At 62.5% G+C, this 67510-nt stretch overlaps 4 protein-coding genes and 2 long non-coding RNA genes across 10 annotated transcripts in view; 2 read left to right on the top strand and 4 right to left on the bottom strand.

Annotated features, from left to right (window-relative positions):
- Positions 1–128, bottom strand: part of LOC112642972 (uncharacterized) — a 2885-nt gene extending 2757 nt beyond the window's left edge. The window contains exon 1 of the long non-coding RNA XR_003125522.3: positions 1–128. This exon is cut by the window's left edge and continues 108 nt beyond it. This is a non-coding gene — a long non-coding RNA (uncharacterized LOC112642972).
- LOC112642968 (uncharacterized) overlaps positions 1–380 on the top strand; it is a 10175-nt gene extending 9795 nt beyond the window's left edge. For all 3 annotated transcript variants that reach the window (XM_049106988.1, XM_049106985.1, XM_049106986.1), the window contains one exon: positions 1–380. This exon is cut by the window's left edge. The gene's annotated coding sequence lies outside the window, so the exon portion shown is untranslated.
- A 2521-nt stretch (positions 381–2901) lies between these two features.
- Positions 2902–10578, top strand: SLAMF8 (SLAM family member 8). The gene is given in 6 exon segments (XM_025420719.3): positions 2902–3199; positions 5104–5472; positions 9020–9325; positions 9412–9507; positions 10347–10384; positions 10386–10578. Coding segments are annotated over 6 exon segments (870 nt in total). The 5' UTR covers positions 2902–3165; the 3' UTR covers positions 10413–10578.
- On the bottom strand, positions 5962–12640 carry LOC112642971 (uncharacterized). Of its 2 annotated transcripts, XR_004812841.2 has the most exons (5): positions 12393–12640; positions 10238–11596; positions 9972–10127; positions 8503–8667; positions 5962–6148 (listed from the first exon to the last, which is right to left on the bottom strand). It is a non-coding gene; the product is annotated as an uncharacterized LOC112642971 (long non-coding RNA). The 2 variants fall into 2 exon arrangements; XR_003125521.3 differs by having other exon boundaries at positions 9972–11596.
- A 12256-nt stretch (positions 12641–24896) lies between these two features.
- VSIG8 (V-set and immunoglobulin domain containing 8) lies at positions 24897–31494 on the bottom strand. The gene is made up of 7 exons (XM_049106983.1): positions 31315–31494; positions 28369–28544; positions 27788–27989; positions 27478–27699; positions 26812–26937; positions 26341–26539; positions 24897–25614 (listed from the first exon to the last, which is right to left on the bottom strand). The coding sequence occupies exons 1-7, from the start codon at positions 31361–31363 to the stop codon at positions 25341–25343; spliced, it is 1248 nt and encodes a 415-aa protein (XP_048962940.1). The 5' UTR covers positions 31364–31494; the 3' UTR covers positions 24897–25340.
- A 9156-nt stretch (positions 31495–40650) lies between these two features.
- On the bottom strand, positions 40651–64129 carry CFAP45 (cilia and flagella associated protein 45). 2 transcript variants are annotated; one of them, XM_025420717.3, is made up of 12 exons: positions 64069–64129; positions 58644–58769; positions 56055–56191; positions 53858–54002; positions 53468–53638; positions 52398–52576; positions 50601–50730; positions 46997–47143; positions 44739–44852; positions 43828–44021; positions 41190–41414; positions 40651–40854 (listed from the first exon to the last, which is right to left on the bottom strand). In XM_025420717.3, exons 1-12 carry the CDS (start codon positions 64069–64071, stop codon positions 40776–40778), a joined length of 1650 nt encoding a protein of 549 aa, XP_025276502.1. In that variant the 5' UTR covers positions 64072–64129; the 3' UTR covers positions 40651–40775. The 2 variants fall into 2 exon arrangements, with proteins under 2 accessions (XP_025276502.1, XP_025276501.1); XM_025420716.3 differs by lacking the exon at positions 64069–64129 and adding an exon at positions 63640–63677.
- Between the last annotated feature and the right edge of the window lie 3381 nt (positions 64130–67510).

The following is a 67510-nucleotide window of genomic DNA, read 5'->3' as shown; positions in this document are numbered from 1 at the left end:
ATGTCACCGGATAAGACAGAGGAGCGGCTGGGACTGGGACGCGAGCCTTCTCCTCCTTCGCAGCCCCCACCGGCCTTGCCCTGGCCCAGCCTCTCCGGCCCGCTTGCTCCCGCGCCTCCTCGCTGGGCCCTCCCTGCGGCCGCTCTGACCTCCGACCTCCGCCAGGCTGGGAGCCAGCGCCGGGCCTTCTAGAAGCGAGTCCCTCCCGGTCCATCAGGAGACGCCCTCCCCCACCCCAGGCTGTGAGGAGTCAAGGCACCGTCGGGACAGGAGAGGCGGCCCCCCAGCCGTCCCGGGGCCCCTCCCTGAGCTCGGGCACCTGCCGGGAGTGACCCCCGGATGCCGGCTACGGGCGGGAGCAGAACCGACCACCAGCCAGCGCGCCCAGCTCTCCAGCCAGCTCGCAGAGCAATTTGCTGGTTTGATCATTAAAAAAAAAAAAAAAAAAAAAAACAGGGCTTATGTTTTGTGTGTCTCCTTTTATTTGTCTTTTAAGTAGATTGCTCTTCCCTGAAGTCTGCAAAAGCACAGGCGCACGATGGATTCAAAAGGCAGCTCGGCTCCTCGGACACGACACGGTGGGTGAGAAGCCCGACCCCACAGGACGCTCGCTCACGCGCTCGCTCGCCTGCAGCACCCGCCTGTGCTGCGCTCCTTCCCCGGGACCCCTCCCCACCCCACTTCTGTGGGCACAGCTGAACATATCCTCTCCCCTTCCTGCAGAAAAGAATGAACTGGGATTTTTTTTTTTTAATGAACGATTACTAAGAAAGTTGAAGGAAAAGAAAATCCCCAAAAGAACACAGAGAAAGCAGAGGTGTCCGAGGAGACGCCAGCCCCTTGCCAGTGCTCGGGGCAGCGGCTGCGGCTGGTCCCGGAGACCCCGGCGCCCCGGGAATGGGAGCCTCGCGGGCGGCAGGGGATGGACCCGCAGACCAGGGACGGGCCCACGGCCCCCCCCACACCCCCTGCCGGGCTCTGGCTGCAAAACGCTCTTTCTCCCTGAGTCGGAGCTAAGTGCAGGCACCCAGCCATGGGGAGTGGCCTGCTCAGGCTGGGGGCCTGGGACCGGGTCTGTGGGGCCAGGTCACCCCCGGGGTGGGGGCAGGGAGCGCGGGCCTCACAGCTGCCCCCACCAGCACCCCTGGTCTGACCGTCCCCGGCCACCGTCCTTGCTTCCCAGGTGGCTTTAGACACAAACCACGTCAGTGGAGCGTGGCCCTTCCCCGAACCAGGCAGTTTGCAGATCCCCGGATTCCTTCCAGTTCCAAGTGTATGTGAGATTTGGCTGGAAAATGAGGCCTTCAACGTCCTTACCCAAATCAGCAGCTACCACGCAGCGCTGCGTCCTTCATCTTTGCATGGACCGCGATGATGGGAAGGACAGACGGGGAGCGCGGGCCAGGGAAGATCCAGGCTCCTCGTCCCCTGCGGGCTGTGCTGGGCCTCGAACTCCGGTTCCCGTGTCCCTGCGCCCTGCTGAGGGGAGCTCCTGACATGGGCTGAGGGACAGGTGTGCACCGTGGACGTGGGCTGAGGACAGGTGCGGGCCGTGGATGTGGGCTGAGGACAGGTGTGCACCGTGGACGTGGGCTGAGGGACAGGTGTGCACCGTGGACGTGGGCTGAGGGACAGGTGTGCGCTGTGGACACAGGTGCATGATGGATTCAAAATGCAGCTCGGCATTTTGAGGCTGGGCTGAGGGACAGGTGTGCGCCGTGGACGTGGGCTGAGGACAGGTGCAGGCCATGGATGTGGGCTCAGGGACAGGTGTGCACCGTGGACGTGGGCTGAGGACAGGTGCAGGCCATGGACGTGGGCTGAGGACAGGTGTGCACCGTGGATGTGGGCTGAGGACAGGTGCAGGCCCTGGACGTGGGCTGAGAGACAGGTGTGCACCGTGGACGTGGGCTGAGGACAGGTGTGCACCATGGACATGGGCTGAGGGACAGGTGTGCACTGTGGATGTGGGCTGAGGGACAGATGTGCGCCGTGGACGTGGGCTGAGGGACAGGTGTGCATCTTGGACGTGGGCTGAGGGACAGGTGTGCACCGTGGACATGGGCAGAGGGACAGGTGTGCACCATGGACGTGGGCTGAGGGACAGGTGTGCGTCTTGGATGTGGGCTGAGGGACAGGTGTGCACCGTGGACATGGGCTGAGGGACAGGTGTGCACCGTGGACGTGGGCTGAGGGACAGGTGTGCGCTGTGGATGTCGGCAGAGGGACAGGTGTGCATCTTGGACGTGGGCGGAGGGACAGGTGCACACTGGAGCTGCAGCCTGAGCCACCGCCGCCCTGTCTCCGAGCTCCCCCAGACCCCGCTGCCAGAGTCTCCCTCACTCTGGGACCTTGGGGGGGCGGGGGGGTCCTTTTACCGCCCAGCCCGGGGCCTCCGCGCACCCTGCACTGTCACCTGTCCCCGCACGGGACAATTATCCTGCTCAGAACCTGCAAGCAGCCATTCTTCCCTCCGAGGGGTGGGATGTCCCCGACTGTCCGACCCCCTCCTCTCCCTTCCTCGGCTTCCCGGCTTCCCGTCCAGGACAAGGCCGTGAGGCTGGGACGGGGAGGCTGGGAAGGTGGCAGTTGCCTTCCTGCTGGGATGGAGCCGCCCCAGGACTCCTGTGCCCAGGGGGTGACTGGCCGCCACCTGCTCCAGGAGACACCAGCGCCTGCCTCCCACACCCACCCGGGCCCGGCTGGACACCTCGGCATCGTGCAGTCCACCTCCACCCAGACTCGTGGGGCGCCCCGCTTGGGCGGTGGGAGGTGCGAAGGAATTTTAGGGAAGTAACAAAGGGAATGGCAATCCGGAGGGCCCGTGGCTGCGGCAGGAAGGGCAGCCGGCGGGGGGCGGGGGGCGGGGGCGCTGGCGCGTCGGCAGGAGGTCGTGGGCCGTTGGGGCCTGTTGGGCAATCGCGGGGCTGAGAGAGGTGACTTCCAAGAGCGCCGTCTGAGACAGCCCAGCGAGGCCGGTGGCCAACTTCCACTTTACTCGGGATATTTTCACTTTCGGGGCATCTTGATCTGAGTCAAGATTCCTCCTTCTGAACATGGGACTTTCCAGAAGGACCGCGGCCTCCTCCCGCGCGTCCCCTTGACCCGGGTGTCCTGGATCGGGGGCTGTGGAAGGAGCCGCGGGCCTCACGGACCAAGGCGGCCATGGGCTCCCTGCGGACGCTGCTCCTCTGGGGAGGTAAGCCACCAGCCGGGCAGCCACCAGCCGTCCCCAGGCGGGACCCCGGGGGCGGAGGGGGGTCGGGGAAGAATGAAACGCTTCCTTGGCGACAGGGACCAGCCGAGCCGCGGGACCTGGGGCGGCAGCCTAGCAGCATCCGCGTCCTCGAGCCGTGGGCTGTGCCGTGGCCCCGGGCGGGGGGTAAAACCGGAGGCTGGTGGCACCAGTGGTCTGGAAAGGGACGGTTGTGAGGAGGGTGAGGGAGACGGCGGGCGGGGACAGCGGGCTCAGGCCGTGAAGGACGCCTCTGCACCCAGGCTGCTCCCTGCGGGTCCGCGGAGGGAGGCAGAATCGGGGAGGGGTGAGGGGCGACAGCTGGCGCAGGGGGCCGGGCACGGCCCACCAGGGTGCTGTGGGCAGGGCGGCACGCGGGCCATCCCTGTCCTGTCTGCACCTGCCCCCCCTCCCCCCGTTAGCAAGCAGCTCACGTGACAGGTCAGCGCCCCAAGCCCAGGGGGCAGGACAGGGCACGCGGGAGGACCAGGGCACCCAGGCCCCCGCCAGGGACCCAGGGGAACTTTGAGACGACTCTGCCCAGTGTCCCCGCCTGGGCTCCTGGCCGTGTGGCCTCCCAAAGCCCAAACATGTGCAGGGAAGCCCTCACCAAAAAAAAAAAAAAAAAAAAGGAAACTGTGGTTCACGGATCTTTCAAACCCTTGGACACGGAAGGCAAGTGGCCCCAAATGGTAACCAGATGCGAGGCACATCGGCTCCCGGCGGTGGGGGTGAGAAGACGGAGGGACCAGGCTCATGGGCTGCGTCCCCCCTTCGTTGGCAGCAGAGCCGGGGCAGGAGGGAGCCCAGGGCCCCGAGAGGCACCCTTCCCTTCTGTGTGCATGTGCGCCTCCCGCCTGCCCGGGGCCCTGCACCCCTGCACCCCCTGCGCCGGTGCCACTGGGTCCCCAGGGAGCCCTGCTCCAGCCAGTAAGATGCACTGAGCTGCTCCTCCCTGCGCCCCCTAAACAGGGGTGGGCGAGGGGTACGAAGGGGACAAGGGGACCTGGTGGTGTCACAGCCGCAGGTGATGACGAGAGAGGGACAGAGGGGAGCACCCCTCCCGGCTGCCCTGAGGGACGGGAGGTCGGGGAGGCAGCAATCCCCCCAGAAAGGCAGCAGGGCCCGGCCCGCAGGGGACCCCCCCCCCACCTCCACACACCTAAACTCAGTGTGTCCCCACCCGATGGCAGAGAACCATGGTCCCCTCCATGACCAGACCCCAGCGACCAGCACCTGAGCCCTCAGCTCCTCTCACTTATCCCTCCCAGCCGCCCCGGCCCCCCTCTCCCCCCCCCGCCCCCCCCCCCTGCCACTCTGCAGGTGGGGGGCCAGGCTCCAGTGCAGCCCACACCCCTGCCACTGCGGCTTCCTAACCAGCCTCTCAGGTCTCAGCCGTTAATCCCAGCCCTGAGGGTGACGCTCCCACCGCCCCCTGCTTCCTCCCTGCAGAGAGCTTCCCTCAGTTCCAGGGAGCACGCTCCCCCCACTCAGGGCCTTTGTAGGCGCCTCCCCTCTGCCTGTGAGGCTCCCCACCACCACCACCACCACCCCCTCCAGTCCGCCCTGCCCCCCTCCCCTTGGCCGCTCCCCACTCCCATCCGCTCTCAGCTTCAGCACTTCCCCCCCAGCCTCCCAAGGCCCCCCCCACCCCTGCTCTCCCAGGCCCTCCCTCCACCCCATCCCCATACTTGACTTAATCACCTCCTCCATCACCTCCTCCGAAGCCCAAGCCGGAGCTGAAAGGGGATCCTCTCCCTTCGGGTTTCATGCGGGGTGTGGGTGGAGGGGGGTGGGGAGAGGGGCCCTGCTGTGCGAGGGGGCGGTGGGGAGCCTCGGGCCAGGCAGTGAGGACTCCGTCGTTTCAGTTCTTTCAGCACTGCTCCCCACGGCGGCCCCCCGCGTCCCAGTGCTGCTCTCCGCGGCGGCCCCCCGCATCCCAGTGCACGGCCAAGTTGGGGGCTCGGTGCTGCTGGAGGTAGAGCGCCCTGCTGGCTTCCAGGTCCGAGAGGCCATCTGGAGATCTCTCTGGCCTTCGGAGGAGCTCCTGGCCACGTTTTTCCGGGGCTTCCCCGAGACCCTGTACCGCTCCCGCTTCCTGGGCCGAGCCCAGCTTCACAGCAACCTCAGCCTGGAGCTCCAGTCCCTGGAGTCTGGGGACAGCGGCAACTTCTCGGTGCTGCTCGTGGACACGGGCGGCAGGGCCTGCACCCGGGTCCTGCAGCTCAAGGTGTACGGTGAGTGAGCACCACGGGCCCTCCGGCTGCCTGCTGGCCTCCGGGGGAGGTGGGGGGGGTCCCCGCGCCCTGGGAGTGGGGAACGCAGGCTTCCAGGGCCTCCGGGCTCTGACCTCACAGCTAGTGCCCCACACGGCTGCTCCCCGTAGCCCACCTGAGACACCCTTGGCTGCCCCAGGTGAGTTCCCGCGTGACGCAGCTGGCCTTGTCACCCCGGAGTCCTTGCCCCAACTCAGGCAGCGGGCGTCTTTGCTTGGCTCCGTGGCCTTGACACGATCAAAGCCTCTGTAGCACAGTCACCTTTCTCACTTGCAAAAGGGCCCATAAGTAATTCTACGGTAGATGCCGACAGAGGCAAACACGCGGCTCTCGGGGCGAGCGTCGGAGACGGAGGTGTGGCCCCGGGAGCCGAAAATCTAAGATTACACCATGTGCCATCATTAGGCGAACCACTAACAAGGGAAAAAAGTGTTGCCGAGCAAACGTTGATACGTGTTTTTTATTAAAAATTGAAGTGTGGGGATCCCTGGATGGCGCAGCGGTTTGGCGCCTGCCTTTGGCCCAGGGCGCGATCCTGGAGTCCCAGGATCGAATCCCACGTCGGGCTCCCAGTGCATGGAGCCTGCTTCTCCCTCTGCCCATGTCTCTCTCTCTCTCTCTCTCTCTCTCTCTGTGACTATCATAAATAAAAAAAAAAATTGAAGTGTGACTAAAGCACGAAGGCTTATATGGCTTTAAAAGTTCTCTCAGATGTGTTTAGAGATTTTTGACTATAGGACATTCATGGGTTCCCTCAGTTATTCTCTGTTGCGAAACAAACCAGCCCCGGACTGACAGCCCGAAAACAGCAGCTATGTGGACGTCCCGCCCCCTGTGGGCGGGGGGGCCGGGGGGGGGGGCCTTCAGCTCCCCTGGCTTGCAGGATGTGGCACCTTCAGCACCTTGCTGGGGTGACTGGCCTCACTGGGTGCTGGACGGGCCCTTCTTTCCAGCAACTTCACCTCCACCACCTCTACCACCACCACCACCTTCACCATCATCTCCTCAACCAGCACCTCCACCACCATCACCTCCATCTCCACTATGTCAACAGCCACCTCCACCACTTCCACCATCACCTCCATCACCATCACCTCCATCACCATCACCTCCACCTTCACCTCCTCCACTGTCACCTCCACCACCACCACATCAACTGCCACCTCCACCACCTCCACCATCACCTCCTCCACCATCACCTCCACCTTCACCTCCTCCACCGTCACCTCCACCACCACACCACCTCAACCACCACCATCTCCATCTCCACCACCTCTACTGCCACCTACACTACCTCCACCATCACATCCTCCACCATCACCTCCACCATCACCACTTCCACCATCACCTCCTCAACGATCATCTCCATCACCATCACCATCACCTCCACCACTGTCATCTCCACCATCACCTCCACCATCACCTCCTCCACTGTCACCTCCTCCACTATCACCTCCATCACCATCACCTCCACCACCGTCACCTCCACCACCATCACCTCCTCCACTGTCACCTCCATCACCATCACCACCTCCACCATCACCTCCATCACCATCACCTCCACCGTCACCTCCTCCATCACCTCCACCACCACCACCTCCATCTCCACCACCTCTACTGCCACCTCCACCACCTCCACCGTCATCTTCTCAACCATCGCTGCCTCCACCATCACCTCTCCCACCACCATCACCTCTACCCCCACCTCTACTGCCCCCATCTCCACCATACTTCTGCTGATCAAGAAAAAATGGCCTTTTAGCTCTCATTTATCTACCTAGTGACTTGGGAAAGGCATGTGAGGCACCCCAAACCACTATTTAAATAAGACCTCAGAAATTTGGTAGAGAAGTGGGGAGAAAAAGGTCTAATTTTAAGAATGAAAAGTAGAAATGACAGCTGGGAAGAGGAAGACAGTGAGGGAGAGAAAGGCAGTAGTAAACCGGGAAGGAGACAGGACCTGCCGCCTCCACCACTAACCCAGGGACAGCTGGCTGGTTGTCCTTGGGTGAGCCCCTCGGGGTGCAAGTGTGCCATCGGGTGTGTGTCCCGGGTGCACACAGCCCTCAAGTTGCACAGCTTGGCAGGCAGGGTGCTGGCTGGATTTCAGCAGCCCCACCTTTACCTGTTACCCCCTTAGCCCAGTGGCCCTATGCCGTGAATACCCTGCACAACTACACAGGCAGCCCTGGAGCCTCTTCCTATTCTGAGTCTCAGCTGCTGCACATGTGAAATGAGGACGTTGAATGTGATAATACGCGCAGCACCCACACCACTAAGCTCTAAAATGCCTTGTTCTCAGCATCTGAATTACAGATTTTAAGGAAATTGCTGTTTTATTGCTTCCAAATACATAGCGTGATTAGAACTAATTGCACAAAGCTGCCAAGCAGCCGTCCTTGGGAGCTCTGCTTTGACAATAGATAAGAATGATTTGAATTAGCAGATCAGTTACTAGAAATGTCAATGGGTGTTTCTACTGTGTCTGATCGTGTTTGGAAGCAGCTTGTCCTCTGAAGTAGTGTAAATACCGCGCCCCCCCCCACAAACACACACGGTGATCTTTGTTTATACTATTAGTGCGCCCAACAAATCCTTCCCTTTCCATATCACAAATCCCACCACATTGAGCTGGCATTAATGAGGTTTTACTCTGCTTGACTTTGGAATGCTGTCAGAGACAGAGCCCTCCCGTGGTCGCCAGAGTGCTCTCCCGCTGGCCCCATTGCCACAGAGACTCAGGATTTACTCGTCAACCTATATCGGACAGGGGAGCCACAGCCTGGGATGCTGGGACTCCAGTTTGTTCCCTGATCTAGGTGGCTGAGCACCGAGAGGGCTAGGTAATGAAGATAGCAAACCCACCCCTGGTCTCCTTCACAGCGCTTTATACCCTTGTAATTATTTCCTTAATTATTCCGTCTTGTCAGAACCTGTCTTCTTCACCAAACTAGGAGCCCTAATAGCCCAGGAATGTGTTTGTTTTCTTACCTGATTTAATACATGCCCAGCATCTGTCTGACGAGTATGTCGTAAGTGCTATGACGAGGGCAGAGTTCTTGGGGTCTTCGGAGCCTGCGGTATCCGGGAAAGCTTCATAATCGGAACAGTAAGCAACGTGTCCGAGCTGGGTCTTGAAGGGTTGCTAGGAGTTTCCTGGAGGGAGAGAAGGGAAAGGCATATATGCACAGCTGAGCCACAGGACGGCATGCAAGATAGACAAAAGCATGGCACGCTTGGGAGAACTGGAAATTAATTAGGGTTGGTGAGTAAGACCAGCAGGAGGTTACCCCGGAGAGGTTGCCATCAACCGGTTCATGAAGGATTTTGAATACCAGATAGAAGGGATTCAGCTGCTGCCCTGTGGGCAGTGGGAAACCAGACTAGGTTCCAGAGCAAGAGAGGGCTAGTCAGAGGGGACCCCTAACCCTGCGTGGATCCCACAGCCGGCCCTATACGCCCCGCCAGTACCACCACAACCCATGCGTGCTCTACTGTTCTCACCTAGACTCAGTGCCCAGGCCCGTGGTACAAGTATTCATTGCTGCACCAGGGGACGCCCATCCCCCCAAGACTTGCCAGGTGTTCCTGTCCTGCTGGGCCCCCAACATCAGTGACATAACCTATAGCTGGCGACGGGAGGGGCCCACTGACTTCGGTATCGAACCAAGCGGCCTCTTCACGGATGGACAGGCGCTGAGGGTTTCACTGGGACCAGGAGACAAGAGCGTGGCCTATTCCTGCATTGTCTCCAACCCCGTCAGCTGGGACTTGGCCACCGTCACCCCTTGGGAGAGCTGCCTTCGCGAGGCAGGTATGCCAAGGGCCAGGGGTCAGTGGTCGAGGGATTGTGAAGCTCAAGCCCTCCCCTGACCCTGCCGCCTCCGTGTCCGGTCCCAGGAAAGTCCTACAGAGATGTGCTGCTGGTGGTGCTGCCCGTCTCCCTGCTCCTGACCCTGGCTGGTCTCCTGTCCGCCTGGCACTCCTACTACTCAGGTAGGCGGTCCAAGGTGCCAGGGGCGTGCGGGGGAGGGGCCTATAGGGGGGAGGGCAGGGCTGGGCCGCCCCCATTTTCGGCTTCGGATGGCCCCCTGTCTTCCCTCTGCCACCCCATCTCCTGGCTCATGCTCTGGTCTCCAATCGCACTGAGCTACGTGGAGTTTCCTCAGCAGCTCTTCGAGACTCTTGTCTTCTCTGTCTCTTCAGGCCTTTGCACGTGCCTCTCTCCCTGCCTGGAACTCACTTTCGGTGGGCTCCCACCCAATGCCCCCTCTTCACATGCCTGCCTCCCCCACAATCTCCAAGGCTGCGTCTCTCCAGGAAGCCTTCCTGACGTCCTCCCCTGGCCTGGGCAGGCTTGGTGCTCTCCCTCTGCTCTCCATTGCTACCCTGGCCTCCGTGCTCCCTGCACTTGCTCTGCCCCTGAACGCTCAGCCCCTTAAGGGCAAAAGCTGGCTTACCGGTGGGCACCTAGCAGTGGTTCCCGGAACAGCGCTGGTCTGGATAAGGGTTGGCAGAGTAGACGTCTAGACGAATCCCAACCCCTTCTTGCCTCCACTCCCTGGGAAATTCTCCCGGAGGAAAGGCTATCTCTGGTTAGGGGCTGATAAGGTCTCCTTCTCGAAGAGGAGACAACAGGGGAAACTCCGAGATGCGGCCATCCCTCCAGCTCAGCCCCTGCCCCGACCCCACAATGCCCTGCCACTGACAGAAACACGCCACGGACCTGGGCTTTGTGGGGATGTCCACTGCAGGCCGTCTGGGTGGCTTCGGGCCAAGCCAAAGATGCTAAGATTCCAAACACTGGAGGGATAACCTTCCTAATCTCTTTGCAGGGAAGAAGCACAAGAACGTCTGTGCTGACAGAGTGGCTTCCAGAGACAGAGAGCTCCCTGGTGTAGGGTCTGCCTTGAAGGACGACGTAAACTTGCCTGGGCCATCAGGAAGCGCACTGCCCAAGCACGATGGACGTGGCTGGTGTCTGGAAACCACCAGGTCCTCATACCTCCCATGAGACTCCTGTCCCACCTCCAGGAGCTCCCAGCTCTTGCACTGGGAGCCGCCAAGCAGAAAACACTGGCACAACCTTCCACATCCCCTTCTTCTCCCCCTCCTCCTTGCAGGTCCTGGCTCTGCTTGGGGCAAGACAACAGACCACCCCCTCAAAGACGCCGGACGTTCTCCAGAGACGTAAATAGGCCTGGGCATTCACCGCCACCACCCCCACCAGCCACCACCACTGCCCATGACGTATTGTTGTAGACTGGGTTCGTCTCTTCAAAATCCACGTGTGGAAGTCTTAACCCCCAATACCTCAGAATAAGACTGTATCTGGAAAAGAGATCATTAAAATCACACCACGTAATTGGGATGGGCCCTAATCCAATATGACTGGTGTCCTTATAAAAGAAGGAGAGACCCCAGGGACGCACGCCCAGAGAAAAGGCCATGGGAGGACACGGAGAGAAGGAAGACATCTACGAGCCAGGAGAGAGGCCTCAGAAGAAACTAGACCTGCCGACACCTTGATCTCGCGCTTTTAGTGTCCAAGATTATGAGAAAATACAGTTCTGTTGTGAAAGCCGCCCATTCTGTGACATCTTGTTGTGGTGACCCTAGCAGACCGACGCAAGTGGTCACTAACTGGCACCAAAGGATTGCCCCAGTCTGGGTCCCAGACTCTGAAAGACGTTAGACGGTGAAAGTAACAGGGAAACCCAGAATCTCCCACTTGCAGCTCCGGCCCCAGCCCAGCCCCTGTACTTTAAGACCTTGATGTTTCCTGATGTCCAAAGCATTTTCATGAGAACAAAAATCTAGAAATAGATGAAGGTGAGAGATGCGGGACAGGGGATTCTCTTTCCCGCCAGAAGGGCCGTCAGGTCAGCTGAGTTCGTGGCCCCTCAAAGGTAATTTGCAGGTAGAGACCATCAAGGGGTCGTCGACGTATCCCGGTCGGGATGGGTGCCATCTTGCAGGTAACACCCTATTAGCGACATTTCCTCTGTCTCTGCTGCCCACCGTGCGTCCTGTAGGATCTGGGGCTAGGGTTTGAGATTCTCTCCTCACTCCCAAGCACAGTGACCTGGAAAAGAGACATTAAATTTGCCCCCCGCCAACACAAAGCTCTCGCACAGCTTCAAGCAAAGCAGCTCAGCCTGAGTGTCTCTGCCTGAGACCAAGAAGGTGAGGAGCCTGGAAAAGTGAAGCAGAAAGACAAATATGGACGGAACAGGTGCGGGGCCCTCCTAGAGTCTGCTACGCTCCCGTTCAGATGCACGTGCAGAAGGGGAGGAGACAAGGACTCCAGCGCTCAGTGTGAAGACGGCCAAGGTCACTGTCAAAGGAGAGCATGTGGGATGTGGCTGCCTTTGGAAAACAGTATCTGCCACTCGGTGGTCCTGTCTGGAAAAACTGGGACACGACCACTGGAAACTTCTAGGTGGGGCTTCACGGATGGTGAGTTCCACCGTTATTCCTTCTCTGGTGCAACCAGATTCTTTTCTGGGACCTCACTCAAGTCTCGATCATGGAGAGGAAGGAGGCACTGAAGGAACAGGGGTGGGCTTCGAAGCATTTTCCCTGGGCAGCTTCCATCGCTCCACCCACTAGGTCACTCCTGTGCAAGGATCACCCCTCGACCCCCAGTTTCTGGGCAGTCACTTCGCCTCTGACGCCGGCCAGCCCCATCGGCCTCTAGATTCACATCTCCACTCATCCGCTCGACTAGCTCTGGAATTTCCCTGCCTCTGGCTCTGCTCTGAGGTCCCCAGCTGGTCACCAGTCTTCATCTTGCCCTCTTGCCTTTCCTGGCCCGTTGTCTCCCCTCACCTTCCCCCCAACCCCCCAGTCCCCCTGAGCAGTGCACGTGGCCTCCCAACCTGGCAGCTTGTGTTGCCCCCTCCTGCCACCTGGAGGCATTCCCTGGAGGCCACTGATTTCTCATGCAAAACTGGCCTCAGTCCCTAAAAATGACGTGGAAGAGAAAGCCCAGGTCTAGCAAGGAGCCACGGTGGTTGTGTGGGGGAAACACACGCACACGCACACACGCATATGCCCCATAGCCCCCACCCGTCTTCCCTTCATCGCCTGGGCCCCGCCTCAGGTGAGAGCAATTCTAGACGTGGGCCCCACCACAGTTCTCCCTTTATGACTTAAATCTTAGTGACCTCATTCAGCCAGGGGTTTTATGATGTGATGCATCAGGGCCTTTTAAAAGAGACCCATGCTGCTCACACAAATGGGTGTTCCTATCCCCCATGATTCACTTGCCAGCTAGTGGACTAATTAACCCTCCACCCAAAAAAACTCAAAGTACTTCTGAGGGAACAGTGTTTACGCTAATAAGCATTGGGATTCATGGTTTCCAGGTCACACAGAACAAATATCGACTGAAGGCTCAGCATATGCTGGGTACCCCTTGAGGCACCGAGGACTCAGAAGTGAACAGTGCACCGTCCTTCCTTCATGGCGTTTATATTCTGGAAACACAATAATCAAGGAAGCGCATGTCAGGAGTTGGTGGGTTCCAGTGAGAAGATAAAGCAGAGGAAAAGCCTAGAGAACAAGGTGGACTGAACCGTGGGGTGGGCGGGCAAAGAGTAACCGGAAGGTGCAAAGGCCCTGAGCTGGGAGCATGGTTAGTGTCTTTGAGGAATACAGCGGAGGCCGGGGTGGCTGGGTCAAGCCGAGAGGGCAACGGGGGGCGTCCGAGTGATGGCCGGGGGCCACAGCGCGGGGGACCTGGTGGTTCTCAGAACACAGCTCCCTGGGGTTAGGGTAGCGGGAGCACCCCCGTCTGTTGGGTGTCAGACATTGACACCGTTATTTCCAGTAGGCTCGGCGTTGGGCCAGAACCCTGTCCCTCTGGTTTTGCTTTTCTTTGTTTTCATGACATTCCCCTCGGAGCACGAGCCTCTGCACCTGTTCTGTGCAAAGCACAAAAGCAAGAGCTGCTAAGGCAGGGGGTCGCATGACATGATGTCAGAGGGAACGGAGGGGGGGCACAGCAAGAGAAGGGCGAGAGAGACGTGGTTGGTTTGTTTGGCTTTTTTTCTTTTTTTTTTTTATCAAAGATAGGAATATTCAGTAAAATATTTTTTTATGGAGTAGCTGGGTGGCTCAGCGGTAGAGCATCTGCCTTCGGTTCAGGCCATGACCCCGGGGTCCTGGGATCGAGTCCTGCATCGGGCTCCCTGCGAGTGGCCTGCTTCTCCCTCTGCCTGTGTCTCTGCCTCTCTCTCTGTCTCTCAAGAATAAATAAATAAAATCTTTAAAAAATACATCTTTCGCAAACAGCCTCTCTGGCAAATCTTCCATTTTTGTCAAGAAGTGGCACCTGCTCGGCTGGTTAGCCACTGGTCTTCCGCGCAAGCACCATCCCCCTCCAGCCTCGACTCCCCAGCTCCCTGCACCTCCTCGGCTCCCAGGGTGAATGAAGAGCGCCCCCCAGAAGCGCCCAGTGCATCCACCCCAGCTCCGGGCGGGCCTCGGCAGGGTGCCTCCCCTCGGGCCGCGCCGTGGTCAGCACGGGTGCCCCCGGCCGGGAGGTGGGAGGAGGCTGAGCACGCGGGTCAGCAGCAGGGGAGCCCCCGCTGCACCCCCAGCCACTCCCGGGAGCCGCGCTTCCAGGGCCTGTCGACGACCGGAGGATTGAAGAGAGAAGGGCTCCTGTGGCGGCGGGGCTAGAACCTTATCCTGTGAGAGATGATTAAAGACACTGGCCATATTGAGCCTAGAACAGAAGACTGCGAAGGCCCTCGGTGGTCGGGAGGGCTCCCCCGTCACCAGGCGAGGGACTGAGACCACGGGAACGCGACCCCGGGAGGCAGGCGACGGGATCTCTGAGCTGGAAGGAAATCTTGCGGTTTCTCAGTTCAAGTTTCTCATTTCGCTGGTGGAGAGAGAGCCGAGCCCAGGGACAGTGTCACTCCTGGAGTCGCATAACCGGCGGCGGCAGAGGCGGCGTGGGCCTGGGTTTATCCCGCCGCGCCCCCGTCCCTGCGCTGTCAGGCCAGGGAGACCTTCCTGACAGATGGGGGCCTGACGGGACGTGAGCTGTTCCGCCCAGTGGCTCGAGCAGAGACCATCCCGGAGCAATCCCACAGACCTGAGGCTCCTCCTGGCGGGTGGGAAGCTGCGTTCGACCAGGAAGGACAAATACGGGTGCGTGTGCACAGCCGTCTGCCCTCCGGACCATGTCGGGCGTGCATGATCCTTATGACACACTCTTCCCGCGGAGTCCACGGGCCCCGCGACGCTCAAGTGACTCCGGCCAGTTGATTGAGGTTGGGGGCCAAGACGAAACCTGTTAGCCACGCCGGCCCCAGACGACCCGTAACTTCCTCCCCCACATCACAAACTAAGTACAAAGTCAGGACAGAAAGAACGGGTGACGGCGGAGTCCAGGAGGCCGACGGAAGGAGCGGCCTCCCGCGGACGAGGAACTGTCCTGTCGTGGGCGCGCTGCTCGGGGGCTGTATCGGGACCGAAAAGGAGGAGAGATGGGCGGAAAGTCCTAATACTGCCTCCCGGAACTGCACGAACCAACAGGACATCAGCCGAATAAGCCAAAAGAGTACCTGTGGCCGCTGAAGCCACCACGTGCTTCAGAATGTCTAAGAATAATGTGAAAACCCTGGCATCGGAGCTCTCTGGATGCAAAGAACAGAAACCAACTCTGGTTTTAATTAAAGCAAAAGAAGGACATTTTTAGAAAGCCGTAGGTAGCTACCGCAGTCCGGGTGGCTGGTACACAACAGGGATTTACTTCCCGTGGTTCCGGAGGCTGGAAAACCTGAGGTCAAGGCACCCGCAGATTTGGTGTCGGGTGAGAGCCCAGCCTGCTTCCGGGTTCAGGGAGGGGTGGCCACCTTCCCACGGGGCCCTCGCGTGGCGGTGGGGGTGAGGGGGCTCTGGGGGGGCCTCTGCTGAGGGGCTCACCAGGCTCCACCCTCAGGACCTCATCTCCCCTCAAAGGCCCCACCTCCAAACACCATCGCTTTGGGAATTAGGTTTCAGCACATGAATTTTGGGGGCGATACAGACATTCAGTCCATAGCGCTCCGAGGACCAAAGAAAACAGTGGTGAACTGGGGCTCAGAAAGGACAAAGCCACACGGCCTTGGGATTACAACATCCTCGGGGCCACCATGGAAGAAATGTGTCCTGTTTCTGCGCCCACGCGGCTCCCTGAAGATTAACACTGCCAGCAAGCAGACTGAGCTTGATGGGGCCTGGCGGGGCTCAGGGATCCTCCCTCTCGGGGGTGGAGAAGAGTCGCAAGGCATCTTGTAGGAAGGGGTACAGGTTTAACAAAAGAAAGGACAAAGAGGAAGTTTGAGCCAGAATCTGTAGGGAACGAAATGCATTTATCTGTTCAGTCAGTAGGTGTTGACTGCTCTTGACTGCTCGCCTGCTGGTCCCCTTCTGTGCCAGAACCCACCGGGACGTGGGGAAGTCTGAATAGTGGTGTCCCAACCCCTGCCCCCAACGAACGAGCTTGCAGCCCAGCGGGGAGGCAATGCAACAACCTATTGATTCCAGGGCGTAAACCATAAACCATAATATGGCCCCCAGCATGCGCTCAAAGGCATCTCCTGGCCTGTCCCCACAGAGGGCCAGTCGGGTCCCCAAAGGAAGCGACAAAAGGGGCAGAGACCCCGGCTGGGAGTAAAGCTTCAGCCGGCAGGGACTGAAGAAGCTCGGACCCGTGGATTCCGGGGGCAGGCCGCCCAGAGCAGCACCAGGCTTTGGGGTGACCAGTGCCCAGGCTGGCAGGTTGTCCGTAGCTTCCCGTCCGGGTGGCACAGCAGAGGGACAGCAGTCAGGAGGAGCCGTAGAGCTCTCACACATGACTCGCCCAGAAGGCCAGGGTCACCTGCTAGAGCCTCAGCCAGCTCCGGGCTCAGTCACTGGAGGGTTCATTCTTCCGGGGGTTGCATGGGACAAGCACAGATACAGCAGGACGTCCGCTGGTCTGTTCCGTGTCCAGTTACTCCCAGAGGCCACGGGTGCAGCTGGTGTCACCCTTCCACCCCGGCAAGCCTGCTGTGACTCTCCTCTGCAGGCAAGGAGCCGAGGGTGCATCCCCCTGGAGCTCACTCACTCTGGCCCTTCTAGAACACCCTCCGGGAATCCAGAATACAGTTCTCCGTCCAAATGGGAATCTGGGACCTGTGCAAGCCCTTTTCTGTTCATCCTCCCGAAGATGGACCAAGGAGCCGGTGGCTGCACCCCTACGCCTACGTCTGAGGGCAGCTTTGGGGGTCAGTGGGGAGCCCACACATGGAGCCGGGCTGCCACACGAGCGAGCAAGCCCTTCACAGTGTGGGACGGAGCTGTGGGCAAGAAGGGAAGGGGCCGCCCTCGGGCCTGCTTCTTCCCATGAAACCAAGCTCTGCTCCAAAACCCCGAAGAGTCAAGATTTCTGAATCCAGACCTGGCCTTCCAGGGCATTTTGAACCCGTATTTGTCCAAGTCGGAGGGCAGGACATGTTTTGTGTAGCAAATGGTCAGCTTGATTTAGCATCGCACGTGTTAGGGCCACACGTGAATGAGCCCCCCCGCCCCCAGCCCTGGACTTTACCCTGCTTCCCCCCACCCACCTCTTGGCCCCGAGACCCACCCCCATGATGCAGGGCAGGCCCCCAGCGGTCCCTGCAGCTCCGAAGCAGCACCGGGGAGTGGGTCTGGACCAGACGGCGACAGCAGTCCTCGGGGTCCTGGAGGCCTAAGCAGCCTATCACCACAGTCACCGGCAGCACATCGGTCACGCGCGGGCAGCATGTGCCAGACCCTAGGAGCACAGCTGTGGCGAGACGGGTGGGGGCCCTGCACCCAGGAGGCTGGCCGTCTGGTCGGGAGAGGCGGACACTAGACAAATAGACGGAAGGCGTCCCTAGGCCTGTGCTAAGCTCGGAGGAGGAGGAGGAGAACTGGAAATCTGGGCAAGCGAGGATGAGGAGGGAGGAGGGAGAGCTGGCCCTGGGCAGCACCAAGCCAGCCTCCTCTGAGACCTGCCGGGACGGAGGAGACAGCAGAGCCGGAGGCTGCGGCCGAGGACTGAGCCACCCAAAGCCCTGCAGATCCGGGCCAGAGGCTAACGAGGGGGCCGCGGGAGGCGGCGGCGGCGGCAGGGGTCAGTCCACCAGCAGACCTGCATGTTCAAAAGCTCCCCCGGGGGGCCTGGTGGAGAGTGGATGGAGCAGGGGAGCCGGACAGGGTGCGAGAGCCGGGCCCCGGGGACAGCTGGTCATGGGGATAGGGCAGGGACGACGCCAGGGACAGCTGGCCACGGGGATGGGGCAGGGGTGCCGGGCAGAGAGTGGGGGGTAGCGTGAGTCAGGCCACCCCGGGTACCGGCGGTCACCCCTCCCTCAAGGCCACCGCTGACCCGGGTGAACATCCTACCCCCCGCCCCGACGCGGCCTCCCAGGGGTCGTCCAACCAGCCAGCTTGAAGGACACGCACAGTCCCCACCACCCAGGCGCCTCTGCCTCAGGGCCCCTCCTGGTCCCTCACAGCCCCGAGATGAGGGCCGCACCTGTCGTGCCGGGGCCGGGGGCAGGGAGGGGGGACAGCAGGCTGAGTCCTTGACGGATGGGCCTCACTGGACACTTCCCAGCAGGAGAAATGAGACCCGTCCGCCTGCCGGGATGGGGGAGGGAACGCCCCTGCATGCTCACCCACACCCACATCTCTGGCGCGCACCCGGGGGACACACTCACCTTGCCCCCCCTTATGCTGGAAAGCGCTGGGCTCAGCAGCCCGACCCCGACCCCGCACCCTCCGCCCCACAGAGGCCCAGCTCGCATCTGGCCCGAACCTGACACCGCCCTGCACTCGGTCTTCCAGGCTCTTCCCACACCTCAGGGAGGTCCTGCCCTCCACCCCAAGCTCCGAAGCCAGCCCCGATGCCCCCCTCCCAGGACCTCCCTGTGAGTGACCCCGGGGCACCAACTGCCCCAGCCTTGCAGGAAGCTGAATCAACTGTCATGAGCATTATTGGGTAATTTTTCCAAACGGGGGGTGTTAATGGTGTCCCTAGGGAGTCTGGAAGCATCTAGAAGGGTCCGATTCAATACCCCATCCTACCACCGACACACAGGAGGTGCCCGGCCAAAGTACATTCATGAACGAAGTGGTTGATGCCGGGCGGAGCGGGGAGGCGGCCTGCAGGTGAGCGACAAGGGGGTCAAGGGGCCGTTGTCAGACGCGCCCGCCTCTGCCGAGGAGGCTGGGAGTGTCGGGCTGGGAGATTTTACTTCTGCGTGGCTCCCTTCCAGGCTCAGACCACCCGCCGGGCCTCTGAGGGGGCGCACAGTGGCTCAGGGGGAGGCAGGCCGCTCCCCACTCTCCTCCCAGCCCCTCGGACACCTGCTCGGCCTGCCCGGCTCCCTCATCCTCTTTGAGTCTTTGAAACAGAGTGTGTGGGTCACCTCCTGTGTGCTGGGCACGCCTGGCACCTTGGGTGCGTGAGCGACACAAAGGCCCCTGTGTGTCCCCGCGGAGCTGCAGGGTGGGGGCCCCAGGGGATGCACCCTCGGGGCTGAAGAACAAGACAGGGGAGGGCAATCAGGAGCGTGGGCGCAGGCCTCAGCCGTCAGTAGGGCTCCAAGCCTGGGGGGAGCCTGAGCCCCTGCACCGTTCATTCCAGAAGCCAGAGCCCGAGTGGTCGGGCTTGGCCGGGGGTGGAGGACAGGGGCAGAAGGGCCCTGGGGCGGGGCCCTGAGGCCCAGGCAGGGTGGAGAGGCGGGTGGGTAAGGACCTGGGCCTCGGCTCTGCAGGAGGGGAGGCTCGGGCTGTAGCAGACGCACGCGCGGCTCTGGCGCCCAGAACAAGGTGGGCGGACAGGAGGCAGCGGGGAGCCCAGCGGGGCTGGGGGCTGAGGGGGCAGGAGTGGCGGATGCTGCGCGGACGGGGCTAGAGCCCGCTGACTGCGGACACGCTGGACGCAGGGGACGTGATGGTGGGTGCCGTGGGGCACCGTGGGGCCTGCTGAACGCCCACAGACAGTGAGGGCGGGTGCCTGGGGCGTATGGACTTGGGGGGCCGGTGGAGAGCTGGGGAGGGGACCGCCCACTGCTCAGGTCCTGGAAGCCAGCCCCCCTGCCCCCCCCCCAGGAGCCACGTTACAAGAGCAATTGTGCTGATGGCGAGGACCCCAGCACGCACCTCCCAAGCCCCGCAAGCCCCGCAACCACCTACCAGGGAAGGCCCCGCTGTACGGGGAGGAGCTCCCAGAGGCCAGATGGTCGAGGCGGGCCCAGTGCTCCGTCCAGGAGGGCCCGGCCGGCCCAGGCCTGCAGCATCAGGGGCTCCTCCCAGGGCCTCGGACCCGCTCACTAGCTGCTGGGTCATTCCCACTTTGGGAAGATTTGGGGGGGATTTGTGGGACTTCTTCCGCCACGTGCCGCTGGGGCCATCACAGCTGTGGGTCGGAGGTGTCACCCAAGTTGGGGGAGAGTAACAGATCTTTATCCAACACGCTAGGGAAGGAAGGTGAGCTCACGGAGAGACTGAGCTCTGGGGGGGAGGGGTACTGAGAAGGGGGGTGACCCGGCCCTGTCCTCGGGGGAAGCCCGTGTGAGGGACACGGAGGGCAGCAGGACTCCCCAGAGACGACCAAGCAACACCCCTTCCCCTTCTCTGGGAGCACAGTCGAGCCTCCGCCTCCAGCGGGTGATAGAACCAGATGTGGTCCGGCTGCCTCTGAAGACTGATGAGAGAGCAGAGAGAGGGAAGGAGAGAGGGGAGGAGAGGGAGGGGGAGGTAGGGAGAGAGAGGGGGAAGGACGAAGGAGGGGACTGGCAGAGGGGGGAGGGGAGGGGACGGGAGGGGGGAGGGCAGGGGCAGGGGTGGGGGTGGGGGCGGGGAGGGGCAGGGGTGGGGGCGGGAGGGGTTGGGCAGGAGGAGGGGGAGGAGAGGAGAAAGAAAGAGGAGGCGGCAGGGAGTGCCGGGAAGCCCTGAGGCCAGGTGGGGAAGGGCAGAGGCCAGGTGGGGCTGCGGGCCAGGGAGGAGGAGCCAGGAGCCTGTAGGGGCGGCCCTGCGGGGAGGGGCCAGAGGCCTCAGGTGCCCCTGAGGGGGTTGAGGGTGGCCTGCCCCGAGCTGAAGGAGCTCAGGTCCAAGACTGAACTGATTCTCCCAAAACTGTTTAAGAAAATGGCCAGGGCCCTGCTGGGAGGGCCTCCGCTCAGCTTTGGGGGGAGGGCGGGACCCCGCAGCAGGGACTGCACCCCGGGGGGGGGGGGCACACTGGGGAGGCGCCGGCCAGGTCGGGCTCCAGGGGGCGCCACAGTGGGCCTAGCAGCTGGGAGAAGTGGGGGGACGAGAAAGGGCGCAGGGGGGCAGGCGGGGCACGGCGAGGCTGCTCAGCCTGCCTTCCTGTGCTTCCTGTTGTCGGGAGCGCTGCCGTCCCTAATGAGGTCCCTAATGAGGTCCCTAATGAGCAGTGCTAACGCCAAGGCCTGGCTCCCCAACGGCTGCCCTATTTGCTGCCAGCTGGGCTCCCCACCTCCTCCCCCAGATGGCGGGTCAGCCCCAAGTTCAGTCTCAAGGCCTCATTCATGGCCTCCCATCCTGGGCCTGCCACCCGCCCGGCTCCCTCCTCGGTGGTGACACGTCGGGCCGCGCCTGCCCTCTTGCCGGGACCGTGACACCTGAGGCGGGGGCCTGGGGAGCCTTCACACCAAACAGCCCGACCACGATTTCATTTCATGGACGCAGAAGCTGCAGCTTTGGGTTTATACACCTACGAGCTCAGGCCTGCGGGTCTCCAGGACTGAGGTCCTGTCCTTCGCACGTGTGAACACGGCTACCCCCCAAATAGGAATCACGAGCTTTCCTCTCCTGGCCTTTCCTTCTTTTATCGTCACCACCCAGACTCAGATCCGGTAGAAACGAGCTGGCCGGTGTCGCCCAGTGTCTTGACCTGGTCGGCGCCCTGGCAGGGAGGGTCCCAGCTGTCCCTTGAGCACACGCAGGTGGGCGGCTTCGGGGTGGCCCGGGCTGCCTGGCCCACGCCTCCCTGGGGGACCCACCCCGCCTCCCTCTAGGCTTTTCCCTCCTGCTTGTCCCTGATCCCACCGCAAGGACTGCCTGGCATCGGCTTGGTGTCACCCACCAGGAGCCAATGAGGGAGGCCTGGCCAGAGGGGCTGGGTGCAGAGTGTAAGCTGCAAGCAGGGCTCCCCCAGGACGTCCCCCGGGGAGCACAGGGGGCAGAGCTACAGTTAGAGCAGTTCACCGCCTCCAGTGACTGTGCACTTCTCAAAACCCCTTGGTTTCCAGGGAAGCAGGAAAAACCTCCAACCCCTCCCAGAGTCGCCACCAGAGTCCGTGGGTCTAGAGCAACTGCAGTGGAATCGGGCCGCGTGATGCTGGTCGTTCCTCTGATGGGAGAAGAAAATTCCCTGGGAATCCATGCCGCTCACGTCTTGAAAATTGGGGGCTTAAAAGAAGAGGATGACTTCCTATAACCTGAGAGAGACTCGGGAGAAACCGAGTCAGGAAGGCCCCCGTGTCTCTCGACTAGATCTCCCGGGCTGTCCCGGAAGACCAGGCCACAGGAATCCTGTGGCTGCCGCGCTGGGGTTCTGATGGCGACCAAGGACACACAGATTATCCAGTGTCCCGGCGAGCAGAGGAGCGAGGCCGGGAGAGGCGCGGAAGGCCGCAGAATGGAGGCAAGGGACTCGGTGCTGCTGGCGTCTCCACGGAAACCAGGGAGGACTCGGGACTGTACCTGGGGTTCCCGCTCCCAGGGGGGCAGCGGCTGTGCGCCGAGCCTGCGGTGTGCCCACCTGCTGACACGGCCCGCCTAACATTTACGAGCCCCTTGTGAAACGCGGCTGTTATAAAAGATGCATTTCTGTGAATTTGCAATTAAATTATAGTAAAATGAGGGATCCCTGGGTGGCGCAGCGGTTTGGCGCCTGCCTTTGGCCCAGGGCGCGATCCTGGAGACCCGGGATCGAATCCCACATCGGGCTCCCGGTGCATGGAGCCTGCTTCTCCCTCTGCCTGTGTCTCTGCCTCTCTCTCTCTCTCTGTGACTATCATGAATAAATAAATAAAATCTTTAAAAAAAATAAAAAATAAATAAATTATACTAAAATGAAAGAGCTGCATACTGAAAACTCATCACTTCCTGATTATTTTACTAAGGTTCCCTATTTTTTTTTTTTTTTGAGAGAGAGAGAGAGAGAGAGCGTGCAATGCGGGGGAGGGACAGAGAGAGAGGAAGAGAGAATCTTAAGCAGACCCTACGCTCAGCCAGACGCAGGACTCGATCCCACAGCCCTGCGATAGCGACCTGAGCTGAAATCAAGAGCTGGACACTCGACTGACCGAGCCACGGCTGGAGGTCATTGACTCCCGTGGAATCTGTTTCGTGGACCGAGTCTACACTGGTGACTGCCGCACACACGCCTCACCTCCCCTCCGCGCCGGGACAGCACGCCAGTAGCTGGAAATCAGCTTCCCTGGGACTGTGCACATTGAGCCCAGTCCCCCCAAAACCACCGTTACAGTCACCACCACACGTGTTGTCCCCCAACACTGACAAGGGTTCACGCAGGACAAAGAAGAGACCGAGGTGCCCCTGGAGCCAAGTGGCGGGAGCAGAACCGCCTCTCCCACTGCCCGTGGTGGGGGGCACGGCCTGGGAGCCCACGGGGCTTCTAGGAACTTCCCAGGGTGCGCGGAGTCCTGCTGGGAGCTGTTCCCAGAGCCTCTCTGAAATCTCTTACCGCTTTTTAGCGAACTCTGCGCGTCCTTGTGTGCTCAGCCTCCGCATGAAGGCTGTGGGAGCACGGCCCCCGGGTCCCAGAACGGGGACGGTGATGTCGCTCAATGCCGCCTCGACCCAGCTGGCCGGCAGGCCCTCCCTCAGCCGTCCAGGAGGCTGAACTGGAGGCTCCCGGCTTGGGGGGCCTCCCCGCGTCATCCCGTACAGTCAGTCCCCTGCCGGAGGGTTCTCCCTCAGCGTGCCAGGCCCAGTGCCCGCCGAAAGTGCAGCTACCTGCAAGCAGGTCCCCCTCCAGATGCTCATAAATGTGTCCAAACACAGCGAAGGGACGGTTGGCTCCCGCAGTCCTCTGCTCCCCTCACCAGCCGACCCCTCACCCCTGTACCCCGCCCCCAGCCCTGAGAACCCCCGCCACCCCCGGGCTTCCAGCCGGCTCTCTCTCCGCTCTCTGTCCTACTCCTCCCAGGAGAAAGCCGACCGGAGGGCCCCGCGGTTGTGTGTAAGCAGGCAGGGGTTCGGGGCCTTCTGGGTGTAGAAACTGGAAACCAGGGTACCTCGAGGTCCACCCATTGCCCACACGTCCCGCAGTTCCAGGGAAGGAGCACGGAGCACCGGAGGCCTCGAGGGGCAGAGACGCACTGTCAGCGGGCAAGTGGCCGGGTGGCCGCGGGCAGATCCACGGTCTCCAGGAGACCCGCCGCCCCCAGGCCGGGCCCACCACCAGCTGCCGCCTTTGCGGCCACCCCGTGGGGACTACAACCGCTTGGTCCCCTAAAGGCAGCGGACCTGGAATGTGATGCTTAGGGCTCCCTGACAGGAGAGCTGGGACCGAGGGATAGAAGCTCTCAGCCACCAAAACTGGGTTCCAGAGAAGAAACATCTCTGGCAGCCGGGGCCAGATGGAGCGCTCTGGGACGCAGCTGCCCTTGGAGGTCGGCGAGGGGTTGCAGCGAGGGGTTGCGGCCTCACCCTTTGCCAGGCCCGCGGGGGGCGGGGAGGAATCCAAACACCAGAGAAACAGCCTGGCGTCCTGGAGTTGTCCTGGAGTCGAACACGCCCAACACCGGCATCAGCCAACCCCTGCCTTATTACCTTCGCGGCCTTGCTCAAGGCATCCATCCCTCAGGCCTCGGGGTCTTCATCTGCGCAGGGGGACGGGGCTGGGCTTCCCAGGACGACAGCAGGGATTGCAGAAGACCAAATCCTGGAGAGCACCGGGCACCTCATGGGTGCCCCATCTCCACTAAACGGGGACCGGGGTGCGGGGCAGCTGCGTTAGATGCCCTGGAAGGTCTTTCTACCCCAGGGTGTGACTCCAAACCCTTCCCTGCGGTGGAGAAGGAAGGCCTACACCCCCCACCCCCGAGAGGGGGGAGGAAGAGCGCGGAGGAGGGCCTGGAGCCTTGGGGAGGTCCTTCGGGCAGCGCCCCGGTTCCCCTCGTCCGCCTTGGGGGCGGGGGCGCGCGGGGCAGTGGCCGTGGCCTCGGCGGTGAGGGGCGGGGGGGAAGCACAGCAGCCAGCGCAGTCTGAGGTCTTACAGGTGCTTTATTGTGCTAACACTGCCGCCGGGAGCTCGGCTCGCTCCGCCACCAGCGGGTCCCCACCCGCCCGCGCTCCCGCCCCGGGCCCTGGGCCGCGCCCGCGCTCCCCCTGCGCCCCGCCCCCGCGCCCGCGCCGCTCCCGCCCCGGCAGGTGAGCTGACTCCCGCGCGGGCCCCGGGGAGGCGCCGTGACGCTCGGGGAGGCCCGGAGGCCTGGAGGCTCAGGGAGGCCCGTTGTCCTGGGGAGGCCCGGGGAGGCCCGTTGTCTTGGGGAGGCCCGTTGTCCTGGGGAGGCCCGGAGGCTCAGAGAGGTCCAGGGAGGCCCGGAGGCCCGGGGAGGCCCGTTGTCCTGGGGAGGCTCCGAGGTTCTGGGAGGCCTGGGGAGGCCCCGAGTCCTGGAGAGGCCTGGAGAGGCCTGGAGGCCCCGGGCGCACGCGCATCCCCAGCGATGAGCCGAGCGCATCCCCAGCCGCGGGCCAGGCCCAGCGCATCCCGAGGGGCGAGCGAGCCGAGCCGAGCGCATCCCCAGCGGTGGCCGCGCTCACACCAGGAGGCCGTCGGTGCGCTGCTGCCCGGGCCCCTCGGCGCCGTCGGCGGGCTCGGCGCTCTTGACCTTGACGTAGACCGGGGAGGGGCCCGCTTCGCAGGCGGCGGCGGCGCAGGGCGCCAGGGCCACGTCCTCGGGGCCGCCGCAGGGCGGGGGCGCGAACTTGCGGCGCGGGGAGCGGCTGACGGTCTGCGGCGGGTACCCCAGCAGGTGGGAGACGCTGCGGCCGCGCCCGCCGGCCTTGCACCCGGGCGCCTCGGCGTCCTCTCTGTGGAAACAACAGGCGGGCGGGTGAGCGCGCTCCCGGGGCGCGGCGTGGGCACGGCCTGGCGGGACCCGCCTCCCCGCCGGCGCCCGGCCTCCGCGCCTGCACCTGCACCTGCCCCGCCTCCCCCAGGCCTGCCCCGCGGGTGCCCCCGCCCCGCCCCGCGGGGAGGGAGGGGGGACCCGGAGGAGCCGCCTTACCTGTCCTTGCGTCCTTCGCCTTACCTGTCCTTCTGTCCTTCGCTAGCACCAACCGGCCCTCTCGCTCCCTCTTCTCCTGACCTCTGCCCCTCCACCTCCTGCTCCAGCTCGTCCTCGTCCCCAGGGCACTGCAGCCATTAGCACGACTAGTCTGGTCCTAGTTTTATTTCTAGTTGGTTCCTAATGTAAGTTATTAGCACTATCCTCACTACGGACTCTTCTCAAGTAAGCGTGTCCAGAATCGTCACCGGCGTGAGACAAGGGGAGACACGCAGAACACGGGCCCTGCCCTCCAGGAGCTTACAGTCTACACAGGACGGAAAGACAGGCGCACAGACAGGAGGAAACGGAGGGCAGGGGAGTGGAGGTGAAGACTGGCGCGGGAGGGGGACAGAGGAGCCCCGACGACATGCTGCGGTCCCAGCACTCCTGGCGATGGCGGGCAGGGTGGGGGTGGCGGGCAGGGGTGAGGAGGAGCAGGGCGCCGGTCCCCGCCGCTCAGCAGCATGCAGCATGCATCAGGTTTTACCTGATTTCACTAGCCAAGTCGCCGCAGGCCCCTCCGCCGACCCCGCCGCCGTTGCCGTAGCCGAAGGCACCGCGGGCGCCGCCGGCCCCGGCGCCCCCGCAGCAGCAGCAGACGAGCCCCCAGATGCCCACCAGCAGACAGCCCAGCATGAGCAGAGAGCCCAGCACTGCGCCTATGATCATGCCTATGCGCCGGGAGTCTGTGGAGAGAAGCGGACAGTCAGGTGCGGGCAGCTCCTCTGTGGGAGACCAAGCCCCCCCCATCCCCGGCCCCGGGATCTCAGGGCCCTGGGACACCCCGTGAGGAAGGACGGGACATGCACGGGCACGTTTCTCCCAGGGCCTGCCCCAGCGGAGCCTTAGGCCCCATGGGGGTGGGGAGCAGAGCCCCCGAGGCTGCAGGTACAGCCCAGCTTCCTCCAGCCGTGCCCTCGGGTCCCGGGGCCCCCAGGGGCACTGCCCCCACACCTACCTGAGACCTTCACCTCCACCACGCACACGCTGTAGCCCACGTGGTTGGCCACTGTGCACTGATAGAGCCCATTATCCTCGCTCGAGATGTCTTTCAGCAGCAGGTCCCCGTTGTTCAGACCTGAAACTGAGGGAGCACCGGGGGCTGCGGCGAGGCCCGGACTCAGGGCCCGGCCTAGGCCGCTGCAGGGGGGGCGGAAGGAGGGAGGGTGTATGCGCGTGCAGCGCGTGTGTGTGCACGCGCACACACACACACACACAGATCCGCCCCACTCTCCAGGCAGAGGCAGCATTTGTTCCCTCTGCGACCTTAGGGAAAGCTGTTCCCTGCCCGGGCCTCGCTGTCCTTCTCTGCACCGTGAGGACAAAGATGGGCCAGAGGAATCTAAAGGGCCCCCCCGCAGTTCTGATGTGGTCTGCTCGGTTGTGAGCACCACCCCACTCGTCCCCGTGCCAGCTGCCTCCCACGCCTCGTCCCACGGAGCTCTCACACGGTGCAATTCCTCTCGGGTGAGGCAGCCAAGGCGCAGGGACGTGCAGCCGCCTGCCCGGGTCTTGCCGCCAGCCGTGGTGCAGCCGGGGCTCCAGCCTCGCTCGCTCTTAGTCTCTGCCTCTGACCCCCTCTCCCCCGCCGCGGCCTCCCGCCCGGCCCGCTGCTCAGTCCCACCTTGGTTCAGGGAGCTGTGGAAGGACTCCTGGTAGGAGAGCTCCGAGTGGAAGCTGTGCTGGGAGTGGTAGGAGCCGGCGCGGTAGGGGTGGGTGTGCCCGCTGATCTTGGCCCACTTGTAGGAGAGAGGCGGGGTGCCCCCGTTGGCAAAGCACTTCAGCACCACGTCGTTGCCGCGGGTCATGTGGCCCTCGGACCAGCACATGGGCACCGCAGGCCGCGCTGCAGAGAACGGGCCGAGTGTGAGCCAGGGCCCAGCCCAGAGGCTCGGAAGTCCGGGGAGGGGGCGCCCGGCGGCGCCCGGCCGTACCTTGGACGGTGACGATGACCTTCCGGCTGGCCATGGTGGTCTTCTTCACCCTGCACTCGTAGGTGGCTGTGTCCGACACCTGCAGGTTCATGAGGTTGATGGACGCGTCGTACTGGCTGGGGTCCGAGGCTGCAAAGCGGACCCTCTGCTGCAGGTGGGGGAGGTTGCCGTGGTTGATCCTCTTGTCCTGGTAACTAAGGAACTGTGGAGAGAAGGAGAAGGCGGGAATGGTGACGCGGGCGCCGGGAGCACCGCACGGGGCTTCTCTGAGACTCTCTGGAGGGTAAGGAAGGTCGTGGTGACCCCTGACCCCTTCACCTCGTAGTGAACCAGTGGGAGCAGATGGGTGCGGGCGCGATGGCCCTGAGGCCTCCCGTGCCCTCTGGGGCCCGAGGGGGAAGGCGGCCTGTGATTTGGGATTGCAGAGCCCTCCTCCCTGCCGCCCCGTTCCCGGAGAGGCCATGGGGCAAGTTCAAGGTCTCCATCTGCTTATCTGCCCTCCTCCCCACCCCACAGGGTGTATGCCCCCCAGGGGGACCCGAGAAGTGTAGGGGAAGGGGAACCCCAGGCCTGGCACTCACCACATTCTCCCTATGTGAGGGGTCTGAATTGAGCTGCATCCACTCGATGTCCAGCCCGTTGGGACCATAGTCTTCAGGGTCCAGGATGTAGGGGCAGCCCAGCCTCACATTGTCACCTTCTGCCAAGTACAGGACCTCCTGGCCGTCCCCGTTGATCCGCACAGCGGACAGCAGAGCTAGGGGAGAAGGCCGGGGGCGGGGTCAGCCTCAGCACGTCTCCCCAGCACCCTCAGTGGAGTCCCCCGGGAGGGAAGGGCTGGGCTCAGCGCGTGCGCGTGCCTGAATGCAGGGACCGGTCTCTGTGCATGTCTGTGCATGCTTGTGTACGCACGTCTGTGTTCTGCGATTGCATCCGAATCCTGCGTGGATGTGTATGGCCGCTGGGTATGCTTGCGTGTATGTGTGTGTGAGGACGTGCACGTGCGTGTGTCGTGTGCTGATGAGTATTCGTGGCTCCTCTGGTGTGCTGCGGCGATACTCAGGCGTACGGCCAGGCAGTATCTTACATAGTGGCTGCGTGTGCGTGTGTGCGCGTGTGTGTGAACACGCGAAGCAACCAGAGTTGTTAAACGCCCCGCCGGAGAAGCCCAGCTCGTTAAAAGGCGCCTCTGTCTGGGCCAGGTGAGGCGCACCTGGAGTTAGGAGGATGGAGCCACGGCCTCTAGGGTCCCTTTGCAGCCCCAAGGAGCAAAAGCCTGGACGCGCTTGTATGTCTCCTCAGGACAGCGTGCGTCTGTGGCTGTGTGCCCGGCCGTGTCAGGGCCCTGAGCCATCCTTTGCGCCTGTGCGTGAAGGGGGGCCGCCGTGAGCAGAGCCGGGCTGTGCCCGATGGTGAGTGATGGCGTGTGCCGGGCACATGGCCGCAGGCACCTGCAGGACCGTCGGGCCTCGCGTGATGACACGGCGTTGCGGACGCCGCGTCCTGCCCCTCGTGCGACGGTGTGGCTCCACGGTGTGGCTCGGGTGCAGCCGCCCTGGCTCGCTCGCCCCGGTGGGGCCCCTCCCACTGCGAGCAGCCCCGGCGCCCTGAGTCAGCCCTGGTGAGCGGCCAGGATGGGAGCCCAGGCCTGAGCTCCTTGCCCTCCCTACCCTGAAGCCCCAGGCGAGCACTAGCCCCAACCGGTTGGACCCAAAGAGGAAGGCAGAGGGGAGGGGGCGTGCCGGGCCCCAACCTGGCAAGCAGGGCAGGCAGGCTCCCCGTCCCGGGCGCCGCAGCCCAGCCTGGCCCGCTCTCCTCCTGGATTCCTGACAGCCAGCCCATCCCCGGGCGCCCAGCCCTGGTCTCGGCGCCGCAGGCCACTCGGCCCTTCTGTCCGTCTCTCTGGGGACCACGTTCTGGTTAGAGAGCGTCGCCCAGGTGCAGGGACACGCGGTCACAGCCACGAACCTTCAGGGCAGGTGTAGCCCGTGCAGTCCCAGCCTCCTGGCCCCCCAGACAGGGACACCTCCGCACACAAGCGCAGGTGCGTGTTAACCCAGAGGACTCGCAGTCCTAGAGGCCTGGGGCCTCCCTGCAGCAGCTCCGCGTGGTCCTACGGCGCCAGCAGGGCCCTTCCGACGCCCCCAACGCCTCGGGGATCCCTGAGCCTGCCCCTAGGAGCCCTGGCAGGGCCAGCACGGGGGCGCTAACGGGATGTGGTGCTGCTTCCTCCAGCCCCGGGGCCAAGACAACTAGCTCCCGAGATAAGGATCCCGGGGCTCCCTGCCAGGGCCCAGGGCAGCAGGAGGACTGCCAGGGAGGAGCCAGGCTCGTGGAGAGCAGAGGCTCCACCCTGGGGAAGCGCTGGCGGAGCAGCCCACAGCCCTGAGGACTGTGTTGGGGCGGGGGGGGGCGCATGCAGGGGCTCGGCGGGCAGGGAAGGGGCTGGGAAGGAGGACAGGCCCAGTGAGGGAGCCTCCGCCCTGCAGGAGCCCCGTCCTCGCCTCTCAGCCTCCACCCAGGCTTAGCCCTTCCACACCCCCTCACGCTCCCCTGAGGAAGTTGTTTCTGGTGTCTCACGGCCGTGGTCTCTCCTGCCGAGGCACCAAGGGAGTGCTCTGGGCATGAGAGAGGAGAGAGGCTGGGAGAGGGGCGGAAGCCGGGCTGGGAGAGAGAGCTGGTCAGGAGCCCTGGAGGGGGCAGCGAGGGGGGAGGAGGGGGGGGCAGGGGCGGGCCCCAGGGGCTGCGCACCCTCCGCACCCACACCCTCCATGGGTGTCTACTCTCGGCCTGGAAATCCCTGTGACTTCTCAAGCTGCTTCCACAGCTCCTAACCCTCCCCCTGGGGGGCAGGCGGGAGAGGAAAGTGGGGGGGCTGGAGCCCCGCAGGGTCTGTCCTCCCACGGCCACGCCAAGCACCTCCCTGTCCAGGTCCCGAGGGGGCTCTGCAGGCTGCGGTGATGCAGTGTTGCCCTCGGGGTCTCCCTCCCCCCGGCCCCAGGCCCCCCACCGCCCAGGCAGCCCCCCGTGGACTCCTGAGGCCTCCCCCAGCCGTGCCCTCCTCCGGCTCCATCCTGGGCCCGGGGACTCCCAGGGCACAGGGCCTGCCCCCGACGCCGCTGCTGCGCCCACTCCCACTGCACCCGACCCTGCCTTCGCCCCGACTCCGTGCCCTGGGCTCAGGCCTGGGGGTGGCTGCTCCCGGCTCCCCATCAGCGCCCCCGGCGTCGCTGCTGCCTGCCGCCCGCCTCAGCCCCAGGGCCCGGCCCTCCGGTGAGGCCTGGACCCCGCACACAGCTTGTGCTCACACGTGTGGGCCCCACAGGCTCACAGACATGCTCCGTCGGAGACACGCGCCCAAACCTGCAGGCACAGGGCTGCCCTGGGGAGAGGCCCCTCGCAAACCCCAGCCGGGTGGCAGCCGGGGGGCGTCTGGACCGCGTGCAGGCCCCGCTGCGGGCCCCTCGCTGCCCTGTCCCTGCCCTGCGGCGGCGTGTGGGCGTCCCCGCGGGTGCCCAGCCCCATACCTGGGCTCAGGCACACGAGAAGAAGGTGGAAGGCTCCTCGAACTCCCATGTCTCTAGGCTTGGTGTCTCCTCCGCCGGGGCTGGCTATCCCGGGCCGGTGGTGGTGGGCGTGTGGGGACAGATGGGGGGGGTGAGGGCCCAGACACTGCCCGGGGTGGCAGGAAGGTGCAATGAGTGCTGGGCCAGAGCCGGAGTTATTTCTATAGGAGGGAGGGGGCCTGGTCCCCGCCTTGGGGAGGAGCCCCGGGAACCCTAATTATTGGGGTGACAGAGTGGCCTACCCAGGCATTACCCGGCCCTCACCCAAGCTCTTCCCCATCCCAAGAGTGGCGCAGGGCGGCCAGCGGGACTTGTAATTAGGCACCTCTTAAACTTGCACTTCCTCCTGGCCCCATCCTCGGGGTAACAACAGTCGCCCCATTTCACAGCGTCCACAGGGCTCCCCTCACCACTCATTTGTTGCCTCCTTCCCCGGGGGGAAATGGGGAAGCGGAAGGAGAGTCAGGCTTGGGGAAGGAGGTGGCCAGGCGGTGAACACTGAGCCCCTGGGTCGGGGCACCCAGCCTCCCCTGCAGGCCCCAGCCAGCCAGCTCCCCCCTGACCCACGGGGAACCCCCCCAAATTGAGGTCCCTGGGGAGGGGCCACAGGGAAGGGGACAGAGGCTGGAGGGAAGGCCCAGGCACATGAAAGGGACCCAGGAATGTCCAGCCTACCTCCCCTCCAGGCCTCTGGCCCTTCAAAGGGAGTCAGGCTTCCTGAGCTGAAAGAGGGAGGGGTGCCCTTCGGGAGAAGTGTCCCCACCCACACCTGACGTGGGGTCAGCCCTGAGTGCAGGGGACCCCTGGCCGCGGGGGTGTTGGGGGGATCTAGCCCCCATCTCCCTGCAGAACCGGCCCCATTCCAGAGAGGCTTGGGAGGAGAGGAGCCAGGGTGCGTGGAGGGGGCCGGGGGTGTGTGGAGGGTGAGGGGACGCTGGAGAGTACAGGGCCAGGAGGGCCAGGGAAGGGGGCGTGCCATGTGCCCCACGTCGTGCTTCAGGGATCACCGGGTGTCCTTGCTTCTGTGCCAGGGAGGCAGACCAGGGCCCCGTGACCTGGACCGCCCAGTGGGGTGGGCAGGTGGGAGCTGGCGGGGAGGCCCCACGACTGCCCCGTGTCACACGATGGTGGGCATGAGGTCCTGAGGGGCCGGCTCCAGCAGCTCAGCTTCCTCAGAGGAATCCAGGGAGGCCCCCCCCCACCCCTGCCTCGGGGCAGGGGGCACAGGGGCACAGCGAGGGCAGGGGCGAGGAGGAGCCATGGGCAGAGCTCCAGGCTCAGGGCAGCCCAACCAGGAAGCACAGGGAATCCCCGCGTCTCTGCGCCCCAAACCTCTCCCCCTGCACTCTCGGCAATGACAGGGTGCCCTGGGACCTGCCAGATGCACCAATGAATATCCTTGTTTCCGTGTTTATTTTGAGGTTTATGGGATTGTCCTGCACCCCGGGAAGGGCAGGTGCTGCTGCGGCCCTGCTGACTCGAGGGACACCCAGGCATCCTGACTCTCAATCCAGAGGGGCCCAAGGAAAGGGCCCGTGAGCCTGTGGCTCAGCAGGTCCGGCCACAGGGTAAAGGTGCAGAGGGTCAGTGATGGGCCAGGACGACGAGGGCTGGCCAGCAAGGGAAGGCTGCGGTGCCATCCCCCCGGGGGTAGGGTTGGTGGGTTGGGTCCTGGCTGGCCCCTGCAGAGTTGGGGTGCAAGGCTGGCTCAGTTAGCTGGGGTTGCCAGCGAGCTCGAGGTCGGACTTGAGGCCTGGAGGGGAACGGAGGCTAGAGCGGGCGAGACGGAAAGCAGGAGCTGAGGTCGGGGTCCATGTCAGGGTACGGCGGGGGCTGGGGTTTGCTGTCCTTCGCAGGAGACCCGAAGCCCAGCTGAGACCCACGCGGGGCTGGGGCTCCCACTGGGTGAGCTTGGGATTTGTTAAATGTGAGTTTGGGATTCGAGTTAGGACGGGCTGCTCAGGTGTAGGACACGAGTTTCAGTACAATTCACGGGGACCCCAAAAAATGAGGTTTTATTTATGACACAGAAGGACCTCCGTCTCCGTCCGCTAAATGCCGGATCGCCCAGGATGTTCATCCCTCTGCTCCAGGACAACCTGGTGTCGTCGTCGTATCCACGACGTACCTCCGCATGTGACTTGAGGGTCCCAGGGAGGGAAGGAGTTCCAGGTGTGCAGGAGCCCACCTGCACGACCCGATCCCCTAACAAATGCAACCCCGGGGGGTCCTGCTGCACCCCTGAGCCGGCGGCAGCCCAGCCCCTGCCCCAGGTGACAGTGGGGGGCACAGAGGGGATGCAGGAGTTAGCAGCAGCAGCAGGGGGGCTCGCACGAAGACCGGGTCCCCCCCACCAGCCCAGGCACAGCAGAGGGTCCTGGTTTGGGAGTCTAGGGAATGCACATGGGGGAGCCTGAGGGCATAGATGCTCCAAAATAACAGCCACCTTTTTTTTTTTTTTATTTAAATTCAAGTGGCCCCAGCGCCTGGGGGGCTCAGCTAGTGGTCAAGCACCTGCCTGGGGCTCAGGTCACGACCCTGGGGTCCTGGGATCAGCCCCAGGTCATCCTCCCTGCTCAGCAGGAGGCTGCTGCTCCCTCTCCCTCTGCCGCTCTCCCTGTTGTGCGCTCGCATCTCTCTCTCTCTCTCTGTCAAACAAATAAATAAAACCTTTAACATAAATTAATTAAATAAAGAAGTTCACTTGGCCCACATACGGTGCATCGTTCGCGTCAGATGCAGTGTCCAGTAGTCCATCCGTTGCCTGTACACCCAGCGCCCGTCCCACCGCGTGCCCGTCACCCAGGGACCCCAGCGCCCCGCCAGGCCTCCCCTGCCCCCCCAGGGACCTGCGGTGTGTCCCCTACGGTGAGGACTCGCTCCGGTTCGTCTCCCTCTCTGGTGACTTCATTCCCTCCCTTCCCCTACGTTCCTCTGCGCTGTGTCTTAAATCCCACGTGGAAGTGAGGTCGTGGGGTCCTTGTCTTCCTCTGACTTATTTGCTCCGCTAATACCCTCCGGCTCCGTCCACCTCCACGGAGATGGCGGGCGTTCGTCCTTTCTGACGGCTGAGGAACATTCCACCGTGAATACCTGCATAGTCTAATCTACATCGAGGCCACATCTTTATCCTTCATCTGTTGGTGGACCTCGTGGCTCCTCCCACACTCTGGCTCCTGTGGACTCGCTGCTGTGAACGCTGGGGTGCAGGTGCCCCTCAGATCTCTGTGTCTGGGTGAATCCCTCGCAGTGCAATTGCGGGGTCGCAGGGCGGCTCTATTTTTAACTTCCTGAGGAACCTCGCACTGGGGCCCCTCCAAGCCTCAAAAGGCACGGCACACTGCGCTTCTCCTTTGACCCACTGAGGGCTAATTGCCACCTCCTTGCAGGTTGCGGCCCATAAATGAAGCTGCCAGGCTTCTTGCCTTATGCCCTGAGCCCTGCAGGGTTTGGGGGGAGGTGGTGGAGGGAGAGCCCTGGGGTACCCGCTGGGCCTTCACAGCACAGGCCCCTCCTCTGCAGAGGGAGAGCGGCCACTCCCGGGAGCCCCCTGCCTTCCCCCCACCCAGTCTCCACTCCCAAACGCCCCGTGTCCCCACCGCTTTCTTTCCAGTCTCAGAAAGGTCTGGACAGATGCAGGGGACGGGCTGAGGTCTGTCCGTGCCCCAGGGAGAGCGAGGGCGATGGGGATGGCAGCCAGATGGCTCATCCGAGCCCGGGAGACAGAAAGGGCCCAGGCCGCCGTCTGTGGGCAGCACGCGACCTTCCGAAGGGCCCTGGGCCTTCCCCGAGGCGCCCGCAGTCCACAGGGGAAGCTGCCCTCCTCCGTGCACGCCCCGCAGCTGCGGTTCCGTTGGCTTCTGCCCTAAGACAGGAGACAGGGATACAGGCAAGGGGAGCAGGCAGGGGGAACGGGCAGGGGGAGATGGGCAGGGGGGTACAGGCAAGGGGGGCAGGCAGGGGCGTTGGAGGAGGGAGAGGGCCAGGGGGACAGGCAGGGGGGTATGAGAAGGGGGGTTGGGCAGGCAGGACGGACAGGGGGGACAGGCGGGGGGGCAAGCAGGGGGAGATGGGCAGGGGAGATGGGCAAGGGGGATGGGCAGGGGATACAGGCAAGGGGGGCAGGCAGGAGCGGTGGAGGGGGGAGCGGGCAGGGGCGTTGGCAGGGGGGTGTAGAGAGGGGGTGGGCAGGTGGGATGGGCAGAGGGTGTGGGCAAGGGGAACAGTCAGGAGGGCAGGAGGGGTGGTCTGGGGGGACAGGCAAGGGGGTATGGGTGGGGGGTGGGCAGGGTATTGGGCAAGTGAGACAGACAGGGGATGCAGGCAGAGGCAGTGGAGGGGGGAGCAGGTAGGGGGGATGGGCAGGAGGGCAAGCACGGGGGGCCAGGCAGGGGGGCAGACAGAGGGGGTGGGCAGGTGGGACAGGTAGGAGGTGTGGGCAGGGGGGACGGTCAGGAGGGACCAGCAGGGGGGACGGGCAGGGGCCCCGAGGCGCCGGTCAGTGGGCTGGTGGGAGAAGCGAGAGGCCCCTGCGGCTGACGCCTTTCAGCAGCTCTCAGCCGGGGGCAGCCCGGTGAGGCCACAGTGGGGCGAGAAGAGCAGGGGCTCAAGGGCACAGGTGGTGTGGGGGGGACTGTGGAGTCCAGACGAGGCAGGGTGGGTGGCTGGGTGGGTGACAGAGGGCCGGTCCACGCATGGGCTGGGGCTTAGGGACCAAGGCCCGGGTGGGGGCTGGTGGCCGAGAGCTCCTGACACCTGCGGCTCCCCGAGCCCCTGGCAGCCACCCCAGGCTCCCCGAGCCCAGGAGAAGGGCCCCCGACTCCCGAGGCAAGCAGCGCAGAGGGGTCCCTCCTTGGGCCGCGTGGCCCTGCCCGCTCCCAGGCCGCCTTGTGAAGAGTTTGCAGGGGGGCTGGTGACCAATGTGAAGAATGAAGGGTCCCTGAGCCCTGAGGATTCGGGCCCTCACCTCCCGGAGACCCTCCCCCGGCGCACGGAGGGGCCGGCCTCTGCCGTCTCATCTCCCCGGGGCTGTCTTCCCCGTCCAGTGGGGGAGGGCAGCAGGGGAAGGGGTGCCCCCGACCCTGGAAGCATCGTCTACACGGCTCTGGAGGCACCCAGGGTGTGCCGGGAGCACCGAGAGGGCAGGAGAGCTCGTGAGTCCTCGGGCCGGGCCAGGGGGCAGCTCCAGGCGCTTCTGCACCCGAGGGGAAGGTCCTTGAGAACTGGACCCCGGGCCCCGCTCCAGGGGCCTTCGCTGGGCTCGGAGCGCGGCCTCAGGCTGGACGGCACCGCACCTGTCCCACGCGTGCGGACTGGACTACTCCACGCGTCCCGTGGGACTTCGGCGTTGACTCTATCGAAATAACATTTGCTTTTGATGGCGCCGGCGGGTGCCCCCAACACAGCCTGCGCGGCGGCCCTCCTGGGTGCCAGGGGCCCTGGCCTGCCCCCCGCGGGCCGCCTCCGCCTCCCTCCCCACGAAGCCCGCCGGGCCTGCTCTCACTCCCAGCTCCCTGGATTTGTTTGTTTCCGCGTTGCCGGGACAGCGGGAGGGGGTGCGGCCCAGGAGGCCAGGCTGCCAGGAGGCCTAGAGGCCCAGCCCGAGGGATAGAGGGTCCCTGCTTTCCACCCCCGCCCTGCTTCCTCCTTCCCACACGCCCCCCCATCCCACAATGCTCAGGGGAGGCCCGTGGGGACCAGGCGGCACGAGACCCCCGAAGGGTGTGGGCTGAAAAGGGTTGCCTGGCCCAGTTTGGGGTGGTCTCGGCGGCAGGAAGACATGCCGAGCGTCAGGGCTGCCTTACGAGGTGCTGAGCACCCCGTCTCCCAGGGTGTGTGAGCTCACACTGCCCCGTCGTGGCATTAGGGGTCACAGAGGAGCTGCGAGCACCACAGGGTCTTTCCAGACTTCAGCTTCTCCGGTGCGGAGCCCGGCCCACCAGCCCAGACACGGCGTCTCCCCAGGGGCCCTACACAGCAGCTCGGCAGCTCTGGGCACCTGCTCCCGCTCTCCCCACCCACCCCCTTGGCACCTCTTTCCAGGAGGAAAGCCTCCCGACAAAGCCATCCAAAAATCTCAACTGTCTCCCTGTCCCGGCCCCAAGGCCACCCAAGGGCGTTGAGGTGACGGCCACGCCTCCCGCAGGAGGACACGCGGATGATGCAAGGAGAGATGGCTCAGCAGGGACCCGATCTGGCAGGGGGGCGGGGTGGGGGGCGCTGTGGAAGCCAAGGGGGCGTCTAACTATTGAAAGGCAGGCAGATCAAGAGCAACTTAGCCTTTTCAGGGACTCTGGTCTTCTGTGATGTTGGAAACGAGCTTCTTCCAGGGACCCTGGGGCCTTATACCTCCCGGCGTGCGGGAGGGACAGGGATGGGGCAGGTCGCCTGGCGGCGGGACGGGAGGAGACCCCCGGTTGCAGGGAGCCGTCCCCCAGGAGGAGCAGTCGGGAGGGAGGGACAAGGGACGGAAAGGGAGAGCAGTGGGAAGCTGCGCGGCCTGCACACCGACCTCCCGCGCCCGACGCCGCATCTCCCTCCACTGTCACCCAGACGGCTGCCACCCTTTCTCACCCCAAAAGCCCTGTCTGGCTTTGAACTCCCTGAGCCGCTTTCATCCGCGCCTTAAAGTGCTTTTACTGAGACCAATTAATGCCGAGCTGCGGCCAGAGTCACACATGGGGATGCTGAGGTTTTCGGGGTGGGGGGGGTGCGAGGACATCCCAGTACCCCACTGAGTCAGGCACAGCCTGGCTTGGCCACCAGGGAAGGCTGCTGAGTCACGCTCCACTGGGCAGGTGCAAAGGCGTGAGGCCGCCTCCGAGCCACAGCAGAGCATGACGCAGGCAGCAGGCGCCGAGGGGCAGGCAGGGGCGTGCAGGCAGTGGGAGGCAGGGGGGGCCTGGGGGCTCGGGCCGGGGGGCAGCCGCCTGCAGACCTGACCCGGGGCCCCGCGCTGGGGCCCAACCACCGCATCTGCCAGGCTGCAGCAGCCCAGGCTGACTCCTTGGGGACCTGAGGACCCGAGGACAGGGGCCAGGCCACCGGCACGTCCCCCGGGCACCCCCATGTCAGCAGCTTGGGCATGAGCTGTTTTATTTCCCAAGCTCCTAACATCTTTACAGCCACACACGCGATGCACCAAATGGCACCCCCAGTTTTCCCCAGCGCTGCCTCCCCTGCAGCTTCCCACCCCCACCCCCAGGGCCGAGGGTGCAGAGCTCCCCTCCGCCCCAGAGAGGAGGGAAAACCGAGCCCCCCCCCCCCCGAGGAGCGCACCGCCCACCCCAAGGCCCAGTGTCGGGCAACAAGGTGAGGCTGCTGTTCCCGAGCTTCGGGCCCCAAGTCCTCAAGGAAGTCCATTGGCTCTGACCCCCCAGCCCCCCACTAACGCCAAGGACCACTCCCCGTCATCGTCCCCACTGCCCTCGCAGGGAGGGGGCAGGGGCTTCATGAGGGGTGCAGCCCCGCCGGGACGGTGTGCGTCACAGGCCACCAGGAATGTCCCATTTCTAGGAACCAGGCTGCTGCTGATGGGTGACTCAGGCCGGGCGGAAGCCTGCGGGAGCCAGGCAGGGCTGTTGAGGAATCCCCAGAGGAGCACCCGGACTCTCTGGAGCATCATGGGCCAGTTCCGAGAATGCCCGGGGGGCTGGGGGGGACCTCCGTGAGGACAGAACCGGGACACTCGCCCCCAAATCGTGTTCACCCGCTCAGAGACCCAATGCAGCCCCCGCTCCAAGGCCAGGCCTTCGTGCAGCCCGCCCTGTGGCCGCCGCCCCTGCCGGGTCCAGGCCGGGTCACCAGTGCCGGGCCCCGCACCCCTGCGGGTTCACGGGCAGCCGCCCTGCGGAATGTAAGCCTTGCTTTCCGTTGCCCCTCTCTCTCCGAGCGGCCTCACAGTCAGCAGTGGGCCTGGATCGCCCTTTGCCCTCAACCCGCGCTCCAGGGAGGCCCGTTTTCCTGCCCTGAGGTGGGGGCCTCGGGTGCGGATCTGGGGGCAGGCTCCAGGCACCAAGGCCCCGCTGGCTTTCCAGGCAGGGAGGGTCCCCTGCACCAGGGAAGGGGCCCTGCTGGTCCCCGCGGGCATCAGCTGCCTGGAGCTCCTCCCAGGGAAGCTGAGCACATGCACCAGCCACAGGAGCACCAGACTCCCGGAGGCGCTGGGCTGCGCATCGGGGGACCCCTCCCAGCCAGGGGGAGCAGCTTCCCAGGTAGGAGGGGCCCACTCAGGGGCTCCAGCAGGAAGGCGGGAGACCCCCTGCAGCTGGCCTGCTGGGGCGAGGCAGGTGGAGGAGGCACCTGGGGAGGCTCCTCGGAGAAAGAGGAAGCACCGGGAGCGGCCGGCCTGCCCACTCTCTCTGGGCCCTATGAAGAGGACTCTTGCCCGAGGCCCTTATAACCCGGCGTTGTAAACACCAGGGACACGCCCAGCAGCTGCCCTCTGCCCTCCTGGGGAGCAGGACCCATGGGGGAGGCACGGCTGGGCTCTGGAGCATGCAGGGGGCAGGGTGACACCGTGGGGCTGGGAGCCCGACGCAAGCCTTTTCCCCCCGGGGCACGCGTACAGCTCCTCCCTGGACCAGCCCTGCAGCCCACAGGGAGCCGGTCATCGGGGTGCTTCCAGGAGGCGAGGCTAATCCTAAAGGCCCGAGGAACGTGGTGGGGAGCAGCTGGGGGGGCGGGGGGCAGACTGGCCCAGATGGGCGCTCCACCGGGCAGGCCGGTCGGCCGCACGAGCCCGGCCGCGCACCCAGCCAAGGCGGCCCCCAGAGGGCCGAGCGAGCGAATGAAGGACGGAGCGTTCGGGGGACACAGGAGGTTTCTACCACAGGCAGCAGGGGCCGCGGGGCCAGCGAGGGGGCGGCTGGCCTGGGTGAGGGGCGGGCCTGGGGTGTGCCGGGGGCACGGCGGGTGTCTGTGCTGCGGCCCCGGCCTGCGGGGCCCGAGAGGGCAGAGGGTGGGTCCGGGTGCTGATGCGCCCCCTGCACAGGTGCCGACGCCGTCGCGGGTGGGAGCCCGGCAGGAGCCCGGCCTCTGCAGCCCCAGCCCCTCCTGAGAGCACAGCTCCAGCCCCCGGCCCGGAAATGCCCCTGAGCTAGGCCCGAACCGGGAGCAGGTGCGCCACAGGTGGAGCATTTTGGGGCCCCCAAAAGGCCGGGGAGCGCGAGCACCCTGCATCCCCTGCCGCCGAGCATCACACCGCCCGCGGCCCAGGCCCCCGTAGCCCACTTGGCTCACACCTCAGCACCCCCACGCTCCCTGGGCCACAGCCCCCCAGGAAAGCTGGGCTGTTCCTTAAAGAAGTAGAATAAATTTATTCTGTAACTAAAATGTCTTGGTGAGCGGCAGCCACGGACACCCCGAGCCTGGGCAGGTCCTGTGCCCCGCAGGTGGGCGCCCCTGGGGACACGCAGCACCCCTCAGCTCACGGAGGCAGGTGGCAGGATGTTGGCTTTGCGCTCAGCCTCGATGCAGTACTTCTCGGGAAGGCCGGTGGCTCTGCGGGGGGATCGCGGGGCAGGAGTGACAGGGGCAGCAGGGCGCCGGCCTCGGGTGGGTTCACACGACCTGGGGACAGCACCCCCACCCCCGGTCCCACAGTCCATCCCCCAAACACATTCCCCTGTGGGCCTAGCACCCTAGCACCCTGCCTTGGCATTCCCAGACAGCCGGGCAGCCGGGCCCCCGAGCCTTCCACCGCAACCCCCTCAGGGGGAACTGCCCGTTCGAGCTCCAGTCCGGAGAAAGGGCCCTCCCAGAGCACCTGTCAGCGCCCCGAGCCCCTGCCCCCCACGCACCCCGCCCTCGGGCCCGGGGACAGCAGGCAGGCACACCTGAGCTCTTCGATCTTTTTCTTCTTGATGTCATCGATGCGCTCACGCCGCTTCTGGGCCTCCTCTTGGAGGCGCCGGCCCTCCTCGAAGGTGGCGATGCGGTCCTGCACCTGCTTCTGCTGGTTCTCACGCACCTGGCGCCGCAGCTCGTTGGCGTGCCGCAGGCGCCCGGTGGCCTTCCTCTCCTCCTCCAGCCGCTCCTTCTCAATCTGCTCTCTCTGCGCCCTGGAGGAGGGACGGGGTTGCTGAATGGCCTGGGCGGGGCGGCCAGCGGGGAGAGGCCCGGGAGCCTGCTGGGGGGCTTCAGAGACCCCGGTCCTGCACACTCCCCCCACCTTCTGCGGCTCCGAGCTCAGCCTCAGCCAGGCCCCGCACCCGGAGCATGGGTCCCCACGCTTGCTTTAATGCTCTTCAGGCGCTGTTTAGAAATTCTTAGGGGCCCCTGGGGAGCTCAGTGGTGGAGCATCTGCCTTTGGCCCAGGGCGTGACCTCGGGGTCCCGGGATCGAGTCCCACATTGGGCTCCCTGCATGGAGCCTGCTTCTCCCTCTGCCTGGGTCTCTGTCTCTCTGTGTGTCTCTCATGAATAAATAAAATATTTTTTAAAAAAGAAATTCTTACTCCTTTTCAAACAAGGGATCCCACATTCTCATGAGTTCACCAGGCCCCACAAATTACATAGCTGGCCTGTACTCGGGGTTTCACCCGCTGGAAGCCATGACCCCAACTCTTCTCCTGTAACGATGCACCGCTCCAGGCCCCTAGCCTGTCCTGAGACATCCCTCGTTCTCTCTCTCCCTCCCTTCCTTCCTTCTTTCCCACGAACAATAATAATGGCAACAACGCAACCGCAGAGGGGATGCTTGGCAGCGAGCAGGGCTGGCGTCGGGGATGCTAGCTCTCCTACTTGCGGACGGGTCGGGGGCAGGAGCTGGCGCCCGTGTCGCTCAGCGCTCCTAATGCGCCCGCTCTGCAAATTCCTTGTAGGAGCCTCTTCCCAAGGGGATTTTCGTGGGCCCCAATATCCCGGGGAAAGCAGTCAAGGTGGGCCGGACAGGCTCCAAAAAACCCCAAATAAAATGTATTCACATCTTGGGGGAAACGCTCGCTGAGCTGGGCCACTCTGAGCTATCGTCTTAGCTCTTTCTCGGCCTAACCAACATATGGAGGCATCTCGGGCGCGGATTCCTCGCCTGCTCCTCTGCCCTGAGGGTGCTGGTACCCCAAGCCAAGCTCCCCAAAGCTCTGTCACCTACTCATTTCCCTCTGGCCAGCCCTCTCCCCAGACCCAAGAAACCACATCCGCTCGACTCTCAGTAACCCCTGTGCACCTCCAGGGGCCCCTAGTCCGTCAGGAGACCCCCGCCGACGTCCCCTCCCGTCTCCATTGAGACTCCAAACCCCGCTGCTCAGGCACCTCCGTGATAGCTGAAGCTTCACCCTTCGCCTTGCCCTTATCTTTTCCTATGTAGAGAACGGTGCTTGTTGTTTCCCACCAGGGTGGAAGTGGGTGGAAGCAGGTGGAAACGGGTGGAAGTAGGTGGAAGCAGGAGCCCACATGTGTCACTCGGGGGCCTCTGGGCTGGCAGGCAGCAGGAAATCTGCATGGGGAAGAGCCTGAGCCCTTCACGGGGCTGGGGCTGTGACCTCGGGGCCGCCTTAGGACCTGGGAGGCTCCAGGTCCCGTTGCTGCCTGGGGCCTCACCCCGCCCCCCGCTCCAGGGCATCTGTGGAGGTGGAGCCTGGGTCCAGGGCTTAGGAGAGCTGGGGAGGGGAGGCGGGGGAGGGCAGGCCCACGGCAGGCCTCCCTCCAGAAGCAGGAAGCAAGTACAGAGGCCATCCCATCGGGGAGGCCGTGCTTTAGAAGTAGGCAAAGCTGGATTGCTGGCCAGGCAGAGACGCTCCTGGCGCTTGAAGACACCCGCCCTGGTGGTCACGTGGCCCCGGAGACACCAGGTCTAGATGCTAACCCAGAGCATCAGGAGAAGCTCGACGTCTCCGAAGGGCTGGTCGCGCTTTGCTGAGTGGCTAGGCGCAGGCTCCGGGCAAACGAAGCAACGGAGGGACAAATGGGTCAGCGGAAGAGCAGGACCCCAGTCTCTGTCCACTCCTGTGCATGAGGTCCTGCTGATGGCAACACGGATGTCCGAGGGCACGGAGGCCGGAGAGAGCAGACACCGGAAGGCAGGCTGGTGCCCGGCGGCGGAATCCGCGGGCCCTTAAGGAAGCTGCCTCCTGCAGCAGGTTTCCAGAGACCGAGGTGCGACCCTCGAGGGCAGGGAAAGCCACTGAGCCGATGGGCGCCGCAGCTAGTGGGGACGGGCCGGGGGCCCCCAGAGGGGCCAGATGGGCACTTGACTGACGCCTTCAATCCTCCAGGATAAATAATCCCAGTAAGACCCAACTCCTTAGACAAGTCCAGGTGCTATTTTCCAAACCCCTGCTCAGACACCTCTTGGCTCTGAATCCCCGTGTGTGAACACTTCAGCTCCGTCCATCGAGGAGGAAGGACTGCGCTGTCCCCGGCAAGACAATCGCACGTCCGTCCGTGCACGGGCCAGCGAGCCCCTCGGCGCGCCGTGCGGGCCGCCCCTGCCACAGCACGAGGAAAGGGAGCCAAGGGGCTCAGCCCCACCTACCGAAGAATCCTCTCGAACTCATCCCGGTCCCGTTGCACCTGAACGGCCAGAGCATGCTCCTTGAGAGCCACCTGCTCCAGCCGGCTTTTGCGCAGCTTGGCCTCTGTCTCCACCTTCTTCTGCGCGTTTTCCTTTTCCTTTCTGCGCCACTCCCTGTCTGCAACCTCCTGGTTGCGCTTGGCCCGCAAGGCATCCTGGGAAAGGAGAAGGTGGGGAGCCCCGTGAGGCTGTAAACCGACCTGGGCGCCCACCAGGCCGCGGACGCGAGGAGAGCCGCGAATCTCTGGCAAGGTTCTTGCCGGAAAGGGCACGTGGAGCCTTGGACAACTTTGTGTTTGGAAGATACCCTGCAGCTTCTCAGCTTGACCTCCCTCACCACCGACCCCAAGTCTTGCCCTAACCCTCCCAACACCTCCAGGAGGTCCTGCGGTCGCCTTGCATTTTAAAAACTGCTAATGATGGGGCCTCAGTGGATGAGCATCTGCCTTCGGCTCAGGGCGTGACCCCAGGGTCCTGGGATCCAGTCCCGCATCGCGCTCCCCGCAGGGAACCTGCTTCTCCCTCTGCCTGTGTCTCTCCTTCTTTCTCTGTGTCTCTCATGAATAAATAAATAAAATATTCTTAAAAAATTTAAAAAAATGATAAAAACTGCTAATGCTGGAGACGCCACATTTCAGTGATTAGTTAAGGTCGAAAGCTCTTTACATAGCAGCCAAAACCTTCCCCTCAGACCTTGGGCACATACACGCTGCCCCGTCCTCGCAGCCGTGGCACAGGAGGCAGCACCCCCTGCACCCCCAGACCACTCAAGCCTAGGTAAGCTGCACCCCTGCCTTTCGGGTCGGTTTGCAGGCTGTCAGGGTGGTTAAGGGGGCCGGGGAGGCCCCGGGAAGCCGAGACCAGGTAGGTACCTGCTCCGCCTGGTAGTCCTGGGCCTTCTCCTGCATGGCCCTCAGACGGGCGATCTCCTTCTCTTTCTCCCTCCGTATTCGCTCCTGCTCAGCCTCAAACTCGGCTTCTCGAGCCTGCCGGGGACAGAAGGTCTTGTAGCTCCCGTTGCCCCAGCCTCGCAGAGGAGCAAAGTCCCTGGCGTGGTCTATCCGGTATGTCCCCCTGTATCGCTCCCTGACTCTTTTCAAGGTCAGGGCAAAATACCTAGCGATGCATGAATAAAGCCAAGCGGCGTTACCAACGGCTTTGTCCTTGAAGATCGCTGCCTCCTGCATGATCCCAGAGGGCCCCTATCACGTGTCGTGAGACGGGTGTTATAGGTGTGGGAGCTGCCATTCACGCACGTCAAGAGTCCGGCCCACGATCGCATAGCCAGTCAACTACCAAAGAGGACCTGAACGCCAGCGTCCCAGGCCCGGCCTTCACGCCCCTCCCACCGCAGTGCAGACCACGTCTAAGTAGCAAGGCCCCTGGGCCGCGGTTCTGGAAGGAGCCACTGTGGCACCTGCCTGTCTTGTAAAGTGCGGCAGGTGGAAGTTGTCTCATTAGCCCCCAGGCAGGTGGCCCAGCGCCTCTGGGCCGTCCCCCTGCGGTCGGCAGCCGTCAGTTAGCTCCCCTTACCACCTCTCTGAGCGACGGGACGTACCCCTAAGATCTTCCCAAAGCCGGCCTCCCAACCACCGCTCTTGGTCGTCATGAGACTAACGGCTTGAGTTGGGTGGAAGCGTGATCCCCCATCCAGAAGGACCCGTGGCCGCCCTTCTCCCTGCGCAGGCTTCCGTGCCGCCCGGCGAGCTGCCTGCTTGCGAGCTGCGCACAGGCGGCCGTGTGGCCAAGCCGGCCTGGGTTCCACGGCGCCCTGGATGGCGGGGCAGGGAGGTCTGGAGGCTCCCAGCACCCACCCCTGCCCGTGGCTCTGACGAGGCAAGAACAGAGACCACGGTGGGGTCAGAGATGGACTCGGGGTGTACGTGGTCCCTGCAGCGGGCTGTGGCCGTGCCCAAGCCCGAGCCCCTCTGCGGTTGGAGCCCTTTCCCGGCTCCCCTTCCTCATCACGCCTGGCTCTGCACAAGGTGCCAGGTGTCCCCCGACAGCTGCTCGCAGCTCCCCGTCTCCTCAGCACCTCATGGACCGTGAGCACCACGGCCAGCAGAGCTGCTCCCCGGCTCCTACACGTGGCTCGTTACCACCGCCATCGCCCGTCCAGGGAAACCGTAGCTGAGCTCCGCGCACTCCACAGTCCCTTCGGCCCAGTTTCAAACTGGACGCAGGGTGAAGCGTGTAGGACACCTGGAGTCGGGTTGACCAAGTGTCGTGCCAGCGCAGGGAGACCACACGGAAAGCACTTGGCACAGGGCCTTTGCACAGTCTAAGCACCCAACCAACGGCAGTTGCGTGATCCCGACTGGACACCAACCGCCCTGGTCCTGTCTTGCCTTCTTGCTCTGTCACCTGCGTGTCTCACCCAGAAAGCCAAAGCCAAGACCCAAGCTGTGGTCTGCTGTTGGAGTGGCCCGTCATCCCCGCAACGGAGAAGTACGCCGCGTTCTCTGTCACCAGGGAGCCTCGGGATTCACGGGGGAGGCGGGAGAACCAACACGTGAGGGACCCAATGATGCTCGTGCCACCTTCAGCCCTTCCCACCCCTTTGAATCCCGCGTTCACTCCATCTAGACTGGGCTGCGAAGCTTTTCTTGCCCTCCCGTCCTCGCTGACCCCAATCACCCGCCACTCAGCCTGGCTGCTGAGTAAGTCCGCGGGGCGTCTCCCTGTCGCCCTGTGCCCCACGCTGTGCTCCCGGCTTCCCCGGCGACAGCAGCGAACAGAAAAGCCCTACGTTCAGAGTCTAGCACCCAGTACAGGACTCCCGATCTGGGAATTTCCACAAAAAGTTTATGGAGCTGGTGCCCCATGATTCCCGGGGGCGTCATTACGCAAAGCTGTGAGGAATCCGCAAAACTGTACTTTCCCGAGAGTTTCCACTTCCCTCCCGGCCTGCAGCTGACCCTCATCCAGCTTCTAATCAAAGGTGTTAACGAGGACGTAATGCCCTAATTTGGGTGTCTGCTAGGAACCAGCGGACTGGCCAAGATGAGGAGGAGGAGGGGCATGAATTGGGGAACGCTCGCGTGGCTTGCCGAGCCCCTGGATCTCAGCCTCCCTCTCCCCTGACTCGGGTGCCGTTCGTGGCCCCGAGTCCCGGGCCTCAGAAACCTACCATCTTCTTCTTGGTGAACTCCATGACCATCTGGTCCGCCAGCTTCTCCTGGGCCAGCAGCTCTGCCTTCTGCTTCTGGTTCTCGTCATTAATGCGCTTGATCTCCGCTTGCATCTGCAGTTTCTGCTGCTGCCTTTGCTCCATGTCCTGCCGTCGGAGGGAAGACAGCCTCTGAGTCCAAGGGGCCCAGACCAAGAGACCTGCCGACGCCGTCTGCGGCCCGCTCCCCCCCCCCCAGCCCCGCAGCTCTCTCAGGCGCCACCAGTGACCCCTCGCAGCCAAATGGCCGGGTCTGCACCCACTTGCCATGGTGCAGACGAGCTCTCGGGGAAGTGGAGGCCCTGAAAATTCCGACCGGTGTCTCCACGTGTCACGCCAAGTCCTGCCCCTTGTTCCTGGTCTTTCCTCCTGCCTCCAATTTCTTTCCTTAGCCAAGCCCTAGCTTCTAGTCTCTGGTCAACAGCGATGATTTGAAATAATAAAGTATTGCCCTACTTGAGTATTTTCTACTCTCTGGCCATGTTATATAGCCCATCTCCGAAACCCAAATATGTCCCCAAAGCCTGAAAGGTAGAACCTGTTATCTGCCTCATGGAGATGGAGACACTGAGGCCCCGACTTGTCGTGTCGTGACGGCCCAAGGCCATCCAGCTAACAAACCAGAGCCGCAATTTTGAAACCTGGTCTTTCTAAGTTAAAGCTCCAATCCTCTCTGGAAGGTCACCCCTCAACGTCCAGTCCTCTCGTCCTCTCTGAGTCCCCTCTGCACTCAGGACGGTGCCACACCTCCTGGGGTTTGGTTGTGCGCGGCCTTGTGGGTCCTCATTCCTTCCTGTGTGCTTATCCGGCCCCCGTGTCACACTCCCCGTCCTCCCTGCCAACGTGAAGCCCAATGAGAGGAAAACAGCAAATGCTCAACAAACAGGGAAGGGGCGAGGGGACCAGAGTGAGTGGCCTGTGAGAAAAGGTGAGAACAAAAATGGTAGACGGGGAAAGACGATGCATGACGGAGGTCAGGGTACCGGTGTGGCAAGATCCCTTCTAAGGAAGGAGCCTGAGCCTTTCGAAGCCCCTGCAAGCACACCCGAGCTTGCACATTCTCAGGTCACAGCTGAATGTTGTGCAGCCGGCCTACCCATCCACCCCCACCCCCCCCACCCCCCCCACCCCACCCCCCCCACCCCGCCAATCGCCGCCACAGGCCTCCGAATTCTTGTAGCCATCAAGTCCCCCTCCCCCCCCCCCCCCCCCCCCACACACACACACACACACACACACACGCTGCTTCCAGCTCCGTCCACTTCCCAAAGGCTCCGCCCCCCCTGGACTTCCAGCCCGTCCTCAGCCCTCAGCCCAGCTTCTGCCCTGACTTGTCCGAGGCAACCGGGCCGGCTCTCCCGGAGCTTGACTCACTTGACTCACAGCCATGATTCAGGGCTGGGGAGAGGGAGCTGACTGCCCCCCCACCCCGGGGCCTGCGGGCTGTGGGCCTGCCTGCGTGTCACGGCTGCGGCACCGCCTCACTCTCCCCTGCCTACCTCTTCACTCACCCCACCTTTCCCACCTGGCCCGCAGACTCTCCCCTCTGCTTCCCCTTCCCCTGTCTTCCTTTCCTTTCTACCTGCTTCCCCCCCCCCCCCCGCCCCGCCCGGTGCCTGCAGATCTAGGCCTGCCGTGCTTGCCCCTGCTTGGTTTCAGGCCACTGACCAGCGCACCTGCGGACCCCTGGTCTACAACATAGACACAGCCGCATATTGCCTGGCTGACTTCTTCGCCTATTTACTTGCTTTTCAGCGTGTTGGTTTTGGTGGTTCACTTAATTTCCACCTCCCCGAGGTGATGGGGCAGGTCTGAGCTGGGGGGACACAGGTTCCCACCTTAAAGTCGCCTGATAACAACACTTCCTAGAACCTTGGGAAGTGCCCATCCAGACAGCCACAGAACGACGGTGCACACCGTGTCACGGTGCTGACACATGGACACCTGGGACTGTGTCAGCAAGCCACCAAGTCCCCCTCCTACAATCTAGGTGTCCCAGTCTTCCCTCCCCGCCCCTTCCCCGCATGCTGAGCCCAGACCTCCCCTTCCTGGCTCTTTCCCTTGCTCTCTGGCGTCTTGGCCCTCGGGCCCCCTCCATGAGCAATCCACGAGGCTACCTGCCCCCCCCCGGCCCTTCCTGACTCTCCAGGTGCTCTTCCTCTCCCTCCTCCTCACTCCTGGCTCCTCGAAGGGCCCTCAACACCGTGTAACTATGAGGCTGTCCCTGGACCCTCAAGGCACCCCCGCCCCCCATCACCACCATCCAATCACTAGGAGATGACACTCATGGACCAACTTAATTGTCCATTAAGTCCGTTAATGGGGGGAGGGGAGAAAACTCCAACAGTACAAGCCCCACGAGGAAATAACTTGACAGGTCAGAATGGGGGACACTCAAGTCAAGTGGCCTGGGGGCCTCAGCACCCCCCACCCCGTGCCAAAAAATGCAATAAGGGAGGGAGGAAGGAGAGAACTCTTCTGGGTCAAAGCAGACGAAGGAGGCTTACGTGATTGCAAGGCAGGGACGTGGAATGGACCCCGCGTAGGAGAAAAAAGACGACTGAAAACGCATTTTTGGAACAATTGGGGAAATCTGGCTGTGGATGAAGTGTTGAACGATGTGACTGGAGTCTGTTTTTTATGAGGGGATGTGATAACAGTACTGATGCCTGGGAAGAGGAGGCCTCTGCTCTGCAGAGACGGGGGCCAAAGCCCCTAGAAGCAACGTGTCTGGATATCGGCAACTCGCTGCCGCGTGTGTATGTGCCCCTCAAAGGGACGAGCCATGAAGGCACGTCACAGTCATGGAATGTGAGGGAGGCACGGCTGGGGGAGACGCAAGTTTTTCAGCTTGGCTGCGGGTATAAACATTCTCAAAGGTAAAAAAAAAAAAAAAAAAAAAAAAAAAAAAAAAAAAAAAAACCACGCTCAGGGAGGCAGAGAGAATAAATGCCCCAAAGGCTCCTGGTGCAGAGGGGCCCGTGGGCCTCGCAACAGACCCGGGCAGGCAAACAGAGGCTCCTTTGCATCTGCTTAGCTTAGCTCGGGCGGGAAGGCCATCATTTCTTTTGCAACGGGTACGTCTGTTCATTTTATTTAGACATAATGGGGGGGAAATGGTTTGGCTCCTCCACACAGCTAACCACGCTGAGGGAACAGCAGGGAGCCCGGGCCTAGCACACGCTGCTGTCCGTCTGCCGAGTGCGTCCCACCCCTCGGTGACTGCGGGAAGGCTACCGAGCACCCCCGCGGGTACGTGTGCAAGGCACAAGCTTGCGTTTGCCCTCTGCGTCCGCGTCCGCGGGTGTGCTGGCCTCAGACCCCAAGTCCCCAGGTCGGGGCGGAGCTGGGGGGCGGGGACAGCATCTGTCCACATCCCTGCTCGGTCCCCAGTAGGCACCGTGGCCAAATGAACGTTCGACACCGTGATAGAGGCTGATGGCGACTGTGCTGCGAAACCATCACATGCCTGACGGGAAAGCGGTCCACCCCCGGCACCCCCAAATCTTGGAGAGCTGGGTCGCCGCTGCTGATGGAATTTGGCTTTGTCTGTCTGGCCTGTTACCCTTAGATCCTCCTCCTGGAGCTGCTCCATGTACTCAAGCATCTGCTCCTTCTCCTGCTCCCGCTGCTCGGCAAGCAGCGACCGCTCCTCCTGGTTCTTTTCCATCTGCTCCACAATGTGCCGTCTTCCTCTAGGACGAACGGGAGCGAAGGGCTTAGACACCCATGTCCACGTGCCTCTGCCCCCACCTCCACCCAAATAACCCCCAAGACTGGAGGCGTCCCGGGGACAAAGTTGACCAGCGCCCCGCAAACAGCGCTCCCCTTCGTGAGCCCAAAGTCCTCTCGAGGGGCGTGAGGGGGCCGTCCTCTCTCTCTTCGAAGCGCCCCACCTTGAAATTTCCCTTCTTCATTCATTTGCCCAGGAGTGCGCCCCACACATGCACTGCTCCTCTGCCTTGCCGTGTGTAAAGAGCTTCCGACATCCCACGACCTCCCAAGCCCTCCCGGAACAGTCACGGGGACCTAACGTCCTCTGCCAGCTTCACGGGGTTGGAAAGCCCAGGGGCGTCGGCTGGCGCCGTGTCCCGCGTCCCACCCCCACTTCCTCGCCGTGTGGCTCAGGCCCTGTCCCGCCTGCCACGGCTCCCGCAGCGCAGGTGCACGGGCTGGCGCTGAGCAGGCCTCTCGGCTCAGCGATGCCCCAGGTCGACAGTAAAGAGCAGAGAACCGGAGTCTACAATCAGCAATGCTGGTGACTCCCCGTGTGTGGTCGGGATGACTGCAAACTTAGAAGCATCCAGACCCCATGACGGATGAGTAAAGGCTACGGGAATGAGAGAAGGCACGGGTCAGGGCGAGATCGAGAGGGGAGTCCCGTCCAGGTGGAGCCCTTGAATGGCTTCCTGACTCCAGATGAAATACTTGGGAGGAATGAGCAAAGGAGTCCGGGAGCAGGGCTGGGGCTCCGTGTAAGGACCAGCTCAGAGCCTTCGGGCGGCCTAACAAGGCAGAGATTTTTCTTTAATTGGAGCTGTTTATGCAGAAGATGAAGAGTCACTTAGCCATTAAATTCACATTTACAGGGAGCCGACCGCGGCCTGCCGGGAGCCTCCTGGAGGTGCAGAGATGACTGGCTCGGGGCGGCGGCATCGGAGGGGGACAGCGTAACGCACACTAAGCAGTGGGTGTTCGGGCCCCGGGACACTGTGATTCGGTAATTCACCCGATCCGGTAAATTTACTTGTCCTTTTCCGCAAAAGGACAGGGACTGACTTTATCACCTTAACGCGTGTGAAGCACCTGCCGCGGGCCGACCGCAGTGGGGGCGCGGGAGCTGGAGGAAGCCCAATGAAACCCTGGAACCCATCAGAAACCCTGCCCCATGGGCACACGTGCCAATCCCCCCAGCCACGTGGAGAGCCCGCTCCTCAGCGTCCTCCGGGGAGGGCCAGGGAGCCGCCATCCGTCCTGCCAGAGGCCAAGCCCCGCGTGGCGGGCGCGGACGGGAGCTGCCAACCTGCTGCTTTCCAGGGGAGGTGACAGCAAAGCCACAGGCTAAAAGAAGAGAAAGTGTCTTCCAGGGGGAAAAGGAAAGAGGAGAATATTCAAAGCGGAAGGAACAACAAAAGCGCAGTCTGGGTGCTGGGGGCCCCCGGGGTGGGGGGGACGCCGCGGGGAGGGCGGGGTGGGGGGACGCGAGGCTGCGCGGCCGGACTGTGAAGCACCCGTGACCGTGCAGGGAGCAGCCTCGCGATCGTGAGGCCCTGCAGTTCTCCAGGCGACGTCTCCGTGAGGCCGGCCGGCCCTGGGGACCCGTGGGAATGACCGCAGGGAGATGCCAAAACCAGCTCCTTACCGGATTCTTTCCTCCCTCCTCTTCCTGTCCAGGTCCTCCTGCCTTTGAACCGATTTCTGTCGCTCCACCTCCATCATCTGATCCAGCCGCTTCTCCTCCGCATCCAGTTCTCTTTGAATCAGCTGCTTCTCCAGGATTTGGGCATCCCGGATGGCGTGGCACTTGGCGTTGAGGATGATCTGGCGGGGGACAGGGTGGCACCAGCTGTAGGCACGAGGGTAGGGAGGGACGCACCATGGGGCGCGGGAGTTGGGGAGAGCAGGGTACCACACGCGCACGGCCACACGCAGGCCACGCTAACTCCTCCTGGGCTCCCGCCACACGCCGCTCTGTGCAAGGAGAAGCCACAGTAGCCCCTCTCGGGGTACCGGGTCTTCGTGTTTGGGGGTCATGGGTCACTCTTGGAGAATGCGAGGGAAGCCCCGGGCTCCGTCCTCAGGATGCACCTACATACATACACATGGAATTTCCAGAAAACTTGAGAGGTTCAAGGTCCCCCTTAGGGACCCACGAGCCCCAAGATTAGACCCTGCGTTCTACTCCTCAGGGAGACTAAAGCACTCACGCACAGGCCACGCCACTAGACTTTTAGGCTGGAAGAGCCCGACATGACACACCAGGGGACGGCCAGCCCCGAGCAAGCTCTGGAAAGCAAAAGGAGGCACAGGCCTGTCTGCCTGGGAGACAAGGTGGGGGTCGGCGGGGTTCACTTGCTTGGGAAGGGAACCACACGCAAATGAGAAACAAACCGGGCCCCCGACTAGACCTCAGGCTCTGGGCTACGGGAAGCACCTTGGGGGGCATCCGGGCGGCTGCGACTGAGCCACCAGGACAGAAGGGCAGGCAGGGCCACGCTGCCGTCACCCTGCGCGGTGGCCTCACCGCTATCCTTGGACACGGGAGGTGAGGCCCAGGGAGGGTGAATGACCGGCAGGCGGCGAGGCCAGTCCCCAGTCCCACCGGGACCTCAGCCCCTCACCTGCCCCCCCCCAGGGCATCCTGCCCCTAGGACGCGGGGGGGGGGGCGGGGGGGGCGAGGCCGAGCTCCAAGGAGGGAGCCCCAAGGGTACCTTGCTCAGGTCCTTGAGCTCCTCCTCCTGCTCCAGGCGCAGGCTGTTGGCCCTCTGCAGGAGGCTCTGGGCCCTCTCCCTGGCCACCTCCTCCAGGTCGCTGAGCTTCTTGTTGTTCCTCCACACCATTTCCTTCTGCTTCATGACCTTCTTGCGGGCGGTCACCGCATCCTAGGGGACAGTGTCCTGGGTGCTGCCGGGCCACCAAGGCCATCTGCTGCGACCCCAATGTGCCTTCACCCACCAGCTGGGAGAACCAGAGTTTCTTGGCCGGCTCCCTGCTGCTCCCACGCCCCCCTGCGCCGTGTCTGGTGTCCACGCAGGCCCAGACACACACCCCCCTCCCAGAGCTCCCCTCCCCCTGCGGAACCAGGGCGGGCGGGCAGCTACCACGATGGCCTCCTTCTCCTTCCTTAAGGCCTGCTCCCGGGCCTCATGCTCTTCCCTGGTCAGGACGTGGGACGCCCATTTGATGCGTGCAAACTCCTCGGGGCTCATGATGAGGGACTCTCCGGAGGGATCCTTGGTGGGCACGCTGCGGGGGGATGCACCATCAGTGGGGAGCAGCGGGGAAGCCCTCGGCCCTGCGCTGCAGCCGGGGCTCTGCCCTCCTCCCCCCTTCACCATGGCCAGCGCCCCACAGTGCCACCCTGCCGGCAGGAGACGTCACCCGCGGCACCGCAGGCCCACCCGGGAGGAGGGGCCCTGGCCAAGGGACCGGCCACACGGAGACATCCTAAAGACTTCTGCTGATGGGTCTAGCGCGGAGGTCACCTTCCCTGCGCCACCATCAGAAACCCTGCCCCATGGGCACACGTGCCAATCCCCCCAGCCACGTGGAGAGCCCGCTCCTCAGAGGCCCCCCACCCTGCTCTCACGGCCTGTGTGCAGGACCCCCCCCCATGCAGACTCTGTTGGCTGCCCAGCCCCGGCGCCCTGCTGCGCCCAGAGGGAGAGCCCAAACCAGCGTGGCAAACGGTACTTTACAAAGTGGGGGACCCCTGGGTGGCTCCGTGCTTGAGCATCTGCCTTCGGCTCGAGGCCCGGGATCAAGTCCTGCATTGGGTTCCCCGCAGGGAGCCTGCTTCTCCCTCTGCCTGTGTCTCTGCCTCTCTCTGTGGCTCTCATGAATAAATAAATAAATAAAATCTTTAAAAAAATAAATAAATAAGAGCTTATTCCTCAAGGATGACATAAAGAGGGCAAGGGGGACGCCAGACAAGGTTGAGACGGATGCTGTGAGAAACCTAAGCATCCCTGTCCTGTCCGGCTGGCCCGGAGAGAAGCTTTGAACCCTAAATATTAATTAAAATCTCTGATCAACAACAGTCAGAGGCATGGCTGCGGACCTCTCCTCCGAGCCGCCCAGCGCATTCAACAAACCAAGAGCTAATTATACTGATTACAAACAACTGGCAGGCACAGAGGATGGAGGCAGGAGCAGCAGGGGCCGGAATCACGCTGCTTCTGGGTGAGGCCGTTTAACAGGGACACGGCAGCCAGACGCAGATGGTCTGAGGCAGGAAGTGAAACCTCATCTCATAAAACGCGTGTGTGCGTGCGTGTGTGTGCGTGTGTGCGCGTGTTGTGGGGGTGGGGGCTGGGCCGTCCGGGAGGAGGCCTGAGTGAGTGGACCCAGGGCTGGGCCTGGGAGCCTGGGAGCCAGAACCACCAGGACTCACCTGCTTGAGACAGCAGGACTAGCCACCCCCCAAGGAATCCACCCTTCCTCCCTGCCCTCTTTCTTCACTTCCCTCCTTCCTCCCTCCCTCCCTTCCTCCCTTCCCCCTTCCCTTCCCCCTTTTCCCTTCCCTCTTTCCTTCCTTTCTTCCTCCCTCCCTCCCTTCCTCCCTCCCTCCCTTCCTCCCTCCCTCCCTTCTTCCCTTCCTCCCTCCCTTCCTCCCTCCCTCCCTTCTTCCCTTCCTCCCTCCCTTCCCTCCTTCCTCCCCTCCCTCCTTCCTTCCCCCCACAAGTGGCTGTGGGACACAGCCGGCCAGGCCATTTGCTGCTGGGGCTAAGTGGACCGCGATCCTGGAGCTGTGTCCCTGCCACGCTGCCCCAGCCCGATGACACAGACATCAGAAGGTCCGGAGCTGGGAGGACAGTTCCCACTGCTGAGCTAACCCTAACCGACGGCGCAAGGGGGCAGCTGAGTCAATCCCAAAGGAACCCAAGAGCCCAGGAATTTCCTCCCGTGGCCTGAGAGTGACTATTAGCATCCGGTCCGCTTCCCTTACTGCAGATTCCTGCTGCAGCCAGGAGTTGGCTCATTTGGACCATTGCCCTTCACCAGGAGCGCGAAGGGCGGCTCAGAGAGGACTACCAAGCAGGGACCCTCTGGCAGTGTGGGGGGCCCCCTTGCAGCCCCGACTCGGGGAACAGGAAGAAGTCGAGGATCCAAGAATGGAGACAAGAGGGGCAGAAACAGGAGAGGCCAAGACAGCAAGGAAGGAGAGCAAGGACGCGAACAGCAGCGATGAAAAGGATGGAAGTGGGGCCGAACCATGAGGATGAGACCAGAGAGCACACATCGGGGCAGAAGTGCAGGCAGGGACGCGAGGCCAGGGTGCTGCGCCTGGGCACTCACATGAGCTCCCGGACCAGGTCCCGGGTGATGAGCTGGATGGTCTCCGGCTTGTGCTCCAAGCCCAGGGCAGTGAGACTCTTCCGGATGGCATGCTTATCTCGGAGGAGCACGATGGGACTGTCACTCTGGGCCGGAGGCTGCAGGGTCAGGAAGGACAGCTTAGAAGCTGGTCAATCCCCACTTATTCAAGGGTAGCCCCCCCTTCCCTCCACCCTTCCAGGGGCACAGAAGGCTGGCCGGGGCCCAGGCCGCGGGACTGCCGAGAGTTGTGGGGGCACTGAGAGAGCTACACCATGCTCTGCCCTTGAACGTGGCTGCGTGAGTTCAACAGAGACCAGCTCCTCTAGAAACAAGGCTCCTCCGTGCCTTCTGCAAATACCCTGGATGGATGGATGGATGGATGGATGGATGGATGGATGGATGGACGGATGGATAGATGACAGATGGATGGATGGATGGATGGATGGATGGATGGATGGATAGACGGATGGATGAATGGATGGATGGATGGATGGATGGATGGATGGACGGATTGATGGATGGATGGACGGATGGATAGATAGACGGATGGATGGATGGATGGATGGATGGATAGATAGATGGATAGATGGATGGATGGATGGATGGATGGATGGATGGATGGATGGACGGAGGAATGGACAGAGGGACGGATCGATGGATGGATGGATGGATGGATGGATGGATGGATGGATGGATGGATGGACAGATGGCTGGATGGACGGATGGATGGATGGGTGGATGGGGATGGCTAGTGTGTGTCCATTCCTGACCTAAAACCATCAGGAATGAACATCTGGGGTCTCTGGGGTCTCCTCTCTCCATGACTTAGGAAGGAAGAAATCATGATCTCCCTTGGGCCACACCGCGGTGTCAGATAATACAATTTGTTACAGACTCATCCAATCTGTGATATTCAGGATTTTTAATCCTTCCTTATGATTAACTTACTTTGGTCCACCCCCCGACCCCCCCCCCAAAATCATACAGAGGAGGTTAGAGACCTGCCTTTACATGGAAGGTGGTGTGGAAGTCCTGGAGTCAGAGCTAGCGGTCATGCATATTAAATGCACGATTTTTTTTCCCCAAAATGTTCCAACCGTGAAGTAGTCAAATAATAAGAAAATGAAACCACTTGTTTCAGGAAAACATTGAACACAGGAGAGAATATGATTTGTTGTGGACGCAGCGACCGTGACCCCGGGTGGAAGCAGGGGGAGGCCTTGGCAGCGGACATCCCTTGGTCCGGAGCTCACTCGGCTCGATGGTCCCCAGCGTGCTACTGCCACCTGGCGTCCATCTGCTTGGGGGGGGGGGGCGCGACTCAGGCGTGACACAGGCCACTTCTGCCCCCTGCTGCCGGCTCAGAGACTCCAGATGCCCCCCCACCCCAGCAATAGGGCCAAAGACTCGGGCAGGAACAGGGGCATCTCCGCCTGCCCCTGGGGCTGGAGACCTCGGCCATCTCCCGACCCTCATCTCTGTCCCTGGAAGACACCCCACGGGCCCAAACAAAACCTGTCCGTAAGTGACAGTGCATTCCCTCGGTTCTGTCCCTGTGGGTAGGAAACCTGCAGCAGATGGGGTCACCAGATGGAGAAAGGAGCCGTCTTGAACCCTCTGGGAAGTCCTGTTTGTTTGTTTAAGATTTATTTATTTACGAGAGAGAGAGGGAGAGAGAGAGACGGGCGACTGGAGTGAGGGCCGAGGCATTGGGAGAGGGAGACGGGATCCCCAAGCAGACGGGATCCCCAAGCAGACCCGCCGGGCGGAGCTGGAGGAGGGAGGAGGTGGGCCTGATCTCACAACCCTGAGATCACACCGGAGCCCAAACCAGGAGTTGGACGCTCAGCCGACCCAACACCCAGGTGCCCCTGGAAAGTCCTCTTGGGCTCAGGGCGAGGACAGGGAGGAGCACACACGTCCGCTCGGCTCCTGCCGCCTGCCCGCCTCAGAGGGGTGCACCCAGCGCTCCCACGGCTCCTGGCGTCTTTCCCGTCCCCCCCTTTGTCCCTGTCTCTCGCTGTGCTCTCTCCACGTCCCCTTCCCGTTCTGTCCTTGTCTCCCTACCTTCTGCACCTGCCGTGTGATGGAACATTTCGGGGCGTGCTCTAGCTAGCCCCCCTTCTCTGCCCGGAATATGCTGTCGGCCTCCCAGTGGGGACAACACTGCCCGTGAAGACCTGCTGGGGGTTCCCAAAGCCAACGCACCCCGGAGGACCTGTGGTTTGCTCCGATGCTGCGCTTGGACAGAGGGTCGTCCACGAGCTCGGTTGGCAGCCCTCAAACGTTTTCATCCTGGGGCACCCACTGGGCAGCCATCTGCTCCCTGCAGCAGAGCCCCCCTCGATGTTACCACAGATTTTAAATGAAGGTTGCAGGGGTGGAGAGAGCCAGGCACCCCTGTTCACCTGGGCCCCACTGGGTGGGTCCAGCTGCTCGGTCTCCCTCAGAGAGCCACCCGGGAGAGGGGACGGCCTGCCCCGTGCTAGCGTCACCCTGAGCGACTCCAGCCTGGGTCACTGCCTCCAGGGCCCGGCTCTCGGGGTGGGGGGTGCTGGCGAGCATTACCTTGGCACCTCCAAAGAGGCTCTCATCCACCTCGGAGCTCACGGCTTTGGTCCGATAGCGAGTCCGGTTCCTCGACCTGTTGGAAGTGGTGGAGGAGGAGCTCAGGACGCCCGTGGTGCTTAGCGGCTGCAGGGAGAGGCAGAAAGTTCGGGCCATCAGCACCGAGTTGTCTTCTAGGCCCTGGGCAAGTGCACACCGTCCAGCCCGTGCTGGGGAGAAGCGGGTGGGCGTGTGGGACAGCCACGGACGGAAAGCGCCGTAAGCCTGCAACGTAGGAGACGTAGGAGACGCGCCGCAGAAGCAGGGGGTCCTCGGGTCGGAGCCAGCACACCAGCTCGGGGAGGAGGAGCATCTCCTCATCCCAGGGCTGAAGGAGGCCAGGCCATCATGCACGGGACAGAGGGAGGCGATGGCAAGAGGATGATGCCTTGTCCTCTCGGTCCCAGTTTCCCACCACGACACTCTCTTGTGAGGCCATCGGCGCTGCCTCCCCAGCAAAGGAGCATCCTCTGCACCCCAGGCCTCTCAGCCTCAGCTCTGAGCCGCCTTTCACTACCAACACGACAACCTGACCTCCTCCGTGTCTCCACGAGCTCTCAAGGTTACGGCAGGGACCAGAGGACACTGGGGATGGAAAACCACCTTCCCGCTGCTTGACACACTGCGGGCGCCCAGTAAAGGTCAGTGGGTGGAGGGTGAGTGATGGCCCCCGCTATCAGAAAACTGCTTCACGGGGTCCACTGTGTGCCTTCCACTCCTGGGACCCCTAAAGCAGGCGCCCGACAGCTTTGAACCAACCAGTGTCTTCCTATATCTGGAGAATTCCTCACCCAAGGAGTTGACGTAAGGCCCAAGGCTGGCTACACACACTAGGAACAGCAGCCACGCGCCTTCTGAGCCCGGGCAAAGGGCCTCGGCTTCACCATCAGAGGCCCTGAGCCAGAGGCCGAGAGGCAGCGGTGCCAGCCATACCCAGCGTCTGGGGCCGTGCTGATAAGGCCGCCGCACCCCACAGAGCTGCCAGCGCTGGGCCTGCAGCGGTGCATCAGGGGTCCCTGCCAGGCCAGGTCTGCCTTGTGGTTTTGGCTCTGGTTGCAGCTTCGGGGCTTCTGAGCACAGTTTCCCAGCCGGGGGGCGGGGGGGGGGGGGGCTCTCCACAATCCCCTCGGGACCTGCCCCCCTCCCCAATCCTTAAATTACAGTTCCAGCTCCGTCACCTGCAACTGAGCACACCGGAACCACCTCCGTTCCCCCAACCCAGCTCAGTCCCGAGACAAGGCTGTCTCCAGGATGTGGCTCCTGCGAGGACTTCGGAGCAGCTCCAGCTGCTGATCCAAATCTCCCTCCGGGAGAGCCAACCTGCCCCACAGGTTCTCTAAGCTGGGATATCTCGGCGGCATGAGCTACACACTTGGGGTCTCCCAAGCCTGGGAATCAGCAGCCGCCAAGGGAACAGGGGAGAGAGGGAGATGGACCCGGTCGCTTCAGGCCACTAACCCCTGGATGCTATGTTCTGCTTTGTTTTGTTAAGATTTTGTTTATTTATTCATGAGACACAGAGAGAGAAAGAGAAGCAGGCAGAGGGAGAAGCAGGCTCCACGCGGGGAGCCCGACACGGGACTGGATCTCAGGACCCCGGGGTCACGCCCTGGGCCCAAGCAGGTGCTCAACCATGAGCCCCCCCCCGGGGTGTCCCTGGGCGGCGCGTTCTGAAAGCTCTCTGGGATCTGCCCTGCCCGACCAGACGCCCCGGCACCTGTTGCACCTGCACCAGGTTTTCCCGCAAAATCAGGAGATTATCCCCCAGGTGAGCGCTGCTGTGTGTGTGGTTCCCCTCACTCCTGGCCCCGCCAGCAAGAGGCTTACGGTGGGAGCCTCCCCGTAGGGCCTCGGGCAGCCCCGATACAGCCGAGCAGGAAAGCTGGGGTTTATTAAAAGGTAAATATAGCAGCCCTGAGGACGCCTAATAACAGGCTCTGAAGGCTGTTCTGTAGTTACTGGTGAGCAACTGCTCCCCTTTCCACCAAAAATAGAATAAGACGAAATGAATAGAACCTTCCGCAGGTGGGACTGAGGGAAAGCATCGGGAGGGAAAAGGCAGGAAGACCCTGGATCAGCAGGCAGGTGTGAATTCTGCAGGGAAGGAAGCACACAGCTGTGATGCCCGCACACAGTGGGAGCTCAGCGTGCATTTGCTGAAGAATGAATAAGAGAAACCAAGCGCGAGGGCCACTTCCCCGAAGGAGCCCGACTCCAGGCCACTCCCCAACTCCACATTTTCCAAATCACTGTGGCAAATAACACAGCGAGAGGGCTTTGGGATACAGATGGGAAGGATTATTGTGGTTGTGCATGTGTTCTCCTGCTTCTTTCCAAGCGCTCCTGCCGCTTTTCCCTTCGCTCAGGTGTCCACTGGGCCCACGGGCTCCTGCAGGGCTGAGACCCAGTCGCCTCTCTCCTGCACCCTCGTACCCAGGTCCAGGGGAAGTCACTCAGGAGATACTGTACTGCCTGAGCCTAGAAGTCAGAACAGAGGAAGGAAAAGAGATGACCACAGAGAAGTGGCCACCAGGCAGGGCAGAGGGAAACACCAAGCTCTCTAGGGTTGGGTGGCTGAGAAGCCTCGCCGGGGGAAATGCTGACTCTGAAGCCACAAGCCACGCACCGTGGCTAGGAGGGCCGCTCTTGCCAAGAGTAACTACGGAGATTAGGGAGGTCACTGTGTAAAAGCACTAGAAAAAATGAAGAACCAAGCAGAAATGGAAAGTTAGATCCCTCTAGGCCAGAGACGGTAGCCAAACGCTCCTTTCAGGAAGTGAAGGGCCGGTTTTACTTCTGGCATGTGACCCAACAAACATGCCCACCAGGGTGGGCAGCGCCTGGCCACCAGCCTGCCTAGTCCCACTGGGGAAGATGAGGACGGGGGATGGATAAAGATGCCAGCCCGGCTTTGATATTTTCATCTTGCTGACCTAGCTGACTCCCTCTCTTCAAATACCATCCCACCCCAGGACCGCAGGAATTTGGCCACTGCTAGGAATTTGGGGAAAGATCAGCTGGTCAAGGGGATGAGTTTCACTCTGTCATCGATAGAGGACAATCTCCATAATACCCTAAGTTTTGAAGAAAGCAGATTAGAAGAAACAGGTAAGTGCTCCTGCGAAAAAGTTTGTTTGGAGGGTACGCACCCCGAGTGCCTATTAAATGAATGTCCGCCAAAAAAAAGGTTGAACAGAAATGCGGGGTGAGCATTATCTTAAGATGGTTCCCCTAGTGAATAATTTCCTGCAGTTGAGTAGGTAATTATTCGTGTAGGTAACACACTGTATTTATTTGAAAACAAAACTGGGCCGCGGGCCTGCAGCCTGACTCTGGACACGGAAGAGGGCAGCGCTTACACACCGCAGCTCTGGGCGCCCCGGATCCAGTGCATGCAGCTCAAATCCGGTGAGACCGAGCTGCCACTGGGTCGGCGCAGACAGCGACGGACTTTCCCTGGCGTGACCGTAACACCTGTCCACTGAACAAAGAAGACCTTGCCCGTCCTTTCCTGGACGTCCTCTCCCTGCTGCGATCCAGTTCCCATTTTGCATACGGTCACCGCGGGCTGGCAAATGCAGGCCTCCAGCTCTTTCCCTGTCTGTGGACTTTGGCTGCCAAGAAGGTGAGGATGCCCGTGCACCAGGCACCTGCCTTCTACCGCGTGATCCACTCAGGGCACACTCCTTTCCTCAAATGGGAGACAAGGTTGGCCATGGGGTGCCGCCATCCAGAGGTGGCTTCCTGGTGAGCTCCCACCCCTCCTTCTGGAGGACTGTGTTATTCAGTGTTTTTGTAAGAGTCCTGGAAATCTGCTTCACCCTGAGCCCCTGACTCCCCACCGCCACCAGCACCTCCCCCCACTCCTCCAAACACTCTTAAAAGCTAGTGAGCAGCAACACACACACATACACACACGCATCCTGCCAAAGGGCCGAGATCTCTAACTTGGCCCACTGGCCTCTCAAAGGTGCCCGCAGGCCCAGTCCTGTCCAAGGGCTCTCAGGGGGCCTCGGTCAGCAGGCCGACACCTGCCCTGAGTGGACCTTCCACGGGGAATCCCATCTGAGTACCCTCAAGCCCACAAGCCTAGCCTAAGTGCAATTCACTGATTAATTTGCACTTCAAAAGAGCACCTGGGTGGCTCAGTCAATTGGGCATCCGCCTTCAGCTCAGCACCTCCTAGGGTCCTGGGATTGAGTCCAGCATCAGGTGGGCTCCCCACTCTGAGGGGAGTCTGCTTCTCCCTCTGTTCCTCACCCCACTCATGCTCTCTCGCTCTCAAATAAATAAATACAATATTTTTTAAAAATAATCTGCACTGGAAAATATGAATTTTTAAACAAGAGAGAAAGGAACTAACAGTTACCATGTGTCCTTAGATGCCAGCTGTGATGCCAGCTGTGACGCCAGGCACGATGCTAGGCCCCCACAGACAGACAGCCTGACTTACACGAAGCACTGCGGAGAGCCCGGATTAACTGTGCACCATTAAATGGAGCAGTGAAAGGGGATCCCAACTGCAAGAGCGTAGGGAGTCCTCGGGAATTGGGAGCTGCTCTTTGTTGGGGACTTGTTTGTGTCATAATTAACAAAGCTCTCCTGAAATCCCTGCTCAGGAGGATTCTGAACCCCTAGGAATGCAGCATGACCCATGGGCACGCGACGTGTCCACAGAACAGTCAAGGCACCGCTTTGGCCCTCTGGTGTGCCCCGGAAAATCTAAAGTTACTTCCAACACCCCAAGGCTCCAAGGCCTACCCTGGGTCCCTCCTTTATGCCTCAGGGGCCAACGGTCCTCCCTGGGACCCAGACACTTCACAGCTCCTCCCAGGCCGGGGCGCTTGTCGAGGACCCTCGCCACTGCACCGTGCTTCCCACCCCGGGGACCCCAGGCCCGCAGGAGCGGAGCAGACCCAATGCCTCCTCCCCGCAGTCTTTCAAACCTGGTACCGACCTGCCCATTCATTCACTCACAAGGACTTGAGTACCTCCTGAGCGAGCCAAGACCTGCCAACAGAGGAGCGCTAGGTGACCCCTGCACTGGCGCTGGCTGCGGCACCGGGCAGGTCCTAGAACCCCGCGTGGGGCCTCCCCACCGGCGGCTGTCCCGCATCCCAGCAGCCCCAGCCCTGGGGGCCCCCGCCCGACGGACGGGAAGAGACGGTCCCGCTCCCGCGACCCCACGTTCTCAGGCCCTACAGACCGCACCCCGAGTCCTCCCGTGGACCCTCCTCGGGACTTCCCTTGCTCCTCCTAGGCGTGTCCTCCTCGCTCCGGGGCCTCGCTGACCCCAGGCGCTGACCCACCTCTCCCTCCCCAGCTGCCCAGCTCCCCGCTCAGAGCCCCAGCCCAGATCCGCTCCCGGCTCGTCCCGGGACCTCACCATCTCCGCGCCTTGCCGCCTCTGCAGCCCCCACGCCGCCCTGGCGCTGGATGTTGATGCGTTACCATAGCAACGAGAGCGCGCCGGCCCGGCCCCGCCCCCCGCCCTGGCCCCGCCCCCGGGTCCCTCGGACGCACCCGGCCCCGCCCCCAGCCTGGCCCCGCCCCTCGGGTCCCGCGGAAGCACCCGGCCCCGCCCCCTGCCCTGGCCCCGCCCCCCCGGGTCCCTCGGACGCACCCGGCCCCGCCCCCAGCCTGGCCCCGCCCCCCGGGTCCCGCGGCTGCAGCCGGCCCCGCCCCCAGCCCCTGGCCCCGCCCCCGGGTCCCTCGGACGCACCCGGCCCCGCCCCCAGCCTGGCCCCGCCCCCCGGGTCCCGCGGCTGCAGCCGGCCCCGCCCCCAGCCCTGGCCCCGCCCCCCGGGTCCCTCGGAGGCAGCCGGCCCCGCCCCCAGCCCCGGCCCCGCCCCCGGGTCCCTCGGACGCACCCGGCGCCCTGCGATTCCGGGGACCCCAGCCCCTTCCCCGAGTGCGAAGCGCCGCGCCCACGCGCCTGCCTCTCCGCTCCGGCTCCGGCTCCGGCTGGACCGTGGGGTCGGAACCCGAACCCTCAGGGGCTTGGCACCCGGGATGTCTAACTGCCCTGCCCTCCTGCAAGAGCCAGGCCGGGGGACAGCCCCCCATCCCCACCCCCCACCCCGGGGTACCATGGTTACTGTTCCCCAGCGCCAGGAGGTGCCAGCCAACCCTGGGTCGGATGAAACAGGTTTCACAGCAGGCGGGAGTCTGGTTAGACCGCAGAAAGAACTTCCCGCCTTGAGAACCTGTGTGCAGTTTCAGGAGCAGTTCCTCAGACCTCCAGCTCAGTCACGTGAGAATTAATTAAAAATAAAATGTAGGGGGACGCCCGGGTGGCTCAACGGTTGAGCATCTGCCTTCAGCCCAGGGCGTGACCATGGGGTCCTGGGATCCAGTCCTGCGTCGGGCTCCTCTTGGGGAGCCTGCTTCTCCCTCTGCCTGTGTCTCTGCCTCTCTTTCTGTCTCTCTCATGAATAAATAAATAAAATATTTAAAATAAAGTAAAATAAAATAAAATGTAAGCCATAAATAAATAAATAAATAAATAAATAAATAAAGTAAGCCCTATAGACTGCCTGAATGGAAATCTACGGAACTGGCTTTAGGAAATCGGCCTTTCAACACTTCCCAATTTGGATGGACTGTTCTGGAAGAGTTCTTAGGAGTTTTATGATTTTCTTCCCAAGTTGGTTTCTTCCCAACTTCTTCCCTCCCATCCTGCAGGGACGCAGTTGAACTGACCCCTGCAGCCTGCGGGCCCCAAGCCTCACAAAGCCTCTGCACCCGCCAGGGACAGCCCCACCCCCAGCCCTGAGCAGCTGACCTCCCGGGAAAGGCAGTGGTGACTCTGTGACCCTGTGAACTGCTCTGCAAGCGCTAGCCTCCCGGCCGGGCAGCGTCTCTGAAGCTCCTGCAACTCATTCTTGTGCTTCAAAGCCGCTGGCGGCGGGAGGCAGGCCGGGAGCCTCTGCAGAGCTGGGGCACCGAGGCCGAGGCCATTCGCAGCCCCAGGGGAGTGGAGGAAGGGACCCGGGGTCACCTCCAGTTGTTCTTAAAAGGCCTTACTCCAGCAGACCTCGCATTCCTTCTCTGGATTTCCCAGCCTGATCTCCTCTGGGATCCTCCGAAGAACCCGGGGCGGCGCGGGGGTGGGGGAGGCCACAGTGAGGCCACAGTGTAGGAGGTGGGGTCAGAGGGGGAGGCCACCCGGCAGGCAGGCCCAAAGGGGGGAGCACCACCCTCTGGGCTTGGGAGTGTTCCTGGCACCCTTCCCCTCCCAGCCGCTTCCCAGCAGCGCCCAGAGGAGGGACCACTGGAGTGCAGCCTGCTGGCTGGGAGGCTTCCCCAGTGCTCCACAGAATCCTCACAGCACATCCCTGTGGGGTAGTTATCTCCACCACCAAGGAGGACACTGAGGCCAAGAGAGATCACTGTCCAAACTCAAGGCCGGTGCTCTTCTCTCAACCCACGCCGCACGGCCTATCTGAAGGAAAGGTGTAAAGTGCAGGCAGGAAGGATGGGGTGACAGTGTCACGGAATGTCCTGCCAGGCCTTGTTCGAATTCACCTCCAAGCTAGCTAGCTAGCCAGGCTTAAGTTTCTCACCTTGCCTTGCGGGAGCCCTTTGCAAGGCTTTCATGGGGCTCTGCTGCGAGTCTGCAGGGCCCTGTGTTTTGTAGATTTGCAAAAGTAAGCCGAGTTAGGGATCCATTTATCAGGGATTCCGCGCAACCCATTTGTGTGGTTCTCCATCACTTGTCTGCTGTGCTGCTGTAGGCCTGGCTGCCTGAACCGCTCCCCCCCACCCGCCCGCCCTGCCACCCCTCCCCAAGTCAGGACAGGAAAGTGCTGGCCATAGTCGCTGTGGGAATATGTGCTGTGGTGCCCAACACCAAAAGGATTTGCAAAGTGAAAGAAAAACAAGGCTTGAAATTTTTTGAAAAGCCAGAAGCCAGCCTGTGAAAATAAATCTAACCCTCCCATTGTATGAAATTGTAAGTGGAGATTCAGTTCTTATCACTGCCTGGCCAAAACGGAAGTCCTCTCTGGCCAGGAAGAGACCTACTAATGCGCCATATATAATTATAAACACATTATACATCTCACCAGAGAGAAAGCTGCCTTCAGAGGCCCTAAACTTGTTAACTACTTCTGTTTTTTTCAACAATGATTCGGTTTTTCCTTCTGGCATTCTTCTCATAGATCATTTCAAACACACATGCCCACTTGAACTTTTCTGATTATAATGAGACAGTCTTTCCATTTAAAAACTATTCAAGCTTCATGTATAAGTTTTCTACTGCTGCTGTAACAAATACTACAAATTTGGTTGCTTAAAACAGCATAAATTTATCATCTTATGGCTCTGGAGTTCTCACTGGCCTAAAACTAAGGTGTCAGCAGGACTGTGTTCCCTACCTAAAGGTCAATCCTTTATCCAGTTTCTGTAGGCCACCGTATTCCTTGGCTCCTGGCCCCCTTCCTCCATACTTAACGCCAGGAACATGACACCTCTGAGCACTTTGCACGAGTCACATTTCCCTCTACTAGAGAAGTTTCTCTGATTTTAGGGACTCATATGATTAGGTTGAGCCCACCAGGAGAATCTCCTCATCTCAGGATCCTTAATTTATTCATATCCGCAAAGTCCTTTTACCATATAATGTAAATATTTAAATATTTTGGGAATTAAGAGGTAGATATGTGGAGGAGAGGTGGTGCATTACTCCGCCTACCACTCCTTCCTAGGTAACAATGGTCTGTAATGTATTTTCAAAGGCCTGGGGGAGAAAAAAAAATGTATTCAAAGAGTTGATACAACTTGAACATGCCTTTCTAAGCTGCATCTTGGAACATCTCTTTGAAGAT

This window comes from Canis lupus, chromosome 38 (genome assembly GCF_003254725.2).
Source record: "Canis lupus dingo isolate Sandy chromosome 38, ASM325472v2, whole genome shotgun sequence".
In the NCBI taxonomy this organism is placed as follows: Eukaryota; Metazoa; Chordata; class Mammalia; order Carnivora; family Canidae; genus Canis; species Canis lupus.
This window is presented reverse-complemented; position numbering and strand designations above follow the sequence as displayed.

Bases quoted from the DNA above. Each gene is read 5' to 3' on its own strand.
- VSIG8 (XM_049106983.1), bottom strand. From the start codon at position 31,363: ATGGGAGTTCGAGGAGCCTTCCACCTTCTTCTCGTGTGCCTGAGCCCA. The intron at 28,545-31,314 runs GTATGGGGCTGG...CTTCTCCCCTAG, and splicing joins TCTCGTGTGCCTGAGCCCAG to CTCTGCTGTCCGCTGTGCGG. The intron at 27,990-28,368 runs GTGAGTGCCAGG...TTCTCTCCACAG, and splicing joins CCTCACATAGGGAGAATGTG to TTCCTTAGTTACCAGGACAA.
- CFAP45 (XM_025420716.3), bottom strand. The intron at 47,144-50,600 runs GTAACAGGCCAG...CTCCGACGGCAG, and splicing joins TCCAGGAGGAGGATCTAAGG to GACATGGAGCAAAGGCAGCA. The intron at 40,855-41,189 runs GTGTGCCTGCCT...ATCCCCCCGCAG, and splicing joins AAAAAGATCGAAGAGCTCAG to AGCCACCGGCCTTCCCGAGA.